Source organism: Martes martes (genome assembly GCF_963455335.1).
Source record: "Martes martes genome assembly, chromosome: 4".
Lineage (NCBI taxonomy): Eukaryota > Metazoa > Chordata > Mammalia > Carnivora > Mustelidae > Martes > Martes martes.
Window position 1 is genome coordinate 148,809,709 of NC_137891.1, and position 70,807 is coordinate 148,880,515.

Here is a 70,807-nt window from a genome sequence, read left to right on the forward strand (position 1 = left end):
CAAAAGTGGCAGGACTTTTCTCCACTAAAGAATAGAAGGATGCTATGAAATAATAAATATATATATATTAGCCTCTGCTACGGTTTCTGACAGAGCTGCTAAGAGCCTTGCTATTTCCTGCGTGATAGGGTGTCTGACAGAGCTCCCAAATTTCTTGGAATTTCTTGGGTGGTGGAGCTTTTTTTTTTTTTTTTTTTTCCTAATGAGGTGACTCTTGGGGTGGTGGGTTCTGGATGGGGCTGGTCACCAGGAAGACCAAGCCATGACTAGAAGCTGGGAACTTTCAGCTCCACTCCCCATTCTCTGGAGAGAGGTGAGGGGCTGGAAATGGAGGTAATAATCGATCAGGCCCGTATGATGAAGCTTTCATAAAAATCTCAAAAGAAAGGGGTTTGGAGAGCTTTCAGGTTGGTGAATACATCCACCTGCCAGGAGGGTGGTGCATCCCCAGCTCCGAGAGAGACAGAAGCTCCTGCACCTAGGACCCTTCCAGACCTCGCCCCATGTATCTCTCCACTGGGCTATTCATTTATATCCTTTAAAACATCCTTTGTAATAAATCAGCAATAGTGACTAAACTTTTTCTGGGTCCTGGGAGCAAATCACCAAACCCAGGGAGGGGGGCCTTGGGAGCCTCTAATTTGTAGCCAAGTCGGACAGAACTCATGGGTAACCTGGGAACCCACTGTTTGCAATTGACAACTGAAACAGGGGTCAGTCTTGGGGGACTGTGCCCTTACCCTCTGTGCTCTGCACTATCTCCAGGCAGGTAGTGTGAGAATTGCTTGGTGTGGAAGAGCCACATATCTGGTCACAGAAGTGTTGTAAGTGCTAAAGGGAAGGAAAGCAGTGAGTTTTTCCCAGGCACATGTAAATATCCACGTTTGAGGAGGAATTTAGTTACTACTGTGTACTTGTTGGTGTGACTGGTAAAGTTTTTCCCCCAAAATGTTTAGAGATTCTTGGGGCACCTGGGTGGCTCAGTGGGTTAAAGCCTCTGCCTTCGGCTCGGGTTATGATCTCATGGTCCTGGGATTGAGCCCCGCATCAGGCTCTCTGCTCAGCAGGGAGCCTGCTTCCCTTCCTTTCTTTCTGCCTGCTTGTGATCTGCCTGTCAAATAAATGAATAAAATCTTTAAAAAAAAATGTTTAGAGATTCTTTAATAGAGAGGTCAGGATTTTTAAAGTAAGGATTTCAGACACAATCGGCATCATAAATTAGAACCATCATCTTATAAAAAGAGAGGCTATCGTAATCTCAAGTAATCTGGAAGGATATAATGTCAGTACTAAAAACTTGAATAAATTGAGCTTTCTGGAAAGCTGACTACTTTGTTCATTTTTTTCTCACCTACCAAGGACCAGTGAAAATTTCATGAACCAGCCAGGACCACCCTTTAGGAGCCCCTACTCTCGGGATCCCTCGAAGCACTTAGGAATTGCATTTAGGAATCGTATTCAACAGTAAGAGAACTCTTGAAAGCCAGTAGCTTAAACAAATCAGCACTTGTACTTTTCGCATGGAAATAGAAGTTTAGAGCTAGCCCCACCCAGGTGAATACAGCTACTCCATGATGCCATTAAGGATTCTGGGTTTTTAAACATTTTCTTCCGCTCAGCAGTCCTTAGTGTGAATTTGCCATCATCTGATCCCAAGACATGTGCTGTTTTCCCGCAAAGTATAGGCAATGAAGAGTCTGGCTAAACAAGCCAGAACCCTATGTGTGATCTTTCAGGCCTGATCGTGGGCAGTTACGGGCTATGGACCTGAAGGCCTTTACGTCCTGACAGGCCTCCTGGGAAAGCCCCCTACACACACCAGACGAGGTGCACAGCCTGAGCACTGTGCCCTCTGAGGGGAGTTGTGGTCAGGGGCTTTGGCCTCACCTTACCATCACCCCAGCCTTGTTCTTAGGCAAATCTGCATTTCTAGCCCAGCTTCCTTCTTCTAGAGGCCTAATGGAGCTAAGGGGTGAGGGCTCTAGCCATGGCCTCTCTCAGGTGCCTTTGCTGAGACTAACGTACTGGGGGTCCTTAAAGATGTCTTTTCCACTCTGACCCAGTATTCAGTACTCTTCCAACCGTAGCCCCTCCCCGCTTCTTCCTCCTGCCTCCTAAACTATAAAATGGCGGGAGATTTTTGTTTACGCAGTAAGACTGTGCCCACATCTGCACCAACCCACCTGACCCTTGTGTGGCACTGTGCCATGGAGAAAAATGGAACATAGGGGGAGCCAGTGCTTTCTCCCATTTCGTATCTTGCTTATAACATCACAGTAACTGATTAAAGACTTGGCTGTAACTTTTCACATTCACTGCTCAGACACCTGGCAGCTCTGCTCTCTCCAGCTCAGTTCCACTTTTGACAGGCAGGAAGAAAGGATAGGGCAAAGAGCGTTGACCAGTTGAATTGACCTGGCTTTTAATGAGCTTTCTCCCAAACCCCATCTAATGCCTTATGTTTCTATCTTATTGGTCAGAAATGTATCACATGGTCATCCCTAGCTGCAAGGGAGGCTGGGAAATGCTCTTTAGCTGGGCACACTGCCACCCTGAATGAAACCAGAATGGGTTTGAGATACATAACTATTACATCGTGGAACCCCTGCTTTTAGAAAAGTTAATGGATGGTGGTTTTTCCATTGTCAGTTTGATTTCACTGGTTTGTATATAAAGATTTAAGGGGCGCCTGTGTGACTCTGTCATTTAAGCAACTGATTCTTGTTCTCAGCTCAGGTCTTGATCTTACAGTCATGAGTTCAAGCCCCTCATGGGCTACACAGTGGGCATGAAGCCTACCTAAAAAAGAAGAAAAAAAAAAAAGGATTTAAGAGAAAAGAATTCTGGAAAGATGGCAGTGACATTTTTTGAATCTCCCCAAATTCTTCCATAAAAATAGAGTATCTGGGATAGCAAAACCAAAAACCTGTAGACAACATCAATAACAAACTGGGGTGACAAGATATCACCACAAACCCCAAAATTCAAGCAGGTATAAACCACTAGCCACTCAAAGACTTGCATGGTATCAGCATTTTTGTGGAAAGAAGCAAAGGAAGCAGCTGGGTGTCTGAGAAATCTAAAAATAAGAAAACCCCAAAATAGCCAAGAGGTACTCCCTAGAAAGTACAGTGGACCAATAGGAGAAAAGCAGCTAGATTTGGGGGCAGTTTGGTACAACCTAGTTTTCAGTTGGTGAGTGCAGGGGGACGGAAGAAGGATCTGAAGAAGTTGGACTCTGAAAACCAGCCAAAGTATCTTTCCAGGACACCAGAGTAGAAACGGCAGGGAATAGAATACAGATAGAGTAGGCCAGGGATATTTGGGGCAAAGAAAAGGAAAATCAGATGAAAGTGGGGGAAGGGCACAGAGCCAGAGGATCCAGAAAGTTTGAAGCCATATTTTTGAACACTTCATGAAAACAGAGAAAGAAATGATAGAGTCTCAAATTTAGCAAAGCTGTCCTAACTCACCCCTCCTTCCTAAATGTGCAGGAAAACGAATTTCATATAAAAATGAGCAGCAGAAAGGACTGCAATCAAACCTCATAATGAAGTTATTATAGGAAAAATGAAAACATGGAGCTGAATAATATCCCTAATGATATGAAAACATTCTGGAAAGACATGCCCACAAAACCAGATGAGAACTGTAACGTAAGATTTCAAAATAAGCTAAAGCAAATTAAGGAAATAATACAAGTTCCTGCTCAACAGCAGTGGTGTAGTTCTAACAGCAGTACTGGCGTTCCCCCCAGCAGCCCCACATCACGAGTGTGCTGGTGGGCTCTAATGTAGAAGGAGTAGCACCTTCATGATATTTGGATAACTCCCTTCTCCCTTTGCTACTACAACCCTATTCTTTCTCTCCTATGCCCTTTCAGCCCTTTGAATACTTTTGTTATCTATTCCCTGGGTTCCGTTCCTCTTTGAATTAGGTAACAAAGTTTGTTGTCCTGAATAGACACTTTCTGCTGCAGTTTCTTCCATTCATTCTTCTATTCGTTTAACAAACATTTATTGACTACCTCCTCCTGTTACAGCATTTTGGAAACAATGATAAACAAGATAGACAAAGTCTCTGCCCATGGGACACTTATGTGCTAGTTAGAATTCAGACAATAAATAGGTAGTTACACACGATGATTTCAGAATATGATTAGTTGCTCTAAAAATAAAAGTGGCGCAAACAATAAATAATTGTCTCTGTTGTGTAAATGAAGTCAGGAGGTAAGGGCAGGTGGCTAGGATTGGTATGGTTGCTTCAGTAATCAAGTTTACTTTGAGCTCAGTACTTGATTTTGCCTAGAGTGTGACACATCCAAATTCTATGCAGCTGGATGCAGGAAGGGATTAAGAAGTGGGTAAAGGACGTGGCTAGCTCTCTTTTAAGGGGAGTTTCTGGAAAACTACCATGCAATAGTTTGATTACATTTTATTGGCCTGAACTCATCAGTCACCTGGCTCCACCTAGCGGCCAGGGAGACAAGAAAATGTAGCCACATGCCCAGTCAAAAATCAGGGATTCTATTTCTAAGAAGTAGAGGAGAAAGATATGCTGGGGCAGACAACTAGTAGTCTGAACCAGGTTCTAAAGGAACTAAACAAAGTAAACTGACTGCAAGTAAACTTGTCTGTGTTTAATGACACTCATTTAGAATGATTATCATCTTTCTCCACCACCAGAAAGAAGGTTTCTTCTTGGCAGAGTCTTGATCTACCTTTGTATTCCCACTTTATTCTGCAGGGCTTCAGACATGATTGATATTAATATGTTTTTGGAAATGAAAATAATCTTAAAGCAACTCGGGAAACCATTATAGCAAACATTACAGAGCGCTGTGTGTGATCTCAATTTCTCTCACTAGACTGAGTTTCTCCAGAATCAGTAAATCACTAAATCTGTCTGTCTTTATGGAGTACTGAATGTTGACTGTGGTATATAATTAGGTATTAAAAGGTGTTAGCAGCATACCTCCAGGTATCTAACTGAGGGCTAATGCAATCAGAGAAGACTTCATTAAGTGGGACTTGGGTCGGTAAAAATCTTTTTCCTTACTGGCAGGAAATTAAGGATAATCCGTATTTGTAGTAGCGTTTTCATATCTTCGCAACATCACTGGATGCCATCTTTATTTTTATCCTTGTTTTCTAGATGAAGAAATGGAGTCTCAGAGAGGATCAAGACATTCCATTTAGCAAGTGGCAGAGATGGAACTAGGAACCAGATCCTAGGAAACCAAATACACTTAAAAAAAATTTTTTTTTATTTACTTATTTGACAAAGAGAGACACAGTGAGAGAGGGAACACAAACAGGGTGAGTGGGAGAGGGAGAAGCAGCCTTCCCGGGAAGCAGGGAGCGGGATGCGAGCCTTGATTCCAGGACCCTGGGATCTTGACCTGAGGCCAAGGCAGACACTTAAGGGCTGAGTCACCCAGAAGCCCCCAAATTCACTTTCATAGAGATTATTTTCCATTTCAGTAAAATCAGTGAGTACCTCTGCGGAGAGGGCCACAACATTGTTTGATTTCACTTTCAGGCAGTCGATAAAGAAAATTGGGAGAAATAAGCGCCAGTCATTTTGCCAGATCTAAGTGTAAAATCCGGTCAATGGACACTGTTAACTCTTAACGGCTTTATAAAAGACGATTCCCAGCACGTCACAAGGTACTTCTGGGAAAACTTCCCCTCCCGGCATGCGGTACTTTGGAACTCTGAGTCCCAGAATGCAACGCTCCCTTGCGCCCAGAGCGCCATCGAGACTACAGTTCCCAGCATGCAGCGTCGCCCCCGGTTTCTGGCGTCCCGCTGGACCCTGCTTCGGAGACACCTTTTGGACTCCAGAGGGCGGGTCCTGAAATCCCAGGCCCCTCTGGGGGACGTGTCCGGGGGGCACTTCTGGCGCGTTAGGCCTGTCCAGACGAAGCCTCGAAGGGACTGGTTGGGCCCTGGCCCGGGCTTCTCTCAGGCAGCGTTTGAGGCAGCTCCAACAGGGTCCTCCTGGGGCCTTTCTTCCTTTGAACAGCGGTGGCGGGCGGGCGCACCGTCTCCTGCACCCCTCAGAGCCGGGACCGCCATCACCATGGCCACGGCTGCGAGTCGGCCCTACGCCGGCGGGTCGCGGGACATCTTGTGGCGCGTGAGTGCTGCGCGCACTGTGGCGCGCGCTCGGCCCGCAGCTGGAGTCGGGCCTGGCGGGCGGACGCGCGCTGAGCGCGCGTGCGCGCCGGGCGGGGGAGGGGCCGGCTCATGTGTAGTGTGAGGAGCGTGTGGGGAGGGGGCGGCCAGAGGGAGTGATTACAGGGATGTGGGGGGGTGTCCCGAGTGGAGTCTGGTTGAGGGGTGGGCGGGGCGGGCCAGGGAAAGCTGGTTACTAGTGTGCAGTGGCGGCACGTCCTGAGTGCAGACTTGTCATGGGGTGAGAGAGGAGTCCTAAGTGGAAGCTGTTTAGATGACAGGGATGACCTGCATGGGAACTGGGGGAGGGATTGTCAAGAGTTTTATGCAAGGATGGTGTACCTGGTAGGTGCAAAATGAGTAACTTGTTGATCACGTGGGGTAAGAAGTGGGAAAGAATGTCTAGAATTAGAAACAATGTGATGTGGCCTCAGCAGAGGCTGTAACCCAAGCTAAAATTTTTGAGTCCTTAAGTGTGGCCTGTTCTTTATCACCTATATTACGAATTACTGATTTTCTATAGATGTACTTCAGAAAATATGACTGAAGTGTTTTGTTTTGTTTTGTTTTGTTTTTTCTCCTTTCTTTCCCATTGCCACTACCTTCCTTTGTACACTGTGAACTTTGGCTTTGGGCAGGTGTAGTAGACTGTCTCCTAGTTGTCTCTTGTGTGGGTCTTGCCCCCTCTGATCCACGTTCATCATAAGCATCTTGCAAACTCTAGAATATTTTACCTTCCAAAATGTAAATCCGATTAAAGTAAAGTACTTTCATGCTTCAGACCCCTCAGTATCTCTTCTTTACTGTAGTGTATTCAGTAGTGTATCTTGTATCTCTTAAGTGGTAGGCACTGGTGATTCACACATGAATACATTGCACTAATTGTCCAATAACTGCCATAGCTAATGATTGTAAACGCAATTACAGTATGCAGGTGATCCCTATAAAATGTATACAGCTTTTAGATATTGACATATCAATCAATTAAACCTAAAGAGACAATTATAATGCTGGGGCACCTGGGTGGCTCAGTGGGTTAAAGCCTCTGCCTTTGGTTGGGGTCATGGTCCCGGGGTCCTGGGATGGAGCCCTGCATCAGGCTCTCTGCTCAGCGGGGAGCCTGCCTCTCCCTCCCTCTCTGCCTGTCTCTCTGCCTACTTGTGATCTCTGTCAAATAAATAAAATCTTTTAAAAAAAAGAGAGAGAGACAAGTATGAGTTGCTGTAAAATACATTTATAAAACTAAGACAATTCCTCTCCTCTCTCAGAGTGTGATGTTTAACGTAGCGTCTGACTCTGTCCTAAACGCAAGCATCAGTTCCCTGATCTTAAAAGATTCGGTAGTTGTATGTCATGTTATTAATAGGAGTAATCATTGGGGCTTAGAGCTGCATGGGCTATGATCTGGTGTAAATACTAGTGATTGACATCCCATATGAAAAGATAGGATTTGCATAACTGAAATAACTGAAGTGGCTTGACTTCATGATTGAGGGATTTTGTTTGTTTAATTATAGGTTTTGGGCTGGAGGATAGTTGCGAGTATTGTCTGGTCAGTGCTGCTTCTACCCATCTGTACCACAGTATTTATCATCTTCAGCAGCATTGATTTATTTCATCCTATTCAATGGCTGTCTGGTAAGTGGTGCTCAGTTTGGGGAAATCAAATTTACAGGACCTATTTCTCAACATAAAAGTTGTGTTATGTTTCAGATCATTTGTTTTTAATCACTGCCCGTATTGATGGACATGGCAAAACATTCCCCTTGAGGTGACCTTAAGGCATTCCCTTTATAGATCACCTTTTCACTGTGTAATTATAAGATTAGTAAACCTGTCAGAGATCTGTATTATCACATGAGCAAAAAGATTATTAGAAGACCGCATAACTGAAAACTTAGCTTAATTTTTTTCATGTGTTTGTCTTTTTTGACTGCTTTTTTGACGTTTTCTTTTTTAAGGACCAGAACTGTTTCCTTTGTGTATTTAAAAATTTGGAGTAGAAAATATGACATTTATCTTTTTAAAAAGCCTGTCTAAAAATAAGACTACTTCATTTCTGTATTGTGGCTAATAAAAAAATGAGAAGAGAGAGGAGGAGGAAGGAGGTACAGACTAAGAAGCGTAGAGTTGAACACAAAGACTGATGAGGAAGAAAAGCTTGGAGCAGATTAAATGTGGAGATCAAAGTAAAATTACTAAATTTATTAAAGTATGATCATGTTAATTAATAATAACCTCCAATTATTGCCATGTACTGCATGCCACATACCATACTAAGCATCTTAAGTATATTGTTATCCTTCCTACAACCCTATATAATAAAGAGGTATTATCTCTGCTTTATAAATGAGGAGGCTGAGACTAAGGTTATAGAAGTCTGTGCAGACATACAGTCAGTGAGTAACTGGACCAGGATTTGAACATTGGTCTCTGACATCAAAGCCTGTTTTTCCACTATGCCAACTGGAATTAGAGAGAAGTGTTGCCAGAGTAGGTTTTGAACATTTTAAAGTCTTGCCTAAGGCTTAGAAGCACAAATACTCTCGAAATTCTTTTTATTTCCCTCTCCACAATAATAACAAATTCCTTTTGCCTAGGGAAGTGTAAAGTGTGTTGTTAATTTAATTTTTGGAAAAAAAGCGCTAATTTTTAAGGAGTTAGCAGCTTTACCTTGTGGTCTTTGGAGCTATTGCTGCTAAAGAATCGTAGTAGTGTTAAGTTCTTGTTGAGAGGTCTCAATCACTTCTTGCATGGGACCTACGGGGCAGATAAAATTAAGCCGTGAGCCAGCTGGGGGATGCCAGGTATTTCTGTAACCACCTTCCCTGAGCCTGGATCCCTCATTGATCTCAGCGGTCTGGTCACAAGCTTGGAATATTCAGTCCTGAAATCCAGAACCATTACCCATTGTTCGGATTTGGCACTCAAGAAAAAACTTTTTGCCATTTCATGGGTCAGGAATTTTTAATCCTAATAATACTTTCTCTGCAGATGAGATTTTATTTATGCCATTTTTCTCATCAAATGTTACTCATCTCTTTCAACTTTTGCTTCACAAAGTCTTTTTAGAGAAATTGTACTCTTTCCATACTTATTTCCAGTCACACGAATCAGTTCTTTCATTCTCTTAGCTCAGTATAATGTTGGGGTTTAATTGTGAATCCTTAATAAACACTCATTAGTTTTGGTCAATAAATCATTCTCTTAAAAGTTACTGATTTCATTAAGTTTTAGTCTATTCACAGCTGTATTTCCTTGCTGTTTTTATTTCTCTTATTTATGTTTTTGTTTTTTATATATATATATATCTATATATAGATATATGTTTTAAACTTGGCCAGATTTTTTAAATGAAATATTGCTTGTTGAACTACTCTAAAATGTGAATATATTAATGTTTTTACAAAGATATCATGATTTTTTGTTTTTTTTAATTCACCATTTGAATGATTTATGGATTATGCTATTTCTAGAAATGTTACTTTTTTAGTAATAGAAGCTAATTGCATTTGTTAAGAAGAGATCTGAAAAATATTATTTACATTGTAAAAAGAAGCCTTGTTGGTATATTACTAAATGTGGTACTTCTCTGTTTCACATGAGGAAAGACATTTGCATATGGTAGTATTTTTCTGATGTTAACATCTGGGTCCTCTAAAAGAAATTCTAGTATAATTTTAAAGGACCCAGAGCTTGGTCCAAATAACTCACATTGTAGTTCTTGAATTGATGTCCTGTGGGACCTGTCAACAGTGGATAAGTGAATTCTTGAAGAAAAGATAACTTTTAAAAGGAAAGTTACAGTTGTGGTTCAAACCATTTTTCTATTGCAATAAACTGATCACGACTACATGACTGAATGAACTTACTAATTCATCTCTCTTGTGTTTTAGATTCTTTCAGTGATCTATATAGTTCCTATGTAATCTTTTACCTCCTGCTGCTGTCAGTGGTAGTAGTAATAATAAGTATTTTCAATGTGGAGTTCTATGCAGGTGAGTTTTCAGATGTTAATCATCTTAAAAGTATGTGAATTTATATTATTATTATTATTATGGCAGGCTCAGTACATTTTATATGTGGATGTGTGTAACAGGCTTGTTTTGCGTCAGCCTAAAATGTATATATACAGAATCATCTGCTTTGAATGTTTTAACTAAAAATTTATTTGGAGGTTAGTTCCTCTCTCTTTGAAAAGTATTTAGAGCTCTTAGGACAAACATTGTGTGATTTCACTTATAATAGGAGGTTCTAGAGTCATCAGATTCCCAAAGACAGAAAGTAGAATGGTGGTTGCCACAGGCGGGGGGAGGAGGGAATGGGGAGCTGTTTGCTGGGCACAGTTGTGGTTGAGGTTGGGGGGAAAGTCTTGAGGTGCATAGTGGCAATGGTTACACAACAGTGTGAGTGTATGTACGCCGCAGAACTACATGCTTAAAAATGGTTAAAATGGAAAAAAAATGGTTAACATGGCAAACTTTACTTATGTGTGTTTTACCACAATAAAAAAAATTTAGACCTTTTAATAGTTCACAGCTGCTGTTAAGGCTGTGACTCAGCAGATGTATTATAAAAATAACTCCTTTATAGGGTAGGAGATCAGGACCAGATGATTTCTAAGGTCCTTTTCAAATATAAAAGTCTATAATTCTATAGTTAAAAAAAACCCAATTTTATGTTTTGCCTTGGGAGAATCACCTGCTAGATTCCAGAGCTTTTTCTTTTCCTGTTTCTCTTTTTGCTTTTTGTGCCTTTTCTGATTCCTGTGTCTGTCCTTATGGTACAGTGAGAAGCTTCTTATTCGAGTATAACATCATTCCTCTTTTTAGCTCTTCGGTAGTTGCTGCTTAGAGCTGGTATGAAATTTCCGGTCCTACTCTGGGTGTTATAACACATACCCTTTTCCTTTGCTTTCCTAGTCCCTCACTCCTAGCTGCTGGATCTCTTTTTCTGTTCAAGCGATATACAGATCTCCTTGGCTTACAGCATGTGTTCTTTTACATGGTCTCACATACTTAGGTCATCTTGATGTAGATGCCACACTAGGGCTCTCTGTCTTGTCATTCTTAAAGCTGATTAGTCACTTTGGCTCATTCCTTCAGCAAGCATTCTATGTGCCGTGCATTGTGTGTGGATAAGAGGTAAGTGTTACGGTCCCAGTTATCCTGAGAGGATCACAATTAATAGAGAGATAGACTAAACATCAAATAAATTTAATTACAATACACTGGATAGTATGGGAATATATAATATAGGAGCACCATTTACCCAGCCTGGGAAGCTTCCTGGAGGAGGTGATGCTAAAAGGACGAATTGTATTAATTCGAGAAGGAAGGTGATGATCCAGGGAAAAGGATAGCGCTTAAAAAGGCTTAGAGACACGAGAAGCTTTGGTATGTTCAGAGCATTATAAGTCAGTTGCACGCTCAGGTCCAATGGGCATTTCTTGGGGGGAAGAAGAGGTGATAGCAGCCTCTTTCTCAAAGTGTAAAGCATCTAAGCCCTCTCCCTTCACATGAATTTTCCATCTCTCTACAATCTCTTTACTTGGAATATAGTAAAAGAAGGATATGTATATGGATAGATCAGGAAACCCTCTACTAGCTGTTTTCAAGGGTCAACATCCCTCCTACCCACACTCACCTACCCGAATACACTTCCAGAAAACTTATTTCGATTATCTGAGAGGCGTTAGAAATTCCTATACAAACATTTATTTTGGTATTCAGTATTGTCATTATTTATGTATTTTGTGGTTTATTTTTTCACAGTTGGACTATATATTGACCAGTTCAAATGCTGAAATAAAAATAACTTGTCAGAGGATAAGCACTATCTTTTAAAAATTATGATTTCTTCTTTTCTGGCACCTAGGAGAGTGGCAGGGGAGACATTATTTGAACTTTCAGGAAATTTTACTTAAAAAGAGCTGAAAAATGTTAATCATGCTATCCTTAGGCTTCATCTCTCAGAATCTTTTTTTTTTTTCTTTTTTGTGTGCATCTTTGTATATTCAATCTTTTCAATCTTTTAAGGTCAAATATTTAACTTAGAATTTTTCTATACTTTACATTGACTCTCTGTTTCTTCCTCCCCTTTGGAATATCTGTGCAAGTATGAGAAGGAATAATAGTTCAGGCCCTCTGACTTCATTCGCTGCAGGCTAAAGCTATGGTAATGTCCTTTGTTTACAGTTGTGCCTTCCATTCCCTGCTCCAGACTGGCACTGATAGGGAAGATCATTCACCCTCAGCAGCTCATGCATTCTTTTGTCCATGCTGCAATGGGAATGCTGGTGGCTTGGTGTGCTGTGGTGATAACCAAGGGTCGATACCGTTTCCTTGTGGTTCCCTGCACTGGTACTGAGAGGTAATAGTAAATATATTCTTTCTATGGAACCTTGTTTAGTTACTAAGCCCAAGGTGACCTGCACAGATAAATAGTTTATGGACCTTCTTTGCTTTCGAGACTTTTATGGAAGGTGCTTTTATATTTAATATCAAATGTTTTTGATATTTATGTTGGCTGAATTCAACAGGTTTTTTTTAAAAACATGATCTGTGCAAGGTGCTGTGCTAGGTGCTGTTGGATTTATGAGAGGGATTCATGCATAAACTATAAGGTGCTTGAGATATACGAACAGGAGGGGAATTAAGCCATGGACACAAATGGGTGTGATAGGAGAGAAATAGGAACTTCTGTGACATGGGATGTAATAAGAAAGTGAGATGTGCATGTAAAACCTGTGGTAGTTCAGGAAGCAGGGAAGATCCCTGGCTTCTTGGAGGAGGTGGCATTTAGGTTGGGAGTTTAAGGAAGGATTGTATGGGAAGAATGAAGAAAAAAACTTTAAAATAATTACAACTACCTTCTTCAGTAGAGTATTTGTATAATTTTGAAACTGATACAGTTCTTTGGGCAAAGAGCACACACAGAGGCCAGGGAGAGAGAAAGGAGAGGGAGAATCTTAGAGAATCTTGAGCAGGCTTCATACCTGACATGGAGCCCAATGGGGCTTGATCTCATGACCCTGAGATCATGGCCTGAGCCGAAATCAAGAGTTGGTCGCTCAGCTCACTGAGCCACCCAGGTACCCCATAAACTGTTAACAGTTCTTGAACACATGACATTGATACAAATTTCAGGTTGATATTCTAACTTTAAAAATCAATAAAGATTACGGTACGGGTGCCTGGGTGTCTCAGTGGGTTAAGCCTCTGCCTTCGGCTCAGGTTGTGATCTCAGGGTCCTGGGATCAAGCCCCACATTGGGCTCTCTGCTCAGCAGGGAGCCTGCTTCCCCCCTCTCTCTCTGCCTACTTGTGATCTCTCTCTCTCTGTCAAGTAAGTAAATTAAAAAAAAAAGATTACGGAAGTAATCTTAAGTTCCCTATTTTCTTTCTTCTTCTTCGTTTTTTAGATTTTATTTATTTGAGAGAGAGCACGAGTGGGGGATGGAGGGGTAGAGGGAGGGGGAGAAGCAGACTCCACGCTGAGCAGGGAGCCCATCTTGGGCTCTATCCTAGGACCCCAGGATCATGATCTGATGCTGAAGGCAGACACTTAACTGACTGAGCCACCCAGGCGCCCCTATACTACTGAATATTTAATTTCTTTTTGTCCCTCAGTTACTATTACATAAGGCAGGTTTTTTTTTTTTTCCTAATGTAATCAGTTTTCTTTAGTGAAAAGGGTCCCCATGAAGGTTTGCCCAGTTATAAGAGACAACACAGAGAGAAACCCAAAGTGATGGCATCTCTAGCAGGTCCATAACGTTCAGTTCTAGTTCCTCTCCGTCTAGATACAGCATACCCACCTGTAAGCATTGTTGGGGACATTCTTACCCTTTTCAGATTTCCAGAGGAAGAACTAACACGTTAACCTTTAGAGAGGTCAAATTCTCATGCATCAGGGAGAGGGTTTTGTTCATCTCTTGCCCGCACTGAACCTGAAATGAACCATTTTGTTAGAATTTGGGACATTTAATAAGTGATTAAGTCAAAGTTTGAGCCTAAAGCAGTGATATGTGTCTCTGACTGTCGAATTAATAACCTGTTTCTCTCCAGTTTAAACAGCCCTGCTGCACAGACCTGCTTAAATGAGTATCACCTTTTTTTTCTACTGGCTGGAGCATTTATGGGCTACAGCTATAGTCTCCTGTATTTTATTAACAACATGAATTATCTGCCATTTCCCATCATACAGGTAAGAGAGCATTTGGGTATTACCTTATGTCAGAATTTGGCAGATGTAAACTTGCCTTGATGTATATATATATAACTGGCCTCATCTGATTAATTCAACATTTGGTCAGTAAAACTTAGGACTGAGATCATCAAAATGCCATTTGGAGAAGAGAGATTTGTCTTCATGAGATTTTAGCATATGTGTGAGAGCTATCACTGCCCTTGCCACTGCCGCTCTGAGAATACTGCTTTGGCCCACTCTTTCCCTCCCTGCTAGGTAATGGCAGTGGCTGTGACCTAGCAGGGCTGGGGGAGGATGATGATGACATTCATGCAGCGTACCTCTGTGCAGCTGCCAGCTTCTTTTTGAACCTAAGAACTCATGGGCTTGACCATATGCAAGTAAGTAGAGAATGTCAGTTACTGTCTCAAATCTTTTCTAGAACAAGACATAATGTGTATAAATAAATAAAACAGTTTTGACTAGGACAGTTGGAACTCTCTTTCAGTTAGGTTTTTAAAAATCTAATCTGGTAGGAGCCTTCTGTGCAACTAGAACTACCTCCTAAAGCAGGAAAAAGAAAGATCAGTTGAGATTTTTCCTATGGTGTCAGGGTTCTCCCCAGGCTGTTCCCACTCTTCTTGGCTGTGTTCTTAGTTGCTTCATTCCTGTCCTGTAGCAGGCCGAGGACTGGGCCTTGGAGCAAAAGTCTTAGAACCAGCCCCTTCCCACTAGGACCCAGTCTGGTGGGGAGGGAGTGATGTGTGAACAAATGTGAGAGTAAGGGAGTGTGTAAATTAGGCTTCTCCTGGTTTCCCTGGAGAGCAGTCTGTTGAAAATCCACCTACTGCAGGAGGGAGTGCTCACAGAAAAGGAGCTGGCCCTTACCTTCCTGCAGACCGTGAGCGTATGAAGAAAGAGTCCCAGTTAGAAATTCTTCTTATTTTGAGAAGATGAATTAAAAGTGGAGTATCAGCTTTGCCCCTTTAAAATTTTATAAGGAAGAAAACCCCTGAAATTCTGTACAGAAATATTCATGCTAAATCATTTTTGATCTAAATATAATTAAGAATATGAAGAAGAAAAATGTTAAGAGAAAAATGGCATACCCCCAAATACCTTGCTCCTTCTGAACCTCAGTTAAAAGTGACCATTTGTTTAACATCACACATAGGCAGTAGAGTAAATGTAGGGGCTGGCCAATTGACAGTACTAATAAATTGTTCCTACCATGCAATGTCACATTTGTAAATTTGACTACTAAATTTTTTTGTAATTTCGTTTGACTAAATTTTAGATTTATTCTTGTATCCCAGAAGTTTCTCTTCTTCTTTTCTTTTTTTTTTAAATTTTTATTTATTTATTTGAGAGAGAGAGAGATGACAAGTGGGCAGAGAGGCAGGCAGAGAGAGAGGGGGAAGCAGGCTCCCCTCTGAGCAGAGAGCCCGATGCGGGGCTCGATCCCAGGACCCTGAGATCATGACCCGGGCCGAAGGCAGAGGCCCAACCCACTGAGCCACCCAGGCGCCCCAGAAGTTTCTCTTCTGATGGTAATATTTAGCTTTGACTTCAAGTTCAACTTTGGCAGGTTAGCTTCTAACATTTGTTCATTCGCTATTTGGCCAAAATATGTTTTGGGGGCATCTCTTGGAACCTTGAATGTTTAGTGGTATTTGGTCTGCCCAGCTGGGTGCTCTCTCCAGCCTGGGGATGGTCGGAATAGGGGTTTTGTTGGGTGGGTGCAGTAGAATAAGGGAGGTCAGGATTTTGGCAGGAGCAGTTGAAATGATGAATCTTTGTGCCCAGGATCATAGCTTCTCATCTATCACGTTTGTAACTGCCTTTGTTTGCCCAGCTGGGTATATTTGATTCCTCAGAAGATTGAGGGGGAAGGAGGACACCATACCTTAGCTTTCCAGCATACCAGAGCCTGGTCTACGTTATATGACCTTCCCTTATGTACTTTAAGTTGCTAAGGAAAGCAGGATTGATTTTCAGGAAATTGTAAGCTTGATGTGAGACCAGACCTATTTCTTCTTCTCAACCTCCATAAAGTGTTATGATGGCAATAGCCATTTACTTTTTTTCTTTAACTGGGCAAGCTGACCAGAGAATGTTAGACCTTAAAAAAAAAACTTTTTTTTTTTATACAAACAGTAACAACAATTATTAATAGCATCATCATCATTATTTTTTGTGCTGTCAGATTACTTCCTAAGAGTATAGCGGTAACATTTCAATTAAAAAATATTCAAATACTATAGATAAAATGAAGATTCCCTTTGGCCATTCTGGGGACAATCTCAGTCTTTGCCTCAGAGATAATTGTGACCAGTTTAGTGTATATTCTGCTAGACCCTTTTCTGTACATTTACATATAGAGTGCCTCTAACGTTATGTATCTTGTGAGGTGGAGCTTCCATAAACAGTTTTATATTATCCCTATTATTCAGTAACTACTGTTTTCATGTAACTGTGAAAAATTGTGTCTTTTTGGAGATCTAATTCTAACCAGTTTAACGTTAGCCTATCAAACTTTTAATGATAGACTGATAGGGAAAAGCAGAACATTAGCATGGAGTAGAGGACAAAGAAGTGGATGAACATCAAGACAGGGCTTGGCAAGTTCTAGGCCAACGAGACAAAGTATTAAATGAGATAAGATTTATAGAGCCTGGCATGTAGTAAATCCTCAGTAAAGGGTAGTTTCTAGCCAAATAACAGAAGAAACCCAAAAGGGAATTGAAAAACACTTCAGCTGGGAAGCAATAAGAGGGTATATTAGCTGTTCTCTGCTTATCTACTGAAATGCCTACCTGCTTCCCTCTCCTCTTTGGACCCTTGTGAGTAATGGTTGAGGTGAGAGCTTCAGTGGGAATAGTATAGGAACTGTACCCTTTTTACTGGGGGGGGGGGTGGTGGTGGTGGTGGTGTCAAGTAAGAAGGTTAGCATCCAGCAGCTGCATGGAATCGTGCAATTCCATATCTCGGACTTTGAGTATATTCAAATAAACCAGGATTCTTGAAGCTGTGTGGCTAGTGACCAAATATTCATATGGGCTGCTTTTGGCAAAGATACCGTAGGAGTTCACAGACATGGTATGAAGTTAAAACTTCTACCTGTGTACTGTAATTATTTGCTCTTCTTTAGCTTCTGAATTTCCTTAAAGAAGGATCAGTCGTAGTAGAAGCGCAAAAGAAGACCAGAATTTGGGAAATTCATCTTTGCTTCATTAAATTTCCTTAGGTTCTTCCCCATAATTTAAAAATATTTTTTTCCATTGGTATTTTTGGGGCAGGAATGGGGGGGGAGCAAATGATCTTTATTTCACAAGAAGCGTAGTTTTATCAGGAAGAAAGCATTTCACATTTTTTCTTAATTGGTATTTCTTTCTTAGATTGTTAGAATTGAAGGTACTACTCATTAGTGCACTGTTCAGCTGGCTCAGCCTTCTTACCGCACACATAATTGGAGACATGACTTTCTCAGTGTTGCAGAGAGAAGCACTAGAACTCAGGTCTCCTGACTCAGTCTAGTGTCTTCTTCTGCCTCCTATTTTTCTTGCAGATAGAATTAAAAACAGTTAGTGTAGAGGCAGTGTGTACATTATATTTAAGATTACATTCTCTGAAACTGGCCTGCCTGGATTAAAATGTCCGGTTTTCCTTTTGGTAGCTGGTAAGTTGATTCAGTGTGCCTCGGTTTTCTCATAAATAAGATGCAGATAATAACGGAACCTTCTTTATAGGGTTGTGCTTAGAATAGTACCTGGTACATGCTAAAGAACCAAAGAATGTTAGCTGCTGTTGTTTTGGTCATATGTTTTTTGTGCTTACTCTGTCTCTGTAGTCCTTAGTATAAGTTTAGATCAGTATTGTTAATTATGTCATTTCTGCTCTCATATCAATGAGATGTTGTATAATGTAAATATTAAATATTTTATCATCGGAAATTACTGATTTTTTAACCTCTGGAATACACTTTGTCTTTTTATACAGTGATTATGTTTTTTATATGTGGACTGTTTTAGTTATGTGCTTGCTTTAAAATAAAATTGAACCTCTACTTGGATGTGTCATTTGATTCTGTTTTTCTTCTTTTTTCATAGCAATACAAGTTCTTACGCTTCAGGAGATCTCTGCTTTTGTTAGTTAAGCATAGTTGTGTGGAATCACTGTTCCTGGTTAGGAATTTTTGCATCCTGTATTATTTTCTTGGTAAGAATTTCTGCTTTTTGATACAGTGTATGTGTTAGCTCATTGCTCAGAAAATGTCAGTTGCAAAGTCATTTTTGATTGTATTTGTATGTTTCTTAATTGTAGGTATGTGATTAGTCCAACTGATTCATTGTTTAGATTTTCATAGAGTATTTATTTAGTTAAAGAACAATATTGTTAAAGAAAATTTGGTATATACATACAATGGGCTATAATTCAACCTTAAAAAAGGAAGGCAATCCTGTCACAAGCTACAACATGGAGGAACCTTGAGGACATACTAAGTGAAATAAGCCAGTTGCAAAAAGACAAATACTGCATGATTCTACTTATCTGAGGTATTATTTGAGTAGTCAGACTCTTAGAAACAGAAAGTAGAATTGTGCTTGGCAGGGCTGTGTGGGAAGGGGAATAGGAGGGTTGTTGCTTGGCGGGTTGAGAGTTTCAGTTTGCAAGATAAAAAAGTTCACGGATCCTTTGCACAAATTGCATATAGTGTGTGTACACTTAAGGTTAAGATGATACATTTTGGGGGTGCCTGGGTGGCTCAGTGGGTTAAAGTCTCTGCCTTCGGCTCGGGTCATGATCCCAGGGTCCTGGGATCGAGCCCCACATCGGGCTCTCTGCTTGGCGGGGAGCCTGCTTCCCCCTCTCTCTCTGCCTGCCTCTCTGTCTACTTAAAAAAAAAAAAAAAAGATGATAAATTTTGTTATGTGGCTTTTACTACAATAAAAAATGCTTTTTAAAAAAATACTGTATATTATTCTGTAAATAACCTACTCCTTTTTATAACTTTTTGTAACTTGGTACTAATATATTAGAAATATCCTGCTGCTGAGGGAACCTTATAGAATTTGTTAACATGAATTCTTAGTACAAAAATAGATGTGCTTATTTAATATGATGAGCAGTTCAAGTTGAGTGGAAAACATTAAGCTCAATAGCAACACATAATAATATATAAGCAAAATTCAACATCTTAAAATACTGTTTTCAGACCATAGGTTTCCCCCACCATCTGAAAGTAGAGAGTTCCTATGAAACCTTCTGTAAGCCAAATGGCACAAAGTGAAGAAGCAATTAGCTTTAATTTATATGGAAAGATCTTTGAGCATCTCCAAACCCCCAAAATAATCTCTTAGACTTTTCTAATGCCTTCAGACACATCTTGCTAACTGATGCACAAAGCAAATGGGGATAAAGCACAGATGCTCACAGACACAGTTGAAAGCTCTGGAGGCTTGACACTGAGATGCTGAGTGTACTTCCCAGGTTAGGAACTTGGCTGCACCCCTCTCACCATTCAGGATGCCCTGCTTCTGTGCAGTGACAGCTCTGGCTTGGGACAAAACAAGTGCTGAATGCAGTTTTTGCTTTTTTGCCTTATTTGTAAATTTGGATTTCTTTCAGTTGGTGAAAACAGGTGCTAGCTTAGGCCTTTCATAAAAGTGAAGTGACATAACACAAACTTTGGAAAAGCAGGGTATACCTATATAACTTTCTGCTCCTACTTTTTTCTTTTTTTTTTTTTTAAAGCTTTTATTTATATATTTGACAGACAGAGATCACAAGTAGGCAGAGAGGCAGGCAGAGAGAGAGGAGGAAACAGGCTCCCTGCAGAGCAGAGAGGCCGACGCTGGGCTCGGACCCTGTGACCATGATCTGAGCCGAAGGCAGAGGCTTTAACCCACTGAGCCACCCAGGCGCCCCAACTCCTACTTTTTTCTGTGGAATAATTTTAGAGTTGTTCTCACTGGGCATAGGCCATTCTGTTGTATACTTCCTTCACTTGTAGTTTATATAACCCATTTTTCTACATTGCCTTTATAATTGTCATTTAATGGTAACACTTGGTTGTTTTTTATTAACCTGCTATCGTGAGTTTGGATGTTCCCTACAAATGTATTGTACAACTGGGCTGATGTAGCAGCCAGTCAGCATTTCCGTGGTCAGCTATATCTTCTATAACCCACTTATGTTCCATTCAGGTTTCATTTCAAGTGTTAACCACTTTTCATTTCTTTGTTGCACTTTGGTCTTTTTGGCCAGTGTCCTCTTTCAGTTATTCGTTTTTGTAAAATGTTGTGTGGGCTTTTCAGGGAGACAAAGAGGCAGCACAATTACATGTTTTGCTCTCTGTGCCTGAACTGAATGACCAGTCACCAACAGACTTAGAAAGAGGGATGTGATTAGTCACAAATTATGGTGTATATCCATTATCTACATACTGATTTGTGTACCGAAAAGCTAGAAGTACTATGTTCAGTTGCTCACAGTAAATATACCGTGGTAACTGAAATTTGAATTGTGTTGTTGGGGGACTGTTGTGATTTAACTTAACTACCACTGAAATATGACTGAAGTATGTATGTAATCTGACCCGTGCAAAGCAAGGACTTCTGTATTTAGAAATTATTCTCTTTTCCTGACCATTTTAAAAAAGATTTATTTGTTTATTTTAGGGAGAGTGGGAGTCTTAGGGAGCAGGAGGAGAGAGAATCTCAGGCAGACTCCCTGCTGAGCACAGAACCTCAGGCTTGATCTCACAGCCAAGGGCTGAGATCATGACCTGTGCTGAAATCAAGATTTGAATGCCTAACTGATGGAGCATTTTAGGCACTCCTTCTGCCCATTCCTAATCAAACAATGTAGCATTCTGACCGAGGTCTTGGTGTCTACTTGGTCATCTCATCAACCTCATACTAAAGCATGGTTAAGATTTGCTGTATTAACTTTTTCCGTTCATGGCATGGTATTTTTTTCCTTTCAGGCCATATTCCCAAAGCTTGGATTAGCACCGCGATGGATCTTCAGATAGATGAGTAAGTGACAGATGAAAAGTGTGATTTTTAACACTGCTAGTTTCCATCCTTTTTAGGTGTTTGCCACTTCCAGATGGTGGTGTTCAGATTTAGCCTTTAAATAATTGTGTTCATTTTGGAATATACCTGGCTCGCTTAATTTAAAATTCCAATGCCATAAAATAGGGTATACAGTTAAAAAGAATCCTTTTGCTCCAGTCTCTAGTCACCCAGTTCCTCTACCTGGCAGTCAGCAATGATAATTTGTTCGTTAGATATAGCTTTTATATTATGAAAACGTGAGCTTCTTGAGTTACACTCTTTTGCTTTTCTCCTCAGTCATCATTCTCTGCTATGTTGTAGTAGGCGAGCACAGTGCTATGGTATTATTCTAATTTTGCCTCTAAGGAAGCCAAAATTGCAGGGTCATGGGACCAGTTGAAGGTCATTAAGTGGCAATCAAGGGGTAGCACTCAGGTGTATTGCTCTAGTTATTCCCAATGTGCTTTGCATGTAGTTAAAGCTTTAATCTTTACTTGGCAAGTAAGTGTAAATTTCTCTAGTAGTATATGTTCTTTTAATTATTGATTATTCTACTGTGAGGTTTTTTTGTGCATCGTATATGGATTTAATCAATACCATTTTTCGGGAGTGAAGATACTGATATTTGTGGGTGCTTAAGATATTATGGTTCCTACATCGTGAATTTCAATTTCTAACTTTAAAAATTCCTAGGTAAAATTTAGTTTGTCTTCTGCTTAATTGCTGGATATGAAACTAAATGCATGGGTCATTTATTATGTTAATCCGAATTTTACATTGGGTTAAATGGAAAAAGAAAAATAATAATGATAATTTGATTGTAATTTAATATAGTACTTTTTTCTTTCTTTCACTTAAAATGTATTTTGTTCATATGGCAGTACCTAATATACTGTCCTTAATACATGGTGGGCCCTCAATAAATATTTACTAAAGGGGCGCCTGGGTGGCTCGGGGGGTTAAAGCCTCTGCCTTCGGCTTGTGTCATGGTCCCAGGGTCCTGGGATTGAGCCCTGCATCGGGCTCTCTGTTCAGCAGGGAGCCTGCTTCCCTCTCTCTCTGCCTGCCTGTCTGCCTACTTGTGGTCTCTGTCAAATAAATTTAAAAAAAACCTTAAAAAAATTTACTAAAAATCTGAAAATAACTTGCTTCTTCTCAGGAAATGTTAAGTACTATGCTGGGCACTCCTAATATAAGGTGTTTCAAATCTCATAATAGCCATAAGAGGTAGAAAGAGATTATGCCACTATTATATGGAAGAAGTTGAGGTGGGTTAGGTCAACCAGTTAACATAATCACAGCACTGATAAATGGCAGAGCCAGAGGTTCTAATCCTGTTTTTAAAATTGCTAGTTGTGGGCGCCTGGGTGGCTCAGTGGGTTAAGCCTCTGCCTTCGGCTCGGGTGATGATCCCAGGGTCCTGGGATTGAGCCCCACATTGGGCTCTCTGCTCAGCAGGGAGCCTGCTTTCCTCTCTCTCTGCCTGCCTCTCTGCCTACTTGTGATCTCTCTCTCTGTCAAATTAATAAATAATATCTTTTTTAAAAATTGCTGGTTGTGTGGTTGTAGGACTATGATGACTTTGCCTATTGATCTATTCAATGTTTTGGTAAAACAGTGAGTGTTCACTTTATTTAGCCTTTTTTTTTTTTTTTTAAAGATTGTATTTGAGAGAGAGAGAGAGAGAGAGAGAGAGACAGAGAGTGCATGTGCAGTATGGGGAAGGGCAGAGTAAGAGGGACGAGTGGACTGCCTGCTGAGCACAGAGCCCCATGGGGCTGATCCCAGGACCCCAAGATCATGACCTGAGCTGAAATCAGATCCTCAACAAATTGAGCTCCCCAGGTGCCCTTTCTTTTAGCCTTCTAACAGTTTCTTAAATTATTTTAAAAGTAAAGATGGTGATTTTTAGATAGTGCCGTGTCCTATTAACTATTGTGGAACTGTTTTTAGGGTGTACAGATAGAGCTGAAATCTGGCCCAGGAGAGGTGCTAGTCCTGTTGAATGGTTATGTATCAAACTACAAAGTAACAATAGTAAAATTTTACCCAGCCTCTAGGGGTTGCTTTATAGGCTTGACTCATTCTTCCTTCATAGTAAATGACAGTGAAGATTTGGAACACAAGAAACTGAGCACAAATTTAGGTCTGTTCTTCCTTTAAGGCTCCCTTATGTAGTTCATAAGAAGGTATCAGGGAGAGAATTTTATGGGGTGCAAAAGGAAAGGCGTCTAATATCACCATTATTATTTAGAAGTAAGATTTATTTGTTTTTCATTATGAGGCCCAAATCTATTAAATGCTTAGATTGTATTTTCCTCATAGGATTAAACAGTGATTTCTGCTTTCATAGGCAGTTTCACAGGCCTCTTGACACTGTGCGTGGCCTCCTCAATCTCTCATTACTCTACCATGTCTGGCTATGTGGTGTCTTTCTTCTGATGACTTGGTATATCTCATGGATACTCTTCAAAATCTTTGCCACAGAGGTTTGTATTGAGTTTTTTGTTAATGCTTTTGTGTTTGGGAGTGCACAGACTTATTTATAACAGAGCACTGAGCAGTATGCTCTTGTGCCCAGAGCCATTTTGAGTAAGTTGGGTTTCCGTCTCTTTTCTGAGACTTCATTAGGGATGTATCATTTGTAACCATAATTTACTATGTGTCTGCTGTCTGTCTGTGTCTGTAAGGAACTGTTACTATTCTTCATTTTTGGCAACTAAACTGAGTGAACTGCTAGTGGAGCTTTGTTTTATCTGTAGTATAATTCTATTCTGAAGGTTTCCATTTCTCTATTGAGCACATACTAAATGCCTGAATTTTAAATCAGTTTTCTGTGCTGTTGATATTACTACTATTAAAATATTTAATGTAAGACAATAATTGTTCTTTGAGAGAAAGTTTTAAATTTTGTATTGAAATGATTTTAAATGAATGGGATTTCCATTGTCTTTGTCATCCAAGTGTTTGTCTTAGAAAATGAATGTTTCATTTTACCATCTCTGTAGGTTTGTATCCTTCAGTGGCTTCAGAGAATATTTGTTTCTATTTTTGGCAGCCAGAGATCTAATAAAATTGAGAAAGTAACATTTTAGAAAGTAGTGTGTTTGGGTATATTTAATTTTAATGCAACCTGTTATTTAAACACTGAAGATACTAATTTGTTGTGTTATCTCCTGTTGTAATAAATTACAGTTAGTGTGAAGTTACTGAATGTAATAAAGTCAAGAAAACCATCATTTCATAGTCTTTATATTTGATTATATTTGATAGGCTCATCTGTTCCCTGTTCAGCCACCATTTTCAGAAGAGTCAGATGAATGCCTCCCGAAGGTTTTAAACAGCAATCCTCCCCTCATCGTTAAGGTACCTGAACTGTACATTTTGTGTCTTTATACAGTCACCTCTAACTTGTCTTATGGAATGGACTTAATATGCAGTGTATTTGATACATTTTTTGAGGGCCTAGAATATTCTAGTACCAATATTGTAAAAAATCAACTACATGCTACAATGAATGCTGTTTACTTTTTCGGTTTTCATTCCAAGTGACTGAAATACAAGAATATATTTTAGTGTACTTGTACAAGCTAAACTAAACTGTATTTAGGATAGATATAAAAATGTTCCAACCATGAAATACCATGATACACAACCGTGTGCGTTAGCTTTTCACAAACTCCTCATGGTAGCAAAACAAAATACCATCTTTCGTTTGTTTGTTTTGTTGTTGTTGTTGTTTTTATCATGAGTCAAGGTGTATTTTTACTCATGTAGTATTGTTGGCTGTTATGATCAAAGGTTAGGTGTACACGTACAGTGAACTCTTAAAATAGATAATGATAATGATCCTAAAATCAATTTTATTTTTTAATTTTATTTTTTTAAAAGATTTAATTTATTTATTTGACATAGAGAGATCACAAGTAGGCAGAGAGGCAGGCAGAGAGAGAGAGAGGAGGAAGCAGGCTCCCTGCCGCGCAGAGAGCCCGACTTGGGGCTCGATCCCAGGACCCTGGGATCATGACCCGAGCCGGAGGCAGAGGCTTTAACCCACTGAGCCACCCAGGCGCCCCCTAAAATCAATTTTAATGAAAAGAGTTTAAAGAAGCTGTAGTAAGCTCACAAATTAAACTAAGTGAGAATAACTTGTTTTGATGTAAATTGCATTTTGAAATTTTAAAGTAGATCTATAATATATGTGATCCTGTTAAGAGATCATAGTGCTTAAAAAAGAATTCGAAGAAAATGGAACCCAGAGTTTGGAATACACTCTAGAAAAGTTATAAATTGATAAGAAAATGACCCACTGAGGTTCTGATTATCTTTAAACATCAATTATGACTAATTTATTAGATAAAACAAATGTATCAGGTACTCATTGTGTTACTTAACAAATCTGTATTCACTTGGTAGATGTCAGTCACTGCTAATTGCTTACGGTATAATAATGAATTAGATGTAGCACAGCCTAATGGAAAAGGCAGATATACAAACTAGTGAAAATTTACTGTGGTAAGTGTAGTGGGAACCACTTATTCTGCTTAGAACCAAAACAAGAAACCTTCATAGAAGTTATGATGTCTTGAATGATGAGTGAAGGGGTTTGCCAGGAGACAGAATGAAGATTTTTAGTAAAAAAGTACAACATATGTTGTGTGTCTGTTGTGTGCCAGGCACTGCCTTTGGATGTGGTAGCAAGTAAAACGCTATCCCTGCCTCACAGTTTAGTGGGTGGAACCACGTGAGACAAGGAAACAGGCAGTTACAATAAATTATGTTAAGTGCCACAGTTGAGAGCTGTGTGAGTATATTTTTGTGTGGGGGAACCTGGGAAGTTCCAGGAGGAAGTGATGTTTTAAGTTTCCCACCATAGAAGTGGGAAAAGACACAAAGAGATTTGTAGCTGGAGCCTCCAGTGAGTGGGGCAGCCTACAGAAGGTAGAGGCAGGAAAGTTCTGGGAGTCTAGAAAGTGGAAGAGTATTTCCTTCATGAAAAATTTCAGCTAATTTCCCCTTACGTATATAATGCTGAGCCCAATTCATAAATAAGATTTTTATATAGAAGTTAAAAAAATTAAATAATGTGTATTTTTTTTTCTTTTTAGTATTTGGCATTGCAGGACCTGATGTTGCTTTCTCAGTATTCTCCTTCACGAAGACAAGAAGTTTTTAGCCTTAGCCAGCCAGGTATTGCTAAAAGTAACAGACGCAGGCATGTGTGTGCAGAAAGTATTCCACTTAAATTTTTTTTTTGAGAGAGATGTGTTTAATACGATATCACACAGCTGTGAATCCATTAAGTGAAGTATTGATTTAAATCTTACGTAAGTAAGATTCTAACCACCATTGCTGTGGTTAGAAGTTATATTTCCAGAAAGGTATTTTTAAACTCTTATGTTATCTTCTTCAGCAGCCTCATTCCCTTAACCTGAAAAAATTATGAGATAGATTGACAGTTTTAGGGCAGAAGAGTGCAGTTTAAGAATCCTCAAAGTTTTAATGCTACAAAGGGTCTTGAAAATCAGGTAGTCTAATCCCTAGATGGGGGATCTAAGTCTCAGAGACATTAAGTGGCTTACATAAAGTTAATGTCATAGAGTAAGAAATTTTGTCCTTTGACTCCCAAGTACAGCGCTCCCTCCTTCTGCCATGCTATTTTGCCTCCCTTTATTTTTTTATTTTTATTTATTTTTTTTAATTAACATATAATGTATTATTAGCCCCAGGGGTACAGGTCTGTGAATCGCCAGGTTTACACACTTCACAGCATTCACCATAGCACATACCTTCCCCAATGTACTTTGCCTCCCTTTAAAAAAAAGTAAGAGTACTAGATTTGATAGTGACCCAAGGATGCTCTTGGCAACTCTGAAAGACTTCTCCATTTTTACTTGTTACAAACTCCTTGTTACAACTATGCCAGTGCTCTCCCTTGTTCCTGGATGGAAAGCATCTCAGCCCAGTCACCAATGGAGAATAGGAACCTAGGTAGCTTTTCATCTCTGTAATCAGCTTTTCATTATTTTACTATACTTGCCAATTCCCACATTCTAAAAGAAACCTCTATAGTTAAGTGTTACATGGAAATGAAATTCAGTTACATGAAAGTATAAATGATTGAGCCACACTCTCTTTTTAGTAGCATGAAACATCCAGAGCTGATGCTGTGGAAAATTAACCAAGTCTTTTCTATCAGACTTAGGTTCACCGGGGAATGCTCTATGCATTAAATAATTTCACCTGTTACTCCAGTAAACTGTAATGGGGTGACATGTCTCTGCCAGAGAACTTACATTCTAGGGCGTATTATTAAAATTTAACTCAACCATTACATAGTTCCTTAGTGGTCCTGAGTTAAGAGCAGTACAAAACCTTCTGAAACTTACTGATGGAGTATTTTGTTTGCATGCAGGTTAAGTTGTGTTCCTCTTGAGCTGTAAATGGGGACAATGTTTAGGGAGGGATCTAAGTGAGGGGAGGAGCATTATTTGTCACCCAGGCTGGGGAAACCAGTTTTCAGTGGACTCCTCAGCTATTCTTTTTTTTTTTTTTTTTCCCTCCTCAGCTATTCTTAACATAAAAAGATTGATTAGTTGGTTGATTTTTACATGGCAGCTATAGGTGATAAGGTCTTTGAAATTAAAAAGATAATGAGAAGTAAGGGAATTTTTACAAGATTGTGGATTGCAGTAGTTTATTAAATAATAAAGAATGTAAATTCTCTAAGTGTAAAGTATGATTGTTATCATGTTATCAAGTATGATTATTATCTGTATTATTCCTACAGATATAATAACGAATAGGGGCTATTATTAATGAAAATGTAAGAAAACATAGTGGGCCAGACGCAACAGTTTATATAGGTAATTGAGGGTCGTGCTTTGCCTCTCATGAGCCATGCTTGTATTCATTGTCTTAGTCTGTTCAGTGGTGCTAAGGAAGTAATCCTCTTTTTCACCAAACCCATTCTCTAGTGTTTGGGTTTATTTTTGGCAGCCAGTATTAGAGTTTTTTGTTTTGTTTGGTTTTGTTTTATGCTAAAATAGCAAGCTTTTACTTGTAGAGTTTTTGGAAAATTATTTTGCCCAAATATTTATTGAACTCCTGCTGTGTACTAGATGACAGGAGTATAAATAGTAGCTTAGCCAAGACGAGTGGGCCCTGATGCAAAGTGTCATAGCATTTCTTTTTTTTTTTTTTAAGATTTTATTTATTTATTAGAGAACGTGCTTGCACATGAGTGGAGGGGGGGAGGCAGAGTTCAGAGAAGCAGACTCCCACTGAGCAGGGAGCCTGACGCAGGGCTCCATCCCAGGACCCCAAGATCATGACCTGGGCCGAAGGCAGATACCCAAAGAACTAAGCCACCCAGGTGCCCCTGCCATGTAGCGTTTCTTATTGAATTTTCTCCTCACTTTGAGAAGGTGACTGTAAGATTATGTACATTTTAAAAGCTGGTATTTGGACTTCCTAGGTGGACATCCCCACAACTGGACAGCCATTTCAAGGGAGTGTTTGAATCTTTTAAACGATATGACTCAGAAACTGGTTCTCTACCAAGAAGCCGCTGCTACGAATGGGAGAATGGTGTCCTCATACTCCGTGGAACCCAAGAAATCAAATTCTCCAGGTAATTCCTATATTACTGTGAGAAGGCAAAGCATGTACATTTTTTTCCCTAAGAAACATGGCAGTAGTTAATCTTAGGATATGTATACATGACTGTGAGGGATGTATTTTTAGGGAAAATTGATCTAATACATGGAATATTGTATTGAACCAAGAAAAAGGCCTGGGTATCACTATAAATTGAGAAATTAAGTCTGCTGTGTCCGTGGTGTTAGAAAGGCTAACAAACTGTGGCCCATCCGATAGAAGCCTTTAGCTTCCTCAAGTGCAGAGCCAGGTGAAGCATTATATATCATACCGGGTGCTGTCCTCGTCGCAGTATCCCTAAGACAGGTAGTTGCTGGACAATGCCCAGAGGAGAGCACCTGCAGTGACTGAGCAATTTCGCCGTGGGGCCATTACATTCATTGTTTTAAGATAGCTTCATAGGATATTTGAAAGATGGAAGCTGAGAAGTACAGTGGAGGGACAGAGGCTATTTGACCAAATTCCTTAAGTAGAAGAGGCCTAGGAATGTTAGACTGATGAAAGGTCTTAACATCCACATGCCTTTTGGAGGCAGGCCTTGAATGAAAATGAGCAAAACTGGCTAGGTGAGGAATGTGGTAAACTTGAGAGTGCTGGCTTCACCTGACGGGGAAGGGGTAAGCTTCAGTCCACTGTTCCCCTGTGGGAATTTGGACCTGGTGTTCTGTGGCACATCCTCCCTTCCTGCCATTAGGTGAAGCCTGAAAGCTAAAAATATTGTGGGTGAAATTTTCCACTTTTTAAATGTTGGCAATTAATCTTGATACTTATTTATTTATTTATTTATTTTTTAAAAGATTTTATTTATTTATTTGACAGAGATCACAAGTAGGCAGAGAGGCAGGCAGAGAGAGAGGAGGAAGCAGTCTCCCCACTGAGCAGAGAGCCCGATGCGGGACTCGATCCCAGGACCCTGGGATCATGACCTGAGCCAAAGGCAGAGGCTTTAACCCACTGAGCCACCCAGGCGCCCCTAATCTTGATATTTAAAAAAATCCCTGTATGGGGGCACCTGGGTGGCTCAGTGGGTCAAAGACGCTGCCTTCGGCTCAGGTCATGATCCCAGGGTCCTGGGATCGAGTCCCGCATCGGGCTCTCTGCTCAGCGGGGAGCCTGTTTCCTCCTCTCTCTCTGCCTGCCTCTCTGCCTACTTGTGATCTCTGTCAAATAAATAAATAAATAATCTTAAAAAAAAAACAACCCTGTGTGGGTCACAGCAAGCATCATTACTCTGGAGGGGCCATAGACCAAAAACAGAGATTACAAATGAAAAATGATTTAAGTAAGACCATGAATGTCCGATTGTAAAAGATTCTAGAGTGTCTCTGTTGTTCTCAACATTCGGATTAGCATTTCTTTTATTCAACAAATATTTATTGAATGCTTACTATATACCAAGCAATGTGCTAGAAGCAAGAAATTCAAAGATGAAAAAACACTCTTAGAACTGACTTCTGGTGGGAGGCACATAAATAATGACAAGACAGTGTAACTGCTAAAAGGAATTTTGTCACAAAGGAGTCTGAATGAGTAAGATAATGGTAGATAATGGAAGGCAGCCTTGCATGTCCAGGTAGGAGTTTGTATTTTGTAGGGACAGGGTGCCATTAGAGGATTTTAAATAGGCTCGTTATATCACATTGGCATATTAGATCATTGTAACCCTGGGTTAGTGGGGGGAGTCAGGGGTCTGATCAAACAGGTATTGTGCATTACTTTAAATTGCTGTCACATTCCATTGCTCAGTCAAAATTTGTTTCTAATTTTGTAAAATGTAAAAACTTCTGTCTTAATTTTCTTTTAAAGATTTTATTTATTTATTTACTTGATAGAGATCACAAGTAGGCAGAGAGGCAGGCAGAGAGAGAGAGAGAGGAGGAAGCAGGTTCCCCACTGAGCAGAGAGCCCAATGCGGGACTCGATCCCAGTACCCTGGGATCATGACCTGAGCTGAAGGCAGCGGCTTTGACCCACTGAGCCACCCAGGTGCCCCCTGTCTTAATTTTTAAATTGATTCTTCAAATATTTCCAAAGTTTGGCACTTTAAATATTTGATGTTTTATGGCGGTTTTATATATACATATATGTATACACACACATATATATAGGTATGTATATATTTTAAGATTTTATTTATTTATTAGAGAGAGAGAGTATGAGCATGAGCACAAGCAGGGGGAGGGGCAGAAGGAGAGGGAGAAGGAGACTCCCCACTGAGCAGGGAGCCCAACGTGGGGCTGGATCCCAGGACGCTGGGATCATGACCTAAGCCGATGCTCAACCCACTGAGACGCTTAACCCACTGAGCCACCCAGGCACTCCTTATGGCGGTGTTATTAAGAAGATAGAATACTAGTGTAATTTATTTGTCTTTGTGCCTTGTACTGAAGTGGCTGGAAAAATATTCCTTTGTTTTTATACAACAGAATCTATAAATTGGTGGTTATAAGATAATTGTTGAGCAAGGTGTTTACAGATCATATTTGTAGATGATCCTGGGCAAATTCATATCTGGTGTGACTTTTGTTAACTCAAAAAAATGCTGTAGAACATGGGTAAGTGTGCACCCTTTATCAGTACACTTTCACAGTACAGGTTTGCTTTAGTCAAGTGACAGCTGCAGTAGAAACTTGGGGTAGCAATGGGCATATTCCAGTGCAGTAACTGAAATTGCCGTTTGAAAGTGAAATATAAATTGGTAAGTTCATTCAACACAGCTTAGATTTAGAAAAACTGACCTTGAAGCTAAAGATATTCTCTGGGGGGAGAAGACAAGCGGGGCTGCACCAATCTAACAGAAGGGGGTGCACAGTGCTCCACGAGCTGTCACTGAGCTGCGGCAGTGAAAGCTGGATGTTGAGGATGTAAACCCAAAGGAAACCCGCTCCTGAGCCTTGGGTAAATGCATGAAACCAAAACCCGAGATGGGTGCAGTTTGTTCGGGTTCCCTCTTCAGCACTGGATCTGTTCTTTTACAGAAGAAACTACTTTTCAGACCCCAAAATCCAGCCAGGTGCCTCGGCCTTCAGTGCCACCGTTAGTTAAGATGTCACTGTTTTCCTCCAAATTGTCTACACCTGATGTTGCCAGTCCCCTTGGAAGCCCGTTTGGCTCTAGTGTGGTGAATCGGATGGCTGGAATTTTTGATGTAAATACCTGCTATGGGTCCCCTCAGAGTTCTCAGCTCATAAGAAGAGGGCCAAGATTGTGGACTTCTGCTTCTGGTAAGGGGACTGTTTTCTAAAATTTGAAATGTAGTTACAGAGACTCAGATAACCTGAGTTTTCACCTTCTTGGTTTTTTGTTTTCTTTAGATCAGCAAATGACTGAATTTTCTAATCCTTCTCCATGTACCTCTGTTAGTGCTGAGGGTAAGACAGCGAGACAGCCCAGTATGATTTATTCATGGATTCAGAATAAACGTGAACAGGTAGGGTGATATGGTTGTAGGATTTATATTCGCATGTATCATTGAGAGCATCCAGGATTGACTCATATGAAGTTGTTGGTATTTGACTGGTTTGGAGCTATGTAAGTTGCAACTTCATATGACTTCACCCAATGCGATGCCTTTGCTCTGTGAATTCTTTCATCTAAGAAATATTTGATGAGTTCTTTATATATGCAGAGTGTGGTTTTAGGTACTGGAAAAACACTGAACTAAAGCCCCTGACTGTTTGTTTACATCCCAGTTAAGGGAAGTAGATGAACAAGCAAATGTATTAAACTGTATCTCTTTCAGTATTAAAAAATTCTACTAATGGTAAGACTTATTTTGGGTACCATTAGGAAAAAGTTGCCAGTTAAATCATGTCATGCTATTGATTATAAGATGGATCCCAATATGTTATATTCAAAATATGAACAATATTCTTCCCTTTAAGAGGGAAGAAATTTGATGTCTTAAGTGCTGTACAGAAGAATAGAGCAGTTACAAGAGGTCTTGTTGCTTGGGTGACACCTGATTAAACCTGAACAGAAGGCGGGAAGCAGCATAACGCAAAGGTCTTAGGTAGGACTGGGCTTGGTTTGGGTAAGGGATAGTGTGGACACCAGTAGGTGTTGGGGAAGTCAGAGAGGTAGCAGCACCCAGAGCTTATCAGGCACATTAGTTGTTTTGAAGACTCACATTTTCTCTGAGTGAGACGGAAAGGCACAGGATGGTTTTGTTCCTGAGAATGACATGATGTAACCTTACATTTTGAAAGTGCTGCTTTAGCTGTCGTGTTGAGGTAAGATTCTCGGAGGGCAGGAATAGAAGCAGAGAGACAGTTGTAAAGCTGTTGAGGAAATCTAGTGGGAGGTGATGGTATCGGTGACCAGAGTGGTTGTGGTGGGGACTGCAAGATGTGATCAAGGTCTGGGTATATTTTGAAAGCAGGTGTAATAGGATTTGCTTATGGTCTGGTTGTGACATAAAAGAGATAGTCAATGTTGACTTTCGGGTTTTTGGCCTGAGGATCTTCTGATATAGTATAGTTGCAATTAGCTGATGATTCTGGAAGAGGAGATTTGATAGAGGTGAGGTAAGGAAATCATGAGATCGGTTTATGTCCATTTTGAGATACTTATTAGACAACCAATTGAAAATACCGAGTAAAAACTGAGACATTTATCTAGAGCGTAGGGAAAAGTTCCGGGTTAGAAATGGTAATTTGGAAGTCATCAGCATACAGGTAGTATTTAAAGCCATGAGACTCCATGAAAATTCTTTGGGATTGGATACAGAAGAAGAAAGATGCAAGAATGGGATCCTCTAGTGACTCCAGGTCTGGGTGATGAGGAGGAATGGCAGAGGGGACAGAGTGACTGTGGAGGTGGGAAGAAAACTGAAGAGGAGAAGTGAGTGGTGTGCCATATGCTGCTAATGGGTAGCCTGAGAGCCCCTCTAGTATGAACTGCTGGGGGTGGAATGTGGAGGTCATTGAGTCCTTGGTGAGCTTCTGGGTGGAGCAGATGGGACGAATGCAGATTGGATGGGGCCAGGAGAGATTGGGGGAGGAATCAGGGGCCACAAGGAAAGCTGGATCTTTCAAGGAGTTTTGCTATTAGGGGTGCAAAGAAATGGGGTAATTAATAGCTGGAGGGAGTTGAGGGGTCAAGGAAGGGTTTTATTTTTTAAGATGGGAGGAATGACCACATCTTTGGTGATGGAATGATTGATTAATAGAGGCACTGTGGGCATTTCACAAACTTTGGGATCCCATTTGCCTTACATGCCATAAATCCTGCCATATCATGAGTTCACTTTTAAGTCAGTTGGGCTACGTAGCTTTCAGTTTAATACTAAGAAAATTGTTTCCCTTGTAAATGTCAACTAGTAGAAAACCATTTCCTATCTTAAGATTCTTTTTTTTTTCTTTTGGTAAGGGAACCATGCTTTTTTGGTATTAAGAGACTAAAGCTCAAGACAGTTGTCGAGAACTGAGTAAGAAAATATCACTGGAACCACTTTGAATTCCTTTTATCATAGAACGCTAATTTGGGGGTTAGCATGTGTACATGGAAAGTCAGTTTAGGTTAGACGATCCATCTTGGTTATCCAACTTAACGTACAAAAGGTATTTACTTATGTGGTTTACTGCAAATATTGTTCTTTCTCTGTAAGATGTGAAGTGTTTCATTTAATTTAGTGTCAGCAAGAACCTGGGAATGTGTTAACATTATATTTGAATAGAGCTGAAAACTTTAAATGTGTTCATTCTTCCTTTTCTCCAACTCAGGTTAAGAATTTCTTATCAAAACGGGTGCTGATAATGTATTTTTTCAGTAAGGTAAGAATGTATAGTTCAGTGTTGGGAATGGGGGGAGAGGAAATGAGAGAAGAAAGGAAGTACCAGATTGGATTTGACTTCTAAATACTGAGCTCAATTCTAGCAAGACAGACAGCTTTGTAGAGTGCTTCACTGAACCTCTGTGTGAGTAAGAGCTGCCCTAGACCCCCAGCTCATCTCAGGAACTTCCTGTGGCTTGACTCTGTTGGACTTCTGAGTCTCCTGGTTGCAGGCAGCTTTGTGGGGATGGGCGACCCCTTCCTGCAAAATGGTCAAATCCATGGCGGTCCCTCATGGCTCATTGTCTTGCTACAATCTTTGTGGCCAGTTTGGTGTTCAGAAGAGAGATGACTGGATTAAGTTGCAGATGTTAAGCTTGTGTGGGATAAAAAGTTGTAATTCAGGCCACAAACTAAATGACTTTCCAACTTGTGTGTCAGCTGCTCCAGCTGTCATAGGAGAGTAACTGAATGGCAGAAGCTAAAGAATCCTTCCTTTTTCACTCACTACAGCTGTTGTATGTTAATCCTTTGATGAGCAAAACCTTTGCCCATATGTAGGGGAAAGAATTTTTGTTTTGTTTTAGTTACTTTAGTCTGGCTTCTTTCGTTCTGAAGATATTACAGTATTAGCTAATACTGTACTCCAAGGGCACTGGCATGCATCATTCATTTTTATTCTGTGGGGAGAGAGATCTGAGTAAGAGTGACTGACAGAATATAGGTACACAGAACAAAGAATCATTTCAAGGGCTTGAAACTGTTTTCTCACTTTGGTGGCAGAGAAGATCTACCCACCTAGCAATGACCTTTACCAAAAAGAATCTACCTTAGGCTCTCCATCAGAGCTTTGAGACAACCATCAGCCCCCTGAGGAAGGTGTCTTGTCTTCCACCAAGAGGAAGAGGGGTTGTCCGAAGTTTTACTTCAGAGGATAGGAAGAGGACTCACCCCTGTGTCTTATGTACACTGTGTTGTTTCCTCTTAAGTTACCTCATTTAATTCTAACAGCATTCCTCTGAGATACCTCTCTGTCCTCATTTTACAGATAAGGAAACCTGAGGCTCAGAGAGGTCAAGTAACTAGTCCAAGGGCACGGAGCCAATAAGTGGCAGAGCAGATGCTGAACGAGATCTGCTTTTTCCGTGGAAGTGAATGGCTGCCTTTGATTCTAGTTTTGCAAGTGGATCTATTTTATGATAAGGAGTTGTACACGCTGCTGTTTGGTGTTGAGAAATGTAACATGCTGATGTACTTAATAGGCTCCGTTGGGTGCATCACAAAATCAGCATTTGTTTAAATGGGCCAATTGGTGCTACCTACTCTTTGACCTTGCTATCTTTAAGAAGGTTAGATGGTGTTTCTTTTGAGGGGGCTGAGGGTAGACAATTAAGAGAGGTAATATGTATTTAGGCAGTTCTGGGGTTAAAAAAAAAAAGCATTGTAGCCATTCTCTCAGGTAATCTGTATACTAATCTGAGGTGAGTTGAGTGTGTGTAACTCTTATTTTATTTTATTTATTTTTTTTTTTTTAAATATTTTATTTATTTATTTGTCAGAGAGAGAGAGAGAGAGAGAGAGCGAGCACAGGCAGACAGAGTGGCAGAGGGAGAAGCAGGCTCCCTGCGGAGCAAGGAGCCGGATGTGGGACTCGATCCCAGGACGCTGGGATCATGACCTGAGCCGAAGGCAGCTGCTTAACCAACTGAGCCACCCAGGCGTCCCTGTAACTCTTATTTTAAATGAGAAACTGAGACAGATTTAGAGATTGGGCAAGAGTCACACAATAAGTTGGTGGCAGAATGCTTTATTGCAGTTAAATCCTATTATATAAGAATTTCAGATTTTAATTCTTGAGAGGCTGCTGTGAATTTTTTATTGTTATAAGCTGCCTAGTTGATTAGATGAAATAACAGAGTTAATGCCCAGTGGAACTTAAATGTTTCTGTTGTATTTGTAGCACCCAGAGGCCTCTATTCAGGCTGTTTTTTCAGATGCCCAAATGCATATTTGGGCATTAGAAGGTAAGCAATCGCAGTGAACTACAACTCTGATTTTAATTATCAGTTAAATACTGAAACATCTCCAAAAATAAAATTTACTGAAGTATATCCATGAAAGGTCAGGTCTGGATCTTGACCTCAGTCTTTGAATTTTTAGATACATTTTTCTGTCTTTGTTTTATATGATCAATTTTCTTAGATACTTAAATATACTTTAATTTGGGCAGAAATTATCCTTGTATATAAGCAGAGAAACTGAGCCTGGGATTCTTGCTTGTCTTTTTCTACTTCAAAAAACTGCAATTAATAGAATGTTTTCAACTGTCAACTTATATTGACATAACATTTTAAACATTTTAATGTATTTAACTTAGCTTGAATATGAAAACTGAGTTATTAAAGAAGTGGGTTTTTTTTTTTTTTTCATCTCCTAGATCCTGCCTTCTGAGTGATACTTCCTCAGAGGGCCCTTTCCTGACCCCCTATGAACAGTGTCCTCACAGCTGTCACTCTCTTCCCTTATTCTGCTTTGGTTTTCTTCCTACCACTCATCACTACCAAACACAATATTATTTAAAAGCTTTTTTTCGTGCTAGAATGCAGACTATCATCTTATTCATGACCCCATGTAGTTGAGCACCTTTCCAGTGCCTGTTCCAGTCTTTTGCCCATTTTTCTATTGTACCCCCCCAATATTTTAAGCTCTTCACATATTCAGGATATTAATCGTTTCTCAGCAGATGTATTGCAAATAGATGTGCCTAATTTGGATTTCCTTTTAATTTTTTTTTCTTTTCCTCTTGAGGTCTGTCTCACTTAGTAGCAGCGTCATTTACCGAAGACAGATTTGGAGTTGTCCAGACTACATTACCAGCTATTCTTAATACCTTGTTGACGCTGCAAGAGGTAAGCAGTATTTGGGTTTGGGAGAGGTTGTGTCTTTCCCTTCTTCCCAGGTTTTCCGGTTTGTTTCTTATAGCTCATGTTTACTGAGTGGCAAAGCATATGTTAGAAGTTAAATACGGTACTGTTCTCACCCTTGGGAAATCAGCAATCTAAGAGAGACCAGGAAGATAAATTAATTCCTTTGTTAATAATTTTATAGAAATAGAAAAAGGAAGTTACTAACCCTCTGGTATTAATCAGATTATTTAGGATATTAGGATTCTGTTCGGTGATATAAATTTGGTTCCTTACACAACTTACAGCTACTAAAAGTGACCTGTAGTTATCCGTGCAGATAAATGTTACCTATTGACTGGAGGCTCAAGAGGATAGAGCTGAGCCTGGTAGATCCTTGCTGCCAGACTGGGCGCACAGTTTTAAAGTAGTAGATCCTTTTAGTCCTAGATCTAAAAACAGAGAAAACCTGTTTCTTGCCTTTGAACAGGCTGCCTTTCCTGACTTCATGTTGGGTGCCTTGTCACTGTAGCTGTAAGTCAGATGAGAAATAGGAAGACTGGGTGCCAGAAGCATCTTGAGGTGGGAGCTGGGCTGCACACTAGGTTTTCTAGGGCAGTGGTGTTGAAGTAGGTTTAAAGGAGGGCAGTTGGTGCATCTTTGGGTCTTGGGAAGCCTGAAAAGAAAACATGTTTGCTGTTCCTTTCTTCAACTCTCAATTTATTTCACCTCTTAGAAAGTTTTACCCATCAAAAGCCCATCAAAGCCAGTGATTTGTGTTTTTCCCCATTTGAATTCTTTCTGTGCTCACTTTCTCGTGTACCTTTTTAAGACATGTGGGAACACGTGAATAGTTTTATTATTTGTACTCTTACCCAGCTACCTTTCTGTAATGAAAGAATTTCCTAGTATTTCGCACACCATCTAACAATCGCCTTGCCTAACCATACTGTCGGGTTCCCAGGCTTTGGGTGTATCTTTGACATTCATAGCAGAGTTTGTTTTTCATCATGCTGGCAGTGTAGTTTACAATAAAATAATAATAGGACAGTGGTTTGTAGTTTATGGACTGATTTCTTCTTATATTTTATTTTATTTTTTTAATTAGGAAGATTTAATTTTAAATTCTCTAAATACCAAACTTCTGGGATTTTTAATTTTTTTAACTTTATTAAACTTTTTAAATTCAAGTATGATTAACATGCAGTGTTATTAGTTTAAGGTTTACAATATAATGATCCAAGAGTTGTATACATTGCTCATTGCTCATACAATATGTGTACTCTTAATTCCCTTCATCTGTTTCACCCATTCCCTCACCAGCCTCCCTCTGGCAACCACCAGTTTGTTCTCCATAGCTAAGAGTCTGTTGGGTTTTTTGTCTCTTTTTTTCTTTGTTTTATTCTTTTTTTTTTTTTAAGATCTTATTTATTTATTAGAGAGAGAGAGCTGTGGGAGGGGCAGAGGGACAGGAAGAAACTGACTCCGCCCAGAGTGGGGAGCCTGACTCCAGGCTTGATCCCAGGACCTGAGCTGAAGGCAGATGCTTAACTGACTAAGCCACCCGGGCACCCCTTGTTTGTTTTGTTTCTCAAATCTGACCTTACTCTTGTCCAAATGGCTAAAATGACAAGCACAAGAAGTAACAAGTGTTAGCAAGAATTTGGAAAAAAAGAAGCCCTTGTGCACTGTTGGTGGGAATACAAACTGGTGCAGCCACTCTGGAAAACAGTATGGGGGTTCCTCGAAACATTAAAAATAGAATTACCGTATGATGCAGTAATTCGACTACTGGGTATTCACTCAAAGAAAATGAAAACTCTAATTTGAAAAGGTATATGCACCCCTGTGTATATTGTATTATTTACAACAGCCAAAATATGGAAGCAACCCAAGTTTCTGTCCATAGATGAATGGATAAAGAAGATGTGGGGACACAAACACACATACACACACACACACACGGGAATATCACTCAGCTATAAAAAAGAATGAGATCTTGTCATTTGGAACAACATGGATAGATTTAGAGAGTATTATGCTAAGTGAAATTCAGAGGAAGACAAATGCTATATGATTTCACTCATACCATTCTTGGTTGTTGTTTTTTTTGTTTTGTTTTGTTTTTAATCCTCATAACTGTCTTGTAAAGGAAGTAGGACGGAGATATTTAGGCCTATTTTACAGATGAGGGAGGCTTGGGAGCGTGGTGACATACCTCAGGTCTCACATACAAGTCTCATAGGTGGCAGAGCTAGGACTTGACCCTGAGCTGTTTGCAGGGCATTAGCAGTGGAGAACTATGGGTTTGAAGGCTCCGAGACCCTTGACCCTTCTCTTATATGTCGTAGTTCATTCTTTGTTCCGCTGGACTAATGTGCTGCTCTATCCAACGTACTATAGGATTGTGTCTGTCTCAAGAAATCTGTATCTATTGTTATGCCTTATCCAGGATCATGCTCAGTAAATGGTAGAGGCAGATTTGAAAACTAGGCTTTTCAGACCCCAAGTCCTTTGCCTCTGTGAGGGCTTGGAGAGGTACGCATTTTTTAACCTCCTTTCCTAAGATGGAATGGCAGTGTGTCAGGAAGACCAAAGACTGAGAGCTACAGTCAGTTCTACCTGTGTCTACATCCTAGCTCCTACTACTTCCTAGCTCTGCAACCTTGGAAAAACGTTTATCATATTTCATTGAATCCAGGATATCATTAATTAGAAGATACTGTTCCAACTCAGAAATTATAAAATGGCGGGGGGGGGAAGTATGTTATATAACCAATAAATACAGAAATCTCTAAATATCAGCATTTGTATTTGGAAATTGGAGGGAGTGATAACAGTACTTACCTCATCCCTGACAACAGGATTCTGAATGAGATCATCTCTGTAAAGCACCCAAGGTACCTGTCCCATATTAAGTGCCCAGCAAATATAAGGTTTTATTACTTTGTTATTATACCATGTTGTATGACAGTGTTCTTGTAGTGTACAGGAGAAAAGGTCTTTCAAGATTTAAAAAAAAAAGTATTACAGTCAGTACTGAAAGCAAACTTGAGCACTGGGTGTTGTATGTAAGCAATGAACCACTAACGTCTACTCCGGAAACCAATATTGCATTGTATGTTAGTGAACAAATTTAAATTTAAGTAAAAAAAAAATACTGTAAGCAAGCATTCCAAGAGACACAGTGTCAAGCAGCTGTCCAGTTCAAGTCCAGCCTCCAGTACTTTCTTAGTAACCGAGGGTAACTTATGAAATATCTTTTAGATCAGTGTCTTCATCTTTAAAGATTTTATTTATTTATTTGACAGACAGAGATCACAAGTAGGCAGAAAGGCAGACAGAGAGTGAGAGGGAAGCAGGCTGTCCGCTGAGCAGAGAGCCCGATGTGGGGCTCGATCCCAGGACCCTGGGACCATGACCTGAGCTGAAGGCAGAGGCTTTAACCCACTGAGCCACCCAGGCACCCCATCGTGTCTTCATCTTTAAAATGTAGTACCTTGCAGGGTTATTATGAAGGTTAGAGATAATATCTGTAAAAAGCCTGGAGTGGTGTCTGGCCAAGTTATCAACTGCCTGGCAATTATCTAACAGTTACCATGTGCTAAGATACAGAATAGAAAAAGACAGACCTGGTTCCTGCCCTTTAGGAGCTTACAGAGTATAAAACAGATTATTGACAAATAGGAATAATTAACTACAATTATAAGAAGTACCACAATGTACAGAAATGCAGGATGATCAGAGAACGTAAGAGAGGTATACAATACATAGCAGATGCTAATATTCTAAAAACATCTCATTAAATGAAATGGTTGTGATGTTCGCATGATGGCTTTGTTAGCAAATTATTTTACTATTTAAATGAAATTACATACATAAAGCTGTTAACTCAGTTTCTGGCACACAGTAATCGCAATCAGTAAATGTAGCTATCAGCATCATCATCTAATATTTTTATTATTTTGTAGCTGTGGTTCTCGCCAGGGGCGGTTTTGCTCTCCAGGAGACTTTGGGCAATGTCTGGAGACATTGTGATGGGCACAGAGAGAGGGGAGGGCTACTGGCATCTGTTGTGTGGAGACCATGGATGCTGCTAAATGGCCTGTAATGTGCAGAGCAGCTGCCACAACAGAGAATCACCCAGTCCGAAATGTCAGTAGTACTGAGATTGGGAAACTCTGCTCTGCAGTCATGATTTCCATTAAGGAAATTCCATAACAAAGCTGTTATCCTTACCAATTGTTTGGGATCATGGCTTTAGTGGAATAAACCGTTGTTTTAACTGGGTTATAAGTAGGATCCTTGAGACCAGGAACTTTGAAGTCTCTGTACATTTGGACATTTGTTAATGACACTGACAGATAAATACTCAAAGGATAGCAACTGGGGTTTTCTCTTCATTTGGCTTTTGTGTATTTAGTACTGCATATAAATCCAAATGGGCCCAAAGTGCCTATTTTCATAGGATAGCCCTTTTTTAGGCTTCTGTAAGGGCTAAGGTAAGGCCTTCTTGGAATTTTTAACTTTTCCTGAAGAGTGTATTGTTCAGTGGTGTACTGTACTCACCACTTACCCTTTTAATTATTTGGGATAATCCTTAACTAGGTATTTGAGATCCCAGTTACGTGATCTGAGTCCTCAGGCCAGGAACCATGTGTGGTGCATAAAATGAGTGCTCAGAGATACTTGTTTAAACTCACAGCTAATTGAGTACTTCAGTTCTGACCATGGGACACATCATTAAATATTATAAACTGGTGTTTCCTAGATTTAAGTTATTCATGTGTGACTTTCATAGCTTTTGCTGTAACTGTTTACTAACCATATATTATTATATTTTAGTCATATGCCACCTGAACTATTATTTTCTTAGTATTTTAAGTCATTCATTTTTTTTAAGATTTTATTTATTTATTTGTCAGAGAGAGAGAGAGAGAGAGAGAGCACGCATGCACAAGCAGGCAGAATAGCAGGCAGAGGCAGAGAGAGAAGCAGGCTCCCTGCCGAGCAAGGAGCCCGATGTGGGACTCATCCCAGGACCCTGGGATCACGACCTGAGCTGAAGGCAGTGGCTTAACCAACTGAGCCACCCAGGCGCCCCTTAAGTCATTCATTTCTAACTTAAATTTATTTAAAAGGAAATTTTATATCACTTTTGTAAAAGGACAACTAACTTGAGTTGCTACAAATAGAATATATGTGTACTGTTTCTTATCTCATACCCTAGGAAATATTTCAAAATTCAGATTTTTAAAATTTTAAGAATATAACATTTGTATATATACCATGTATTACATAATACTCCTACTGGAGTCTGGGGTAGAATCCCTTTAATCAGATACATTAATATTTTCACCAGTGAAATATCTGAGTATTCATAATAAGTGAAATTAAGTGAATAAAGACTAAACAGCCCGTGTCAGCTCAGGTCAGGCTTTACTGCTCGATGAGGTGAGGTCAGCTTTTGCCACCAAAACAGTACAAAAGTTTTTGTTTTCAGGACTTTTTTGGATTTCAGTATTAAGGATAAGACAAAGTGAGAAAAGACAGTAAGTGAAAGCTCTAGCTAATAGATACTGCTGTTTGCTGAAGTCCCTGAACCTGAAACCTGTTTATCCTTTGTCATAAAAGGAGATTAAGGAGGATGAAAGATGCGTTGTGGATATACCAGCTCCAGACTCGGACTTTTTCTTCCTCATTTAACTCTGTATCCTTAGGGTCTGTTGTTCCTTACTAATTTTTTTGCATTTCTTGTTTGAGCTGTTCTAACTATTTGTAGGAGCTGATATCTTATGACTTTTATTCTTAGAGGTCTTTTGAAGAACAAAGAGAAGAAACAATTCAATAAAATTCATTCTTTTGCATTTACCCTTAGGACCCCTTTAAAATCCAAGATGTATTTTGGAGTCTTAGTGATTTTCCATTTCCAGTATCTTGGAACAGTTTACTCTTTGATCATCCTAGGAAATTATTTCATCATTACTCAAAAGTTATTTCCAACTGTGGTAAAAAGACCAATGAGAAAACAGGGGAATGATGAAATCACATAGTATTACATCATCTTTCAAGAAAAGGCCTAGATACACATTTTTATAGTTTTTTTTTTTAAATTTTAAGCTTTCATTGAATATGGTTGCTAATTCAGAATTTTAAAATGTTTTGTTCACACTGGTAATAGGAAGACAATTGCCAATATGTTCAGTAATTATTTAGGTAAGTCAGAACATGAATGCAAATAGAACTCTAGACAGCTCTGTCAAATCAAAATATAATGCAATACATTTATGTAACCTTACGTTTTTCTAGGAGTTACATTAAAAAAAATACAGATGAGGGCACCTGGGTGGCTCAGTCGTTAAGCGTCTGCCTTCAGCTCAGGTCATGATCTGAGAGTCCTGGGATCGAGCCCCGCATGGGGCTCCCTGCTCAGCAGGAAGCCTGCTTCTCTCTCTCCCACTCCCCTTGCTTCTATTCCCTCTCTTTCTGTGTGTGTGTCTCTCTCAAATAAGTAAATAAAATCTTTAAAAAAAATACAGATGAGGTTAATTTTAATGATATATCTTATTTAACTCAGTAAATCTACAATATTTTAATTTTATCATGTAATCAATACACAATTACTAATGAGATAATCTACATATTTTTTAACACTAAGTCTTCAAGGTCTGATATGTATTTTTCATTTAACGGCATATCTCAGTTGAGAGCTGCCACATTTCAAGTGCTTAGTAGCTACATGTATCTCAGTGGCTACCATACTGGGTAGCACTGCTCTAGATTTTAATGGTGATCATGTAAGAGGAATTTCAGACTGTGAATCTTCAGATGGTAATATTCTAGGTATATTTCCTCAAACTCCAGTATAAATGACAGAACAATGTATTTTTTAGGAGAAAAAGGAAATATTCCCATCCAGTAAGTCATTCAAGAGGAAAGACTTGTCCGACAATATTTTATAATAAGAACCTGTGAATCATCCCACTTGGTCGAAAGTACATGTGATAGTATTGTTTCATTTTCTGTGATATTTTACACCAAAATTTACTTTATGTGGCTTATAAGTGGATAAGTGCTAAAGGTATACAAAGGTATATACAAATAATTGGAAGGAAATAAATGATACTGAAATGAAAAAACTCACTGGATTGGTCATTGAATTTTTCTTTATAAACCTAAGGATGAAAAGTTTTCCAGTTATGGTGCAAGGAAAATGGCTAGTCTCTCTTCAACAAAATTATGAGCTGTCAAAATTTTTTATTTTTTTATTAAAAAAAATTTTTTTTTAAATTTAAAAAGATTTTATTTATTTATTTGACAGACAGAGATGACAAGTAGGCAGAGAGGCAGGCAGAGAGAGGTGGGGGAAGCAGGCTCCCTGATGAGCAGAGAGCCCGATGCGGGGCTCGATCCCAGGACCCTGAGATCATGACCTGAGCCGAAGGCAGAGGCTTTAACCCGCCAAGCCACTCAGGCGCCCCTGTCAAAAGTTTTTTAAAATATTGCATTTTGATGGTATCATTCTTCTGTAAATTTTTTATAAGATAACCTTAAATTATAAAAATGGTCTATTGGACCCAGGTGGTAAATGATGATGACTATTTTTCCTTGTCTGATGAGGGTTAGTCAGAAAGTTTGCAAGAAAATTGAAAAGGAAGTAACTTTATCCTTTATGATTCAGTGTTATCTAATGTTGCTTAAGTGTGTCACTGAATACCACCTCCCATACTGCCTGAATGATCTCAAATATGTCCCAGTCTTGGGAAATACTCTTATAAGTTACTACTGAAAGAATAAATGATTGGACTTGAACTTGTCATGGCAAACTGAACACACGCATTAAATCTTGTTCCCTCCCCCCCAGCTCTGCTAAACTACAGTAAAAGGACTTTTAAAAAGACATAAATCTATAAACAGGAGAGGAGACAACAGCAACAGAGTCTTCAAAGCTGGAGAGCAGATGGTTGAGATAACTAACTTAACAGATCTCAGGGGCAAATCTGAAGTCATTAGTGGGACAGGCACCAAGTACCTCTGGAACTGAGGGTGAAAGGACAGGTACCAGAATAAGGATAGTTGAGAGCTGTTTGAAAATCAGTTAGATCCCTAGATTCTCTGCTGCTGGTGCTTCTCCCTCCAGCAGTTGAGGTTTATCCTTCAGAGAGGGTAGAACACTGGGGGCTCTGAGCTGGCAGCGTTGTGAGTAGATAACAACAGACACAGTTGTGGGTCCTGTTTGAAAAGCATAGGGATGTACTCACCTGAGCACAGGCCCTCCAGACAGGGTACTGGAAAACTCTTCTCTGGGAACTTTGACTAATCCAAGAAGAAAAAGTTGACTGAGCTGGGCACCCACACTAAAAAAAATCCCATGCAGATCACCTGTTGTGAAGCCTGTTGTCAGTAATCTCTGTGTACTCAGCTTTTGGTCAGCTTTTTTAAAAGGTCCCACCCTCAGTCTTGTGCCAGGGATCACTAGATTTCTGAGTAGAATCTCTAACGCAGAAGATAGAGACCAAAGAAGCAAAGGAAGGGAAGAAAGAACCAAAATCAAAAAACCAAAACAACAAAAACCACCAAAATCCTCAGAAATAGGAGAAGATGTTGTGTCCTTAAAACAAAACTAGGATGCTAAAATGAACAGGATCACTCAGATGATACAAAAGTATTCTTGAAATTAAAAATTTGATGGCAGGGGTGCCTGGGTGGCTCAGTCATTAAGGGTCTGCCTTCAGCTCAGGTCATGATCACAGGGTCCTGGGATCAAGCCCTGCATCGGGCTCCCTGCTCGTTGGGAAGCCTACTTGCCTTCTCTCACTCCCCCTGCTTCTGTTCCCTCTCGCTGTGTCTCTTTCTCTGTCAAATGAATTAAAAAAAAAATTAAAAAAAAACCTTGATGGCAGAAATCATTTTAACTGTTTTTAGTTCTTTTGGTGTTTACATCCATAAGTATAAAGAATAGGCTTTTACTATTATTTCTTCTCCCTGTAGAAATGATCTTGCTATACTAGATTAATCCACTTAAACTTTTGTTTCTTCAGTTTTCCCTTTTTTAAATGTAGTTATATCATATAAAAATTATATTGTTTACCTCGGACCTTTAAAAGATATACTTAAATCTCTTTATCAAGGATAAATAAAGTCAGTTCTTCCCACCTGTTCTTGTTCAGAGATGCTTTGTCATCTAGAAATGAAAAGGAAAATAAGCTAGTTTAGTAAATAACTTGATTTACGTATAGTTTTGGTCTTGTCTCTCTTTTTGCTGAGATCTATAATAGAAGTATTCTTAGTGGTCACACACCATAAGCAGAGTAGGATATCTGTGTTTCACTTCCCAGCTTTGCTTTTTCAAGGCCATTGGAGTATAGCTCCTTTTTAGAGGACGGGTCTGGACTTTTCTCTGCTAACTGCTGTTGGGGCTGAACTTCCACTGTGTTGTTTCTCAGGCTGTTCTTTTTTTGCTACCCCCCCGCCCCACAACTGCTCTGATTGTGATCCAGAATAAATGTTGTCTAGTATGTCTGTATGATGTGTGTATCTCTGTCCATCTATTTGAAATACAATCTCCTTAATCCTTTGGACTAATATGGCTTCCTTGATATTCTGAACTATTTTCTTTCTTTCTTTTTTGATCTAGGCAGTGGACAAGTACTTCAAGCTTCCTCACGCTTCCAGTAAACCGCCTCGGATTTCCGGAAGTCTTGTGGATACTTCTTATAAAACATTAAGATTTGCATTTAGAGCATCACTAAAAACTGCCATCTATCGAATAACTACTACATTTGGTGAACATCTGAAGTAAGTTTACCTGTTTTAATCCATGATAAGAATCCACTTTCGGGTTCCCTTGAGAAATAGATATGAGAATTATAAAGGCTCACATGTTGAGCATGTTCTTTTGGGGCTTTCATGATTCCTATTGGGAATTAACAGTTTGGATTTAGTAATATTTATATTTTAAAATTGGGCCTGTCATATAAGCTTTGGGGCATTCTTTCATACAGACAAAAAAGAGGATGTAGAAAGTTAATAAAAGCAGTAAATGTAATTCATTATATTATATATAATTATGAATTATATATATAATTTTTTTTTAATTACCAAAACATCCTTATGAGAGAAAAAAGGCAAAAAATGGAGTACGTTTTCAGAAAAGCATATTAAAAATACTTCTGATATTACATTTTGGTTAGCTAGTTAAGACTTGGGGTGAGCAGAGTGTTCCATAAACGAGTCCTTGGTGCTTTGTGAATCATGCTGGAAAAATAGTGACAGATCATAACACCTTCAGAAACGGAACCGGAGAGAAAACCACAAATGCCAGACCTGTTTATATTTAGTTTCATTCATGTTTACTGCTTTCTTCTCATGAAATAATCTAGTTAGGCAGGATAATGGATACAAGTTTATTAACTGTGTTTATCACAATTGTAAATGAACTTTAGAAGACACAAGAGATTGCTTTTCCTGTATGTAGAACTATCAATAAATAGTTCAGAGCTTCCTCAAACTGCCTGATTTTAGAAACAGCAGGATATTTCCTTTTACTTCCATAATACACAGCAGAAATAGTAGGTTTTTATGGAACACTTGGTTCTGTGTGGGAATGTAAAGAGCTGTGAAAGGTTTATTCACTTGTTTAAAAACAGACAAAATTTTATTGAGTGTCTTCTAGATCTGTGCTCTCCAATATGATAGCTGCATATGGCAGTTTAAATTTAAATTAACTAAAAATTCAGTGGGTCAGTCACACTGGCCATATCTTAAGTCCTCCATAGCTACATATGGCTTGTGGCTGCCATACTAGACGGCTCAGGTCTAGAACATTTTTGTCATTACAGGAACTTTATTGGGACAGCACTGTTCTGGACAGTACACTGAGCACTTTATCCATGTTCGTTTCATTTCCTTAAAGAGTCTGTGAAGTGTAGAGGTTATCATAACCACATAGATGCAGAGACTGAGGCTCAAGAAGATGAAGGACTTGCCTAATAGCCCCACCTAGTTGGTGTTAGAATGGGAACCTGAAATCTGATCTTCCTACTCTTAAAACACCTCTTGTTCTTCCTGTGCCCAGGACTGCCTCTAAGATGTCAGATGGGGGATGCTGGATGGCTGTGGAACCTGGGATATGTGTACTGATGATCGAGCGAGAACAGGGAGAAGGGGGCGCGGAGAGTTTTAGATACGAAAGAGGGATAGATGACTGATTAAAAAAAAATTAGGAGGATGAAATTCTGCCTTAGTTTCTTTTCTCTAAAACATGGAAGAGCCATGTTTTAAATTTGATGAGGTCAGCAGAGACTATTTTGTACGTCTAGGACAGAACGGTATGGTGGGAAAAAAAGATGTGGAGTTAGAACATTGGGATTTATGTCTAGTTACGTCATTAACTATCTGAGGTTGTGGTCAAGTTACCTAATGGTTTAACTTCCGCATGATTATGCAGAATCAGAATTCAGACTCAAATCCTTCTGACCCCAGAGCCTGTCCACTGTTGTCTGTACTATACTACTAGGCGGTGTTGTCTCCCTGACCTCTGGCCTTTTCACAAAGGTCTGTTTACCTCTGTTGACCCTCCTGTGGAAGAGGTGTGTCATCCGGCTTCACCAGTCCACACAGTCAAGTACTTGAAATGGTTCAATTGGGGGCAGCTGCAAGGTTGAATCTAGCAGAGATGTGTATTTGTAAGGCAATTGGGGATGATTTGTAGTGAAATTACTATAATAAGACTTTTTTGGGGGCACTTTTAAAAGTGGTGACTTTCTGTAATCTGGAATTTTATCATTTAATAATATATCTTCAACAGCTGGAAAACGAGAATCTTTCACTGTATTCAGTTTTTGCCCAAAAGTTTAAAAGGAAGTTTTATACTAGTTTCAGGATATATTTGCTCTAATTTCATCAAGGTAGTGTACGTTAGTGGGGGCGAGCGTGGGGAGAGAACTCCATTTCCCCATCTGAGACACGACTACGTTCAAAGGGAGAACTAAATCTAAACCACCAAGCTGTTACCTTTGAAAACGATTAGTGGAGTCCATTGTGTTTTAACCAAACATTTTAGTTTAAAGGATTTTATATTAAAGGCAATTCAAATACTCCACAACTCAAAGATAATGTTGGAATCTGGTTTAAATAAAATAATAAAATCCAGAAAATCTGCTGCCAGGCCTGGAACTCTGCACAGCAGGTTCCACAGCAGAGCAGGTTCAAATCGATGCTTTCCCTTGTCAGTCTTAATTTGCTTTGGTCTTTTAGAAGGTAGAAGCATGCCGTTACTGAATGCAAGCCCTCCTCCTCATTAGATTAAGGAGGGTTTTCATCCAGCTTTCTCAGAAGTACTCAATAAGTGAAGATTTCTATTTGTTTTTAATTGTTTTGAAAAATATTGACTCTGTGCTCTGTGGTTCACTTAATATGCTTAATGTAAAATAAAGCTTATGCTTTGAATTTATGTTTCATTTAGTGCTGTGCAAGCATCTGCAGAACATCAGAAAAGACTTCAACAGTTCTTGGAGTTCAAAGAATAGCTCAGTAATATAAACTGTGTTCATTACGCTGCTGATACAGCTACAGATGGGACAGTAAATGTTCAGCATTCTTGGATCAGAAGAAAATGGACTAATTAGATGCTTCCTTTGTCGTGGTGGTTGCTTTGAAAACTATACTTTAATGGGAGAAATCATGGAAAGAAATTCTCAACAGAATAACCGAAAACTGCCTTTTCTGTACCGATTGCTTTTTGTGTGTGTGGTATAATAAAATCTTTATTCAATTTTACAGAAGCCTCGATGGCAGTAAAAATGTCTCTAGCTTCTCTAGCTTAATAATAATAGCTGGAAAATTTTTAGAATTTACTTTTGAGCTGAGTAGAGCCCACTCAGAAGGTAAAATAGGTTGACTTGATTCAATCTTCCTAATTGTGCTGAGAGTTTTAACTCTCTGTACACTTGAAATCCATAAGCCTTTTAAGAGTAGTTTCTGTTTACTGAAGGATAAAAGTGGTAACAGTGCAGAAAAATTACTGTTTAAAGGACATATTTTGTTAATCTGGTAGGTTGTGTTTTTCTTTCCAGGGACAAATTAAATTTGCATGATTGTCCAAAAAAGATCTCAATTTACAGATGCTAACTCTATATAAAGGAATGTGGAAAAATTCAGTTCTTAAGTTACAAGATTAAACATTCACATTTGGTTTTTGAAAGACGATTGACTGACAACTATGAATTTGTTTTGTATCATGCTGGTAAACAATAAGTATATGGGTATTTTCTCAAGTAGTTTTGCTTTCTTTTTCTGGAACAAAACATTAAGTGATTGCAGAGGTTTTCAAGTGAGAGAAGAAGTTTTGCAACTGAAACCAGGAAACTTTCCCTTTTTCCTCTCCATCCCCCCGTCCCCCACCCTTCATCTTCATTAGATCAAATTATTTGGTGAAGCTTGCTTGGCCTCACAGAGGGAGCAGCCTTTACTGTGTTAACTGGCTAATAAAAATATATTAGGAAAATCTTTACAACCAGAAACAACTTAGTCATCAAATAGCAAGTGAAACCAAAATGTCGGAGGGCTTACTGTACTTGGGAGTATGTTGTATGTCCCAAAAGTGAGAAGGTAATTTTATAATTGACTAGGTCAACTTCTTTGGAGATGAAAGATAGGAAGGCCCACTGGTAAGTATTCACTGGACTGGCATTGGGCTGAAACACTCCCTTGTAATTCTTTTCCTATTGTCTGTTCCCGCTCCTCTCCCCCAATTTCTTCTTTAAAATCAGCACAGTATTGTATATGAATCTTTAATATGGTATGTATGTCTACCATTTGTCTGATTACTTGATGCATTATATCTTTATTCTTTTGGTTTGTGCCCCTTCAGCCAGCACATGCCAAATTATAAATGAATCCTCCTGGCCTTGAGTGTCTTCAGGAGGCCGTTCCCCGGTTGTCCAGCGTTTGGAGTAGTTAGGCTAGTTGCCGTTCCTTTGTTTCTTTCTCTCCTTCCTCCCTCCCGCTTTCTTTCTTTCTTCCTTTCCCTCTCTCTCTCTTTCTTTCTCTTTCTTCCTCCCTCCTTCTCTTTTTCTCCCTCTTTCTCTGTCTTGTCATCTGAAGTAGAGTGCTCTCTTTTTTGAATATGAACTTGAATTTTGAATGTGGTAGTGTCTTGGAGATGACCAGAAGATTGTGGTGAGGTTGACTGAAAACTGTGGCGTTCCATGTTGTTGAGCTTTTTGTGTTCCACTCTCTGTGCTGCCCCTGGCTGAGGCATTTTGGGAGAAAAGGGCTCTTAACCTTCTGCTTCCAATAAAGAAGAATTGTGCTGTGTGACCCATTGGATTCCTGAGAGTGACGATGGGATGATTCCTTTAATATCTGGCTCGGTTTAGGGTTTTGCATTCCCCATATACTTTGGGAAAAGATATATTTGATGAGTAATAGGAACATTTCTGAGGTGCTCAATCCTATTTTCTCTCAAGGGAACGTGCTGTGTACAAAATACAGGTCACATAAATGTCCGCCTGGCGGAGATTTGGAAATTGCCTCCCCAAATCTGGATTGTATTTACTAGAGAAGAGAGTCCGTTCCTTTTCCCCATTGTGTGTTGATAATCTACGCACCATTTGCTGGGTAGGGTGTTGCTCAATCACCTGTTATCGAAGAGAGCTCCTTCTCCTGTATACAAGGAAGAGGATCTTAGGAAGGCCAAGAGGAGGGAAGCATTTCCTTTGATGAAGCCACATCCTGCCTGTGAGCCCGCTGATGCTATAACATTGGCCTGAAAATTAGAGCATGTTCTTTAAAAGCTTTTCTCTGACTCTCAGTGCTAAGCGTGGTTCTGTCAGCTCTTGTAGTGTTTGCTTGAGCTTATGGAAGGTATGGATTCACATAGCATCTTTCCTGGGGAACTGGGCAACTCTTCTGCAATAAACCACGTACACTTGAGTGGCTGTGGATAAGCAACAGTTCAACACTTTGCCAGATTTGTTCCTTGGTGATTGTTTTGTATATCTTCCTGTAAATATGGTAATCTGTTTCTATTTTTTTATATCACTGACACTGAATTGGGTAGAAAAATAAATTGACAGTTTTTCTGAACGGGACTATTAATTAAAATACGTGTATCCTCGAGTTCAATTATTTAATTTCTGGTGTGTGTGTGTTTCTTGAGCCGTTTCAGTTCAGTCTCAGTTGGTTATAAAACTTGAAAAGGTTTAACTTCTTGAGAAACGCAGAGCTCTTGTCTCTAACTGAACTGATTTGGTGGGTGACCTGTGTTCAGTAAGAACTAAGGAGCCTGAATTCTGAGGGTCTCTTTCTTCCAGATCTAAACAAAGGATGCGGATGCTGAAAGCCATCTCTTTTCAGGCTGGAGTAGTGTTTCTGAGTGGATCATATTCCCCCAGGCTAACAGTTATGTCTATCAGCTTTACTCTAATTAGTCTGAACTTCACCTCAAGGTAGCTGAGGTGTTGCACGAAGGCCCTCACCTCCCTTTTTTGCTCTCCTAACCCACAGTCCTCTTTAAAACCAGAGCTTAAAACAAAAATAGCTTTAATTCCACAGTTAACAATCCAGCTGTTCTTTTTTTTTTTTTTTTAAAGATTTCTTTTATTTATTTGACAGAGAAAGCGATCACAAGTAGAGAGGCAGGCAGAGAGAGAGGGAGAAGCAGGCTCCCTGCTGAGCAGAGATCCTGATGCGGGGCTCCATCCCAGGACCCTGAGATCATGACGTGAGCTGAAGGCAGAGGCTTAACCCACTCAGCCACCCGGGCGCCCCAGCAATCCAGCCATTCTTAACAAGCTGCTGACCACCATTTTAAAATAAGCTGAACTTTTTTGTGTGTTAAGGGAAGTAAGACAAGGTCAGACAAGCACATACCCCCTGTAGTTCCCAGTCATGGTACCTTGATGTTGCTGTAATAATGTGCCTGTTGATCCAGAGCTAGCTAATCATTTAAAAACAGTCACTGAGTGTCTGTTATCGCCCCACTATTAGAAAGAAACTGAACTGTGAACAAGACAGTTCTTGCCCTTGAGGAGTTGATAATCTAATGCAGTGACATTGGAAACTTGGAACCAGGTGCACGAGATTCACAGGGAGTGCCTGTTGGAGCTGTGGAGTCCAGGCTCCGCTGCAGCGCAGTGGCTTCAGGAGGTCTGGACTGCTTCCCAAGAGATATTTGTAATGAATTCTAAGTGGTGGTCTGAATCATAGTGGGAGAAAGGTGCACTTTAGATCAGGAGTTAATCAAACTTAGCATGCTTCAGAACCTTGGGGAAGTTTATTAACACGGATTGCTGGGCCCCACCTCCAGAGTTTCTGATTCAGTAGGTTTGGGGTGGGACCCAAGAGTTTGTATTTCCAGCAAGTGTCAGGTGGCTAATGCTGCAAGTCAGGAGACCGCACTGCAGCTCAGGTGGATTTTCTCTTTCACATGGGGCTCTCAGATGAGTGTCTGAAGCACACAAACTATCCTTTGCTATAGGGTAGACTTCTGCCATCTGATGCACTTATTGGAAAGCTTGAATATGGTTAGACCCCATAGGTAAGGTTGGAATGCTGAGAAATAGTCAGGTTTCATAGACCTACCTTGAAATCGGAGCAGGTGATAGATCATGAGTCGCCCTGCCATGCCTTTATGTGCTTGTGCTCATGTTCCCTTGCCTGAATGTCTGTCTTGGCATGCTTCCCATCCTTCACAATGAGCTTAGCCTTTCCAGATCCTCTCACATAGATTTCCATGTGTTTTTTTCAGTGCTTCGTCATCCCTCTTTGGACCTTAACCGATTACATATTCGTGTCCCCTTGTAGACTATGAACTCCCTCTCCTTCCAGTCTTGTCTGCATCTTGTCTCTCTATTTTAATATTTTTGACTTTCTAAGCTTTATTCTGGATAGTTCCTTCTGACCTTTTTTTTTTTTTTTTTAGATTTATTTATTTTGAGAGAGAAAACAAGCAGGGGGAAGGGCAGAGAGAGAGGGAGAAGGAGACTCCCCATGGATCCCAGGATCCTGAAATCATGACCTGAGCCGAAGGCAGCCGCTTAACTGACTGAGCCACCCAGGCGCCCCCTGACCTTTCATTTTTAACCAGGTCTAATCAGCAGCTAAACTTACCTGTGAACTCATGTAGGCTGTGAGCACCACTAACAATAGTTTCCCAATAAAAAAGTGAAAATTAGCAGTCCTTTCTAGGGTTCCTTGAGTTTTCATTTTTAGCAGATCTTTATAATTCTGGAATCTAGAGCATTTTTTTTACTGGTTAAGTTTGGTGACAAAATGTATTTGGCAGCAAAGCCTGATCTGAATGGATGTGGGGCCATTTGTAGACTTAATTTATTCCATGTAATATGACTCTGCTTACAGTCGTTGCATATTTGACTATGAAGTGCTGCCCCAGACCCCATGAGGGTGTTATGTAATATGCATCATTGTTACCTAACATCTGAAAAGTTCTTTATTCTGAAACATATGGCCTCAGGAGTTTAAGACAAGGTGTTGTAGACAGGTTCTTGTAAAATGCTATTAATTCTTCCATTCACTCCTTCAGCATTCACTCACTACCTACTGTATACCAGACCCTGTGATGGGCACTGATTGTACAAGGTCACGGACCTTGTCCTCAAAGGGTTCACCACCCTGTGTGGGAAAAGTAAATGGAGGCAACCCTTGTTTGCAAAGAACCGTATTTACACAACTGATGTGTCTTGCTATTGCTGTGGTTGATTGAGCACCTGTTCTGCTCCTAGCCTATTCCAAGCAATAGTTGTTGCTAGCATTCGTGCCCACCTCCTTTATGGACCCTTTTGGCACTAAATGCAGCATCTCCTTAGTGTCCTGGCGCTAGCCCACTTCACTGCTTGCATTATTTTGCAGGAGCTGTGTGGCTCTGCCTTGCCTCCAACTGCTCATAGTCTCCCTGCACGCACATATCTTATCAGATACGGCTGACTGTGCCTTGCAAGTGATCCTGGTGGTAAAGCAGTTCTGGAAGACCTATGGGATGTCCCGGGCAAATATATAAATCTTAAATATATATGTATGAAACACTAGTCCTTCCCTAACATTGTGGCCCTTAGCTGCAAGGACACAATCCCCACCTCAGTTTAGCATAAGTGTAAAAAGGGGAGTTGATCCTAAGGGCGTGGAGAAAGTCTTGGTGAGCGCAAGTAGAGATATGCTTCTGTCCCATGAAGAACCAGGAGTGTTTTAAGGATCTCTAAATGGTTCTTCTCTGCTTCTTTCTGCTTCAGTGCTTTATTCTGTCTGCCTGTCTATTGGCCGCCTACTACTCGCTCCAGCTGCCCTCTAGCTCCCGAGTTTATATAATGGAGACTGGCCATTTCTGAAGGCCAACCACATTCCACATTGAAAGAAATTAGCCCAAATGGGTCAAGTATTCAAGGGTCTAATTAGGCTTGAGGGTAAAGGTCACGCAGTGCCAACAGAGCTTCTGCAAGCTTACCTTTGTTGATTAGGAGAGAAAGGAGGGTGGGGGCAGTTACCAGAGCCTCCCAATATAGGGGCACAATTTGGGCCTGCAAAGGCCTAAAAAGAGGGAGTTAAGTCCCCTTGCTTTGGGTTGGGACCCCAAAAGTCTACACCCTAGAGGGAAGGGTGAAGAGGAGATAGAGTGAATGAACTGTAGTTGAGTTAGAATTCTCATTAAATTGATTTGTGGTAATCCCTGTTTGCCAGTGTTTCTAGGTTCTGGGAGAAACTATCATAAATCCTCTGTGGAGAAAAACAACATCCTAGGCTTCAATTATTTTTACAAACAAGTTTTCAAATACAGTGTCTGCACACAATTAAAAATAACCAGGCACAGGAAGAGAAAAGACAATATGAATGAGAACAACAAAAGCAAGAGACAATAGAATAGACCCACAGGGGCTCCAGATTAGAGTTAAGAGACTGATTAAATTGAATTAATTTATGTATATTAAGTTTTTATTTTAATTCCAGTATAGTTTGCTTACAGTGTAATATTAGTTTCAGGTGTACAACTTTAGTGATTCAACACTTCCATACGACACCTGGTGTCCATCACAAGTGCCCTCCTTGATCCCTACCACCTATTTAACCCATCCTTCTACCCACCTCTCCTCTGATAACGTTTGTTCTCTGTAGTTAAGAGTGTGATTCTTGGTTTCGCTTGCTCTTCTCTCTTTTCCTTTGCTCATTTCTTTTTGTTTCTTGAATTCCACATGAGTGAAATCAGATGGTAAGTTGACTTTCTCTGACTGACTTATTTCACTTAGCATTATACTCTCTAGCTCTGTCGTAGTGAATGGCAAGATTTCATTCTTTTTTAGGGCTAAATAGTATCCCATTGTGTATATGTGCCCCATCTTCTTTATCTGTTCATCTATGGATGGACACATGGGCTGCTTCCATAATTTGGCTATTGTAAACGATGCTACACTAAATGTAGGGGTGCATGTATCCCTTTGAATTAGTGTTCTTGTATTCTTTGGGTAAATACCCAGTAGTGGGATTACAGGATTGTAGGGTAGTTCTATTTTTAACTTTTTTTTTTTTTTAGTAGATTTTATTTATTTACTTAGAGAGTGTAGGAGCAGGGGGGTAAGGGCAGAGGGAGAGGGAGAAGCAGACTCCCCACTGAATAGGGAGCCTGATGCGGGACTTGATCCAGGACCCTGGGACCATGACCTGAGCCAAGGGCAGACACTTAACTGACTGAGCCACCCAGGTGCCCACAGGCACCCTATTTTTAACTTTTTGAGGAACCTCCATACTGCTTTCACAGTGGCTGCACCAGTTTGCATTCCCACCAATAGTGCATGAGGGTTCCTTTTTCTCCACATCCTCACCAAGACTTGTTTTGGATTTCTTGTGTTTTGGATTTTAGCCTTTCTGACAGGTGTAAGGGGATGTCTCATTGTGATTTTGGTATGTATTTCCCTGACTAGTGATACTGAGCATCTTTTCATGGGTCTGTTGGCCATCCAAATATCTTCTTTGGAGAAATGTCTGTTCATGCCAGAAATTTTTAAATAATTATGATTAGTATGTTCAGTAACACCTAAAAATGAAATTTTAATTCGTTGGAGAATTAAAAACTATTTACATATGTAGTAGAAAGCACACATGCATATAAAACTTTATCTATATGACATTTGAAAAAGCACCACAGAAATTCTAGAGCAGAAAAATAGAATAACTAAGGTTAAAAAGTCGGTGGGTAGGTTTACCTCATTAAATATAGCTGGAAAAAATGCCTTGAAAGGTAGATCAGAAGAAATTATTCAGAATAAAGCAGAAAAGTAAAAAAATATTAAAATACAGAAGAGAGGTTAAGACAGATGATACAATAAGAAACTTTGTAGGTGTAATTGGAGTCTTGGAAGGAGAGGCAGATCTAATGGGGCAGAGCAGTTTTGATCCTTTAACGGCAGAGGAACTTTCTGAAATTGTTCCAATATCAAGTCACAGATTTAAAAAGCTCTCTGAACCCTAAGCATATAAATAAAGAGAATACACATTGAGGTACATTGTAGTAAAAGTGCTAAAAACCAAAGACAAAGTCTTAAAGGTAGCAGGGGGGTGGGGGGGGGTGGGAATGGCTTTCAAATGAGCAACAGCAGCTAACTTCTCAACAAAAACAACTGAAGACGACAGAGTGCAAATTTTAAAGTGCTGAAAGAAATCCACTAACCTAGAATTCCATACCTGGCAGTAATCTATAAATATGATACAATAAAAACGAAGGAACAAAAGCTGAGAGATTTCAACAGGTCATACTAAAATGAACTTAGTAGGGGCACCTGGGTGGCTCAGTTAAGTGTCTGACTCAATCTCAGCTCAGGTCTTGATCTCAGGGTGGTGGGTTCAAGCCCTGTGTTGGGCTCCATACTGGGCATGGAGCTGCCTTAAAACGAATAATATAAATAAATAAAAGGAACTTAATTTATAAAGGTGGTTTTTTTCAGGGAGAAGAAGGAAGACGAGTCAGAAGAAATTAAGCACACACAAAAAGGGTAAATATGACATATAAATCAGAATATTTATTTGGGAGTTAGAATATCCTAGGGTGCCTGAGTGGCTCAGTCAGTTAAGCATCCAGCTCTTGGTTTTGGCTCAGGTTGTAATCTCAGGGTTGTGAGATCGAGCCCTGCGTCAGACTCCACAGTTATGCACAATCTGCTTGAGATTCTCTCTCTCCCTCTCCCTCCTCCTCTGCCCCTTCCCCAGCTCATGCGCACTCTCACTCTTGCTCTATCTTAGATAGATAGATAGATAGATAGATGAAATCTTTTAAAAATATATTCTAATGTCTTTACATTGGAAAGAGAGTAAAAGTGCCAGCAGTAGACTTTGGCATATTAAAGGATGTGAATTGTAACTTTAGGATAGCCACTGAAACAATAGTAAAATTTTCAAGTTCAGGCAAGAAAAGCATGGAATACCAGTAATATATAAATACACATTTATATGTATATATACATATATAAAAATACATATAAATATGTACTTATTTTATATAAATATAAAAGAAAGTAAGTGGGAGGGAAAAATCTAGAATAGGCAGGAAAAAGAGAATGTACATAGTAAGATGTAGATTTAAACCCAATATGTCATTAATTGAATTAAATAGAAAATGGACTAAATCAAAACACAAAGATTATCAAACTAAATAAAAAACAAAATTCAACTGTTTGCTGCTAACAAGTGCCACTTTAAAACATAAAGATAGATATGTTGAACATAAAAGGATAGGAAAAGATAAACATGCAAACACAAAAAAGAATCTCATCTAGTTGTATCAATTTTTTAAAAAAAGACTATTTATCTGACAGCGCACGGACAAGCAGGGGGAGCAGCAGGCAAAGGGAGAAGCAGACTCCCCACAGCAGGGAGCCCCATGCAGGACTCCATCCCCGGACCCTGGGATCATGACCTGAGCTGAAGGCAGACACTTAACTGACTGAGCCACCCAGGCACCCTACATGTATTAATTTTTGACAAAGTCCACTTTAAGGCCAAAATACTTAGCAGAGATAAAGAGGGGCACTTCGAAGAAAAGGATTCAGTTCATGAGAAAGATACAGTTCTAAATGTTAATGTACCTCATAACAGCCTCAAAGTACATTCAATCAAAATTACGGACAAAAGACGAAGAGGCACTTTTTTTCCTATCCACGAAGTTGTTAATTATATTCTAGTTAGTTAACAGACAGTGTAAATATTAGTTTCAGGTGCACAATATAGTGATTTAATGCTTCTGTACAGCAGGTAATTATAAAAGAAGGGTATTCAAATGGCTTATAAGAAAGAGGAGGTAGATACTCAGTGCCATTAGTTATGAGGGAAATAAGAATTTACTGACATCCCATTACACACCCATCAGAAGCGCTTCCAAAGACTGACAATGACAGGTGTTGAGGATATGGAATGACTAAAATTCCCATAGAATTGCAGGAAAGTGAAGAAATGGGCAATAATCACTAAAACGAAATCAAGGCCTACTCTAGAATCTATCCGTTCCACGAATTGGTACATGCCCGAGAGACATGAGAGCATGTCCCCACCAAAAGTCATTTACTAAGGAGGCTCATAGCAGGATTTTTCACAGTAGCCCAGACTGGAGACAATTCAAATGCCCATCACTGTAGTGGAGTGGATAAACATGCCGTACTTTCACAAAACGATTTCACACAGCAATCCAAAGAATGAACTATTGCCATGTTACACAATGTGAATGTGTACATAGATCTTAGACATAACATTTAGCAAAAGAAGCCAGGCCCAAAGGGATATATACTGTGATTGCATTTGTATGTGTTTCAAGAACAGGGAAAATAATGTTTTCACCCTTAGTCAGAATAGTGGTAACGGAGAGGGGTAGCATATTGACTTGGAAATCTGAGGTGCTGGAAGTGTTCTGTAGCTTGATTTGGACTATGGGTGTATACATATGAGCATTCATTGAACTGTGTATGTAAGGTTTCTGTATTTTATACCTCAATTTATAAAAGTCCACAAAAAAGGACAGAGCTACTTAGAAGGAGGGATAAACAAGTCCGCCATATCTTAGCTACTGGTAGAATAAGTGGATTTTAGAAGTCAGGAAGGCTGTAGAATATTTGAGTGACATGATCAGCAAACTTGACCCAGTGGGCACCTATGGAACATCTGGCCAGATGTGGGTCCATAAAGCAAGTCTCAACAGATCTCAAAGGATTAAAATCATTTAGAGTATGTCTGACCACAAGATAGTCAAGGTGGAGATCAGTTAAGAGTGTTAGAACATTCTGCACGTTGGAAAATTAAGAAATACACCTTTAAATAGCCCCCAGGTCAAAGAAGAAACCACATGGGTGGGAAAATGATTTTAATTGGGTGATCATGAAAATACACGTTGACACTTAGGAGACCTAGCTAATGCCGTGCTTAGAGGGAAATTTATACCCTTAAGTGCATAGAGAAGAGAAGAAAGACTGAAATAAGTGAGTGAAGTACCATCTCATAAACCTAGAAAGGGAATTTAATCATAGTCTTTACCACTTCTATGCCTTTTCAGTGCATATGTGGTAACATATTATAATTTCAAGTTTACTAGCTCTCCCTGGAAACTGTGACCTCAGAGTTCCTGGGGTTCGGGGATCATGTCTTATTCCTTATAACCCCTGTGCCTATATTAAGTGCCATGCATGTGGTTGATACTTGCTTGAATGGAATTAAGTTCATCCCCAGTGCCTTGGGGCTTTTGAAACCCAGAGTCTCAGACCCAAGGGCTTGCAAAAGCCAGACAGGTGATGTGATGAGCAAGGTGGACTGGATGGGGAAACAACAAACCAGAGGGTGTGCAACCCCCTCTGGAAGGAGGACCACCACTGCCTGCCCCTGGTTGTCACTATGGTAGTGTGTTGGCCAGAGAGGACTAGATCTCCCCGTCTGTTTATAAGAAGGCACAAATTCAAATTTTGATGTGAAATCTCCATTTCTTAAGTGTTGGAAACTAATTAATTAAAAAAAAATAGAGCCCGTGCCAAAGCAAACTACACGGCCCTATGGCTGCCAGTTCGCAACCTCTGTTTTATTTCACACCTGACGTGGTGGGAATGTGTTTCATGTCTCAGTGGCCCCGCCAGCAGACTCTTAAGTAGCCTCTTCCATCAAGTACACTTCTGCTCGAAGAGAAGGGTCATGGCGGCTTCCTAGTTGGATTTCTGGGTCCTATCTATAAGAAGTCTGCAGGGCTCTTTAAAGCCTCCTTTGTAGTTGGCTGTTTACTCCCGCTGAATCAGACATGAATTCCCCAAGATTTTTTCCCCTCCTCTTGTTGTAATATTCTTAATGATGCATTCTGACTTTTTCACTCTGTTTTCTACACATTTGTCACCACTTCTGCTTTTGGATCTTCATGCTGGAAAATCTGAGGCTTACATGGAAGATTGATTTTTAATGCCCCTTGCGTTGTTTTTCAGCTGTAACATTTGCATGCAATTATGACATTTTAAAAATAGGAGACCATGGGGTTTGAAAAAAAAAATCTTCTGGGCGGATGAGCAAATGGAAAGGCTGGCCTTTAATTTTGTTAACATCCCAATTACATCGTGGTAACCCTTGTGACGATTTCTGTCCTTGTAATGCAACACCTGGTTTTTGTTCCAGGGACAGGGACCAAGCCTGGCTGACTCAACCCTTGCTCAATTGTGAAAGAGTTGGCTGGAAAGCTCACGTTTCCCGCTGGCCAGCAGAGGTCACTATTTCGAAATTGTTAGAGGAGAAGTCTGCGGTCCACACCACTTCTCATTTGGGGGGGAGGTTTTCTTCGTAGTATTGATGGGGGATTTATTTTTTCATATTTTTCTCTATTTTCTAAATGTTCTTAGAAATTGATTGCTTTTATATACATTACGTTTAAAAGTGCTGATGGCTTGAGTGGGCTTCCATAGAGAGATGCTTATAGAGCGATCACTACCACCATTTTTAAAATTTTTTTTTAAATTTTTAGCACCTGCTAGGTGCTGGATCCTGGACTCTATGTGAATTCTCTTTAATAGCCATTGATCTGCCAGGGTTATTGTGACGTTCACCTCAGTTTTCCAGAAGAGGAGCCTGGGGTGAGAAGTGAGATGATTTGCTCGAGGACACTCAGCTAATAGAGAAGGGATTCAGATGCAGGGAGATCTGTCTTCAAACTCAGGCTCTTAGTTTTCTTGGGAGTTTTCTTTTTCTCCCCCCCCCCCACCCAAAGAAGGAATATTTTATCAGTTTGAAGCCAACAATCCCAGAATGTGTGAGAGGAGTGGTTTTTTTGTTTGTTTGTTTTGTTTGTTTGTTTTGAGGAGTGTGTCTTTTTGAAGCAAAGCCTTAGAAATAGCTTGCTGTTTTTCCTTGGCTAATTTCAGCCTGTGACTTTCCTGAAGAAGCTAGACTTCTTTGTCTTCTTTGAAACTGGGAACCCCTGATGGTTCTGTCAGGCTTTGCTCCTTTGCCTCCGGAAAACAGAACATTGTCTGTTATAATACATTGTCTCCAAAAATGTTTCAAGCTTAAGACTTATTTAGTGAGTCAAGTTTACTAAAAAGATTTCGTATTTCAATTTATAAGTCCAATGGAAAACTTCCGAACTTTGGAAATAACTGCTCGTGAATGAAAAGATAAATCTGTTTTAGTGGACTTTTATTTATTCATGTTTAAAAACATGAATAAGTCACCAGTATTTTCCACAAAGCTAGAGAGTTATGAGAGGACAGCTGTGTTCATCACCAGATAATGAGTGGTCAGTTTGACCCCCCTGTTCTCACTGAAGAGGTCATGCGAGAACAGCAAGAAAAGGCTTTGTATCTTTTGGGCTGCTATAAAAGGACATTGGATTTTGGAGTCAGTCTTCCAAATTGGCCTGGCATACTGCAGTCCATCATCCTTATTTCAAAAATGTTAATGTTTTTGTGGTTGCTATTAACTATAATAATAAATAATCACAATTACTATTCTTATTAGATCAGAAGACCATATTACCCTTTTAGATCTTCTTAATTAAATAATAAGATGGAGCTGGCTTATTTTCTTTGTCAGCAAATATTTAACCAGTTTTCACAGGGATAGCAAGTAGCTCAGAGTAGCCAAACTAAGGCTCTAGTTGGGCGAGACAGGCGAGGAATATAAACAAATGCCATGTGGTGGTGAGTACTCTGAAAAACAAGTAGATAGTAGATAGCACAGTGGGATGCTGTGGTCAGGGAAGGCCTTCCTGGTAAAGCAGTGTTGGGCCAGAGACCTGAATGAGGTAAGAGACAGAATATGTGGATACCTGCGGGGAAAGTCCCAGACAGCAGGACCCCAGTACCAGAGCATGCTTGGTAAGTTCAAGAGATAGCAAAGTGGGGAGGGGAGGTCAGAGACACAGGAGGGGACCTCCACGGCAGGCCTGGTGGGCTACAATCAGGACTTTGCTCTTACTCTGAGTCGAAGGCAACCATTGGAAAGTTCTGAGCAAAGGAGTAACATGGGGCCACTTATTTTTTAAAAAAATTCAATCTGGCTTTTCCGTGGAAAATAGACTGGGGAGAGTGGGTACCCAGTAAGAGTGAAAGCAGGAAGACTATTAGTTAGGAGGCTACTATATCGTCTGGTTCCATTTCCCTGCAAATACCGTGATGTGCTGAAAATCAAAGCCCCCAAATTACTAGAACTCATACAGCAAATTCAGCAATGTGGTAGGCTATAAAATCAATGCACAGAAATCAGTTGCTTTTCTATACACTAACAATGTAACTGGAGAAAAAGAAATTAAGGAATTAATTCCATTTACAATAGCAACAAAAACCATAAGATACCTAGGAATAACCCTAACTTAAAAAGTGAAGGATCCATACTCAAGAAACTACAGAACACTCATGGAAGAAATGGAGGAAGACACAAAAAGATGGAAAAACATTCCATGCTCATGGATTGGAAGAATAAAAATTGTTAAAATGTCTATCCTCCCTAGAGATATTTACACTTTCAATGTCATTCCTATTAAAATACCATTGGCATTTTTCAAAGAACTGGAAAAAAATTCCTAAAATTTGTATGGAACCAGAAAAGACCCTGAATTGCCAAGGGAAGGCTGAAAAAGAAAAACAAAGCTGGGGGCATCACGTTGCCTGACTTCAAGCTATATTACAAAGCTGTGATCACCAAGACAGCATGGCACTGGCACAAAAACGGACACACAGACCAGTGGAACAGAGTAGAGAGCCCAGATATGGGCCCTCGACTCTGTGGTCAAATAATCTTTGGCAAATCAGGAAAAAATATCCAAAGGGGGGTAAAAACCAGTCTCTTCAATAAGTGGGGCTGGGAAAATTGGACACCTACATATAGAAGAATGAAACTGGACCATTCCCTTACACCATACACAAAGATAAACTCAAACTGGATGAAGGACCTCGATGTGAGACAGGAATCCATTAAAATCCTACAGGAGAACATAGGCAGTAACCTCTTTGACCTCAGCCACAATAACTTCTTTCAAGACAGGTCTCCAAAGGCAAGTGAAATAAAAGCAAAAACAAACTTTTGGGACTTCACCAAGATAAAAAGCTTCTGCACAGCAGAGGAAAGAGTCAATTAAACTAAGAAGCAACCCATGGAATGGAAGAAGATATTTGCAAATGACATTACAGATAAAGAGCTGGTATCCAAGAGCTATAAAGAACTTCTTAAACTCAACACTCAAAAAACCAAATAACCCAGTCAAAAAATGGGCAGAAGACATGAACAGACACTTCTCTAAAAAAGATACACAAATGGCTAACAGACATATGAAAAAGTGTTCAATATCATTAGCCATCAGGGAAATACAAATCAAAACCAGAATGAGATACCACGTCACACCAGTTAGAATGGCAAAAATTAACAAAACAGGAAACAACAAATGTTGGTGAGAATGTGGAGAAAGGGGAACCCTCTTACACTGTTGGTGGGAATGCAAGCTGGTACAGCCACTCTGGAAAACAGTATGGGGGGTTCCTCAAGATCTTAAGAACAGAGCTACCCCATGACCAGTAATTGCACTACTGGGTGTTTACCCCAAAGATACAGAGGTAGTGAAAAGAAGGGGCATATGCAGCCCAATGTTCATAGCAGCAATGTCCACACTAGCCAAATTATGGAAGGAGCTGAGATGCCCTTCAACAGACGAATGGATAAAGAAGATGTGATCCATATATACAGTGGAATATTACTCAACCATCAGAAAGGATGAATACCCACCATTTGCATCAACATGGATGGAACTGGAGGAGATTATGTTAAATGAAGTAAGTCAAACAGAGAAAAACAATTATCATATGGTTTCACTCATATGTGGAACATAAGCAATAGCACGGAGGGCTGTAGGGGAAGGGAGGGGAATCCAAAGGGGGAGAAATCAGAGAGGGAGACGAACCATGAGAAACAATGAGCCACAAGAAACAATCTGGGGATTTCAGAGCAGAGGAGGGTGGGAGGAGGGGGTAACAGGATGATGGGTATTGAGGAGGACACACACTGTGATGAGCACTGGTTGTTACACTTAACTAATGAGTCACTGAGCACTGCATCGAGGACTAATTATATACTATACAGTGGCTAACTGAACATAATTTAAAAATTAAAAAAAAAAGAAAAAGTTTTTTTTTTTTTTAAAGATTTTATTTATTTGACAGATAGAGGGATCACAAGTAGGCAGAGAGGCAGGCAGAGAGAGGGGAAAGCAGGCTCCCCGATGAACAGGGAGCCCGACGTGGGGCTCCATCCCAGGACCCTGAGACCACAACCTGAGTTGAAAGCAGAGGCCCAACCCACTGAGCCACCCAAATGCCCCAGAAGTTTGATTTTTTTAAAAAATAAAATTATTTTCAAAAAACCTCAAAACAAAAAACCCAAAGCAAGTTGTTCTGCAAGAGCAGTTGCCTAGAAATGAGAGTGAGGAAGGGGTGTAACTTAGTGGACTGACAGTTGCCGCACCTTGCTTCCAGAAACCACCATTAAGGATGAGGAATGCCTTGGGCCACCCAGGGGAAGTTCCAAACTTGAAAACTGCTACTTCCAGACACTGGGCCTCTCCCTTCCCTTCCCTCCTTGTCACTCGCAGGTCCCAGGCTTCTCAGGTTTCCTTCCTAAGTAAAGCCGCATTTAGCTCCTTCTGTCCATCCCCACTGACCTGGCCACCTGAGTCCAGGCTCCCCAGCCTTGCTCTCTGGGGCTCCTTGTGACGATTCTAACAGCATCCACACTCGCCTCTTTCTCCATCCACTTTCCACGCAAAAGGTAGAATGGTATTTTCAGAACAGATCGGATCATGTTAGTCTTCAGCCTAAAATTCTCCATTAATTTTGGACCCATCCTTTTCCCTTCCCCAGTCTCATCTGGCGCCTTCCCCCTCACTCCGTGGCTTCCAATCCCACCCCCCTTCCTTCACTGCCTGGAAGGTATCTCTGTTCCTCTCATCTCAGGGCTTCAGCACACACTTGACCATCTGCTGGAAAGCTCTTCCTTGGCTCCTCAACCAGGGACTTTGTGTCCTCTGAGATTCCAGTTGAATCATCACCTCCTCAGGGAAGCCTTCCGTGACTTCATCAAGCCTCCAACTCCTCCTCCCACTTTACAGCCTCTCATCATGCGGAGCATTTCTCCTTCGGGACCTTATCTTTGGTGGTTCCTATGATTTCCAGATGTGCACTCCTTTGTATGACTGGCTGAAGACTTTGAGTCCACTACCAGTCAGGGGAGCTCCATGAATCTCTGGATCCTCAGGACAGCTCCTGGGCATGGTAGGTTCTCAATCAATATTGTTGGACCAAGACGGCGGGTCCTCCGGATACACTACTTCAGACCTCTCTGACTTTCCGGAAGGCCCGCACATCCTTTAGTAACTTGTTCACTCACTCTCTTAACTTATGCCTGGATTCAGCCATAATTCACTGAGTGTGCATGGACACCAGGCACTGTCTGTGCTCAGTACTAGGGCTAGGCTGGCACTTCTTGCCCCCAAAGAGCTACAGGCACTCAGAAGGCTTTCAGCGAGGAGAGCGACATGGTTGGATCAGTGATTTAGAAAGACCTCTGTGGCTGTAGGGAGGAGACCCAGGTGGGAGGCTGGCCCAGTGATTCTGACTAGATAGAGATGAGGCCTGATGAGGGCTGCAGCGTGGAGACGGAGAGAAGCACCTGGGAGGTGCCTCGGAGCCTGGGTGTGGGTGAAGGAGGCAGGGAGCCTAGGAGAACCCCTAGGATCCCAGCTTGGTGGTATCATCATTCACGGTGAGAGAAAACACAGGATGAGGAGACGAGAGGGAGAGGAAATGAGTGTAGTAGAACTTGGCTTCCCCAACAATTTATCGGTCTCTATTTCTAGAGAGAGTCTGATTAACCTGAGGCTTCATTTAGAAGAGACTCTACTTTTAGGAATAACCAACTTGATTCCGTTTTTAATTTGCATACAGTGAAATTCACAGTGCACAGATCTATGAGTTTTGGTAAATGCATACAGTCGTGCAAATACTTCCACAGTCAAGATACAGAACAGCTCTATCATGGCCCCTTCCTCCCCAAAATGGCCTCACTCCAGGCAAATCTTTTCCAATGCTTAACTCCTGGCGATCACGGATCTGTTCTCTATAATTTTGTCTTTTCCAGAATGTTACATCCATGGGGTCATACAGTAGGTGGTCTTTTGAGTCTGGCTTCAATTACTTAGATGATACAATGTGACTCACCCATGTTGTTAAGTATATCAAGGATCAATTTTGTGTCATTGCCCAGTAGTATTCCGTTCTGTGGATTTACCACAGTTTATCTGTTCTGCAGTTCAGAAACATTTGGTTTTATATTTTTGAGGATCACAAATAAGGTTCCTAAAAATTTTCATGGACAGGTTTTTGTGTAAACATAGATTTTCATTTCATGCTGGGAATGGATTACTGGCTTGTATGGGTTGTATTGTAAGTGTTATGTTTAACTTTGTAAGAAAATATCAAGTTGTTTTCCAAAGTGGTTGTACCTTTCTGCATTTCTTTTTTATTATTATTATTTTTATTTTGGAATAGTTTTATTTTTTAATTAACATATAATGTATTATTGGTTTCAGAGGTACAGGTCTGTGATTCATCAGTCTTACATAATACCCAGTGCTCATTATATCATTACATCACGTGCCCTCCTTAATGTCCATCACCCAGTTACCTCAGCCTTCCAGGCCCCTCCCCTCCAACAACCCTCAGTTTGTTTCCTATGATTAAGAGTCTCTTATGGTTTGTCTCCTTCTCTGGTTTCATTTTGTTTTATTTATTTGAGAGAGAGCAAGAGCGAGCAAGAGTAGGGGAGGGGAGGAGCAGGGGAAGAGGGACAAGCAAACTCCATGGCACCTGGAGCCCAATGCAGGGCTCCACAGGGGGCTTGGTCTCATGACCCTGAGGTCGTGACCTGAGCCAAAATCAAGAGTCGGTCCCTTAACTGACTGAGCCACCCAGGCGCCCCCCTTTTTGCATTTCTACAAACTATTTATGGGAGTTCCAATTGCTTAACATCATTGCCAACATTTGATATTTTTCTATTTTTCTATTTTAACTATTCTAATGGGTGGGTACTGCTATCTCAGTGTGCTTATAATTTGTATCCCTTGATGACAAATGATGACGACCATCTTTTTATGTGCTTGTTTTCCATCTGCATATTTTCTTTGGTGAAGTATCTCTTCAGATCACTTGTCCATTTAAAATCTTTGGTTGTTTTCTTTTTGTTAAGTTGTAAGGATTCTTCATATATTCTGAATACAGTTCATTAATTGGATATATGATTTGCAAATATTTTCTCCCTGTTTGTGGTATGTCTTTTCTTTCTTTTTTTAAAAAAATATTTTATTAATTTATTTGATAGAGATCACAAGTAGGCAGAGGCAGGCGGAAAGACAGAGAGGAGGAAGCAGGCTCCCTGCCAAGCAGAGAGCCTGATGTGGGACTCAATCCCAAGACCCTGAGATCATGACCTGAGCCAAAGGCAGAGGCTTAACCCACTGAGCCACCCAGGCACCTGTGGTGTGTCTTCTCATTCTCTTATTAATCAGTAGCTTTTGGAGGCAAAAATTTTATTTTTTATAAGTCCAGTTAACATTTTTTCCCTTATGGATTGTGCTTTGGGCATCATATCTAATTACTCTTTACCTAACCTAAAGTCACAAAGATTTTCTTCTATGTTTTTTTCCTGGAAGTCACAGGTTTTCATTTTGATCCATTTTGATTTAATTTTTGCATAGCGTCTGAAATATGGGTTGGGGTTTGTTTTTCTGTATATGTATAGTAGCTGTTCCAGCACTGTTTGTTAAAAGACTGTCCTTCCTCCACTGAATTGATTTTGTACTTCTGACAAAATCTACTGGCCATATGTGGGTCCCATAGAATATGAAATATTCTGTTCCATTGATCTATGTGACTATCCTTTTGCTGGTATCACACTGTCTTGATTACTGTAGCTTTATAGTGAGTTTTAAAATCAGGTAGTGTGTACGTCCTCCATGTTTTTCTTTTTCACAATTGTTTTGGCTATTCTAATTCCTTTGCCTTTCTAAATAAGTTTTAGAATCAGCTTGTAGCTTTCTTTCTTTCTTTCTTTCTTTTTTTAGGATTTTATTTATTTGAGAGAGACTAAGAGGTAGAGAGAGAGCACACACAAAAGGAGAGGGACAGGGAGAAGCAGCCTCCCCGCTGACCAAGGAGCCTGATGCGGGACTCGATCCCACGACCCAGAGATCATGACCTGAGCTTAAGGCAGATGCTTAACCCACTGAACCACTCAGGTGTCCCAGCTTGTAGCTTTCTATTAAAAACTCCTGCTGGGATTTTGACTGAAGTTGTCTTGAACTTATAGATTAATTTGGGAAGACTAGACATCTTAATAGTACTTAATCTTCCAAATGATGAATATAATATACCTCTTCAATTTTTTAGATCTACTTTTATTTCTTTCATCAGCATTTTGTGGCATAGAGATAATGCACATTGTTGTTAGATTTATATCTAGCTGTATCTTTTTAAGTGCTATTATAAGT

The 70,807-nt window shown here is 40.1% G+C and overlaps 1 protein-coding gene across 2 annotated transcripts; it reads left to right on the forward strand.

Moving 5' to 3' along the window:
* Positions 1-6,031: 6,031 nt before the first annotated feature.
* Positions 6,032-50,971, forward strand: NDC1 (NDC1 transmembrane nucleoporin). Of its 2 annotated transcripts, XM_080802270.1 has the most exons (18): positions 6,032-6,141; positions 7,697-7,817; positions 10,076-10,177; positions 12,377-12,551; positions 14,248-14,386; positions 18,478-18,586; positions 21,357-21,408; positions 23,783-23,918; positions 24,703-24,795; positions 26,538-26,619; positions 28,907-29,062; positions 32,067-32,312; positions 32,403-32,518; positions 34,812-34,862; positions 36,822-36,885; positions 37,670-37,770; positions 47,402-47,562; positions 50,231-50,971. In XM_080802270.1, the coding sequence occupies exons 1-18, from the start codon at positions 6,085-6,087 to the stop codon at positions 50,292-50,294; spliced, it is 2,025 nt and encodes a 674-aa protein (XP_080658396.1). In that variant the 5' UTR covers positions 6,032-6,084; the 3' UTR covers positions 50,295-50,971. The 2 variants fall into 2 exon arrangements, with proteins under 2 accessions (XP_080658396.1, XP_080658397.1); XM_080802271.1 differs by lacking the exon at positions 32,067-32,312 and having other exon boundaries at positions 6,067-6,141.
* The last annotated feature ends 19,836 nt before the right edge of the window (positions 50,972-70,807 follow it).

Coding starts and splice junctions, on each gene's coding strand:
- NDC1 (XM_080802270.1), top strand. CDS start 6,085: ATGGCCACGGCTGCGAGTCGGCCCTACGCCGGCGGGTCGCGGGACATC. Junction 32,313..32,402: donor ATTGTGGACTTCTGCTTCTG/GTAAGGGGACTG, acceptor TGTTTTCTTTAG/ATCAGCAAATGACTGAATTT. Junction 37,771..47,401: donor CCTTGTTGACGCTGCAAGAG/GTAAGCAGTATT, acceptor TTTTTGATCTAG/GCAGTGGACAAGTACTTCAA.